The sequence below is a fragment of the Pezoporus wallicus genome, unplaced genomic scaffold (assembly GCF_028554395.1).
Source record: "Pezoporus wallicus isolate ANWC-B61680 ecotype Strahan unplaced genomic scaffold, APGP_CSIRO_Pwel_v1 contig_5863, whole genome shotgun sequence".
Lineage (NCBI taxonomy): Eukaryota > Metazoa > Chordata > Aves > Psittaciformes > Psittacidae > Pezoporus > Pezoporus wallicus.
In genome coordinates this window covers 985,726-1,056,348 of record NW_026635152.1, presented here as the reverse complement: position 1 = coordinate 1,056,348, position 70,623 = coordinate 985,726, and the positions used below count along the sequence as shown (strand labels likewise).

The 70,623-nt window shown below is 51.9% G+C and overlaps 2 protein-coding genes across 7 annotated transcripts; both read right to left on the bottom strand.

Moving 5' to 3' along the window:
• Positions 1 to 23,720: 23,720 nt before the first annotated feature.
• Positions 23,721 to 29,431, bottom strand: KCNA2 (potassium voltage-gated channel subfamily A member 2). Of its 6 annotated transcripts, none has more exons than XM_057404613.1 (3): positions 29,274 to 29,431; positions 26,958 to 27,348; positions 23,721 to 26,318 (listed from the first exon to the last, which is right to left on the bottom strand). In XM_057404613.1, the coding sequence occupies exon 3, from the start codon at positions 26,125 to 26,127 to the stop codon at positions 24,628 to 24,630; it is 1,500 nt and encodes a 499-aa protein (XP_057260596.1). In that variant the 5' UTR covers positions 26,128 to 26,318; positions 26,958 to 27,348; positions 29,274 to 29,431; the 3' UTR covers positions 23,721 to 24,627. The 6 variants fall into 6 exon arrangements, with proteins under 6 accessions (XP_057260596.1, XP_057260634.1, XP_057260588.1 ...); XM_057404651.1 differs by lacking the exon at positions 29,274 to 29,431 and adding an exon at positions 28,131 to 28,516 and having other exon boundaries at positions 23,721 to 26,208; XM_057404605.1 differs by lacking the exon at positions 29,274 to 29,431 and adding an exon at positions 28,131 to 28,513.
• Positions 29,432 to 52,544: 23,113 nt separating this feature from the next.
• On the bottom strand, positions 52,545 to 55,543 carry KCNA3 (potassium voltage-gated channel subfamily A member 3). Its single transcript, XM_057404490.1, has one exon. The coding sequence runs from the start codon at positions 55,303 to 55,305 to the stop codon at positions 53,542 to 53,544; it is 1,764 nt and encodes a 587-aa protein (XP_057260473.1). The 5' UTR covers positions 55,306 to 55,543; the 3' UTR covers positions 52,545 to 53,541.
• Positions 55,544 to 70,623: the final 15,080 nt, after the last annotated feature.

Here is a 70,623-nt window from a genome sequence, read left to right as displayed (position 1 = left end):
AATATATAACCGTAGTTATATAGCAATAGAACAGTGCAAGTAGGTGCAGTGTAACAGCTCCAGCCAGAAGAGGACAGTGGTGCATATGTTTTAATTAGGGATGTGCTTTCTGTGAGCACAGATGGACCAAGAAGGATTTTAAGGGCTTTAGTTCCTCTCTTCACTATTAAAATCACCCATTTCAACACACACAAAAGGGTATGAAGGGGTTCAAGGCTATTCCCAGTGACAAAACCCCATCTGGTTGTGGGTATGAAGCTCTTGCTCTAAGAGATGCTTAATGGGACATTGGCTGCAGCAGGTCTCAGCGAGATGCTGAGTGGTTGGGGAGATGCATGCACTGAAGGCTGAACCTGGGGACAAAAATAATTGGTGTTTTGGGGGAAAACTTTCATCTCAAATGAAAATATGATTTATAGGTTTGGTTTGAAAGGTGAAAGCTGCTTCAGGTGGTGCCACTGTTTTCCAGGGGAGGAGAAAAAGTGAGTGCATGTGTTTGTGTATACATATCTATATAGCCCTCTACCTGCACACGTATGGAGTCAAAAGAGGGCAGGCAGGAGATGGGGGCTTTGGCGGTGGATACCAAGTTTTGCATCATCCAGGACAATGTAGGCACTGGAAAGGTCTCATTTGCCCTCTTTGAGCCTCCTCAGCCTGTTCACCTGCGGCAAAACCCCCACTTTCCTGCTGGTTTAGAGCTCAAATGGGCTCATGGCAGAGCTGGGGAAAAGGCAGGAGCTCTTCTTGGTGACCTCTGTTAAATCATGAACCATAGAACCCCAGCCTGGTTTGGGTTGAAGGGACCTTAAAGCTCCTCCAGCTCCAACCCCTGCCATGGGCAGGGACCCCTTCCATAGAGCAGCTTGCTCCAAGCCCCTGTGTCCAACCTGGCCTTGAACACTGCCAGGGATGGGGCAGCCACAGCTTCTCTGGGCACCCTGTGCCAGCGCCTCAGCACCCTCACAGGGAAGAGCTTCTGCCTAAGAGCTCAGCTCAGTCTCCCCTCTGGCAGGTTAAAGAAACCTCACCCCTGTGATGAAGACAGATGCTGGAGGCAAAAGGCAAAGGCCTGGCTCAGGAATGGCCTGGATGGAGATGAGGTACTAGGTTTTTTTTTTGCCCTCTGCAAAATTTATCCTCTTTGAGGTGAAAAAGGGAAAAACCCCACCCGCTCAGCACCTTCATATAGCTCCTTGGGCAGGGAGAGGCTACACTTGGACCTCTCAAACACAGCTACGTTCCTCAGGAGCAATTAGACACTTGTACTCAGCTCAGTGAAGTCTGAACCCAACAGGGTAAAATACCAGAAATAAGCATTTTCCGTAATGAAAAGGTGTTTGCTCCTAACTCCAGGGGGCTCCTGGGGCTGGTTTCTCATCATTGACCCCAAATGGTCCCCCCCATCCCTTCTTCTGCTCCCGCCGGCTCAGCAGGCAGCACCGCACCCCCACTTCGACAGTGTGCGCCCTGCTAGAAGGCAGCCAAATTGGCTGGTGTAAAACAAAACAACCCACAGAAACCCACCTCTCCTCATCCCTTCCATTAACAAACCCTCTTCCCCCTCCCTGGATCCTGCAGGGGAGGAAGATGCAGACAGGAGCTGCCAGAAATCTGTCACAACATCCCCAGCGCTGCTGCATGAGGAGCACGGATCCACACCCTCAGACAGCCACATCTCGGGTTCGATTCGCACCTAACAACCTAAACACAACCCCTCCTTCCCTGTAAGCTCTGCCTGGCCTCGCTCACCTGCTTTAACCCCAGAGCAGCGTGTGTCCGGCCGGCCCAGTAACACCAGCAGCCCCAGAGATGGTCCCAGACTGCTTTAGCTTTGCCAAAGGCAGGGGGAGCTGCTCACCAGGTTATCAGGCTCAGGTGCCCCATTATCCCCCAGCTTTGGAAGGCTGTGGCTCCCCCGATGATGCCAATGAACAGGTTTTCCTGCTGCTTGGGACAAGATGTGCTGGTTGGGGTGAAAATCGGGGTGAAAATCTAGGAATAGGAAGGAAAAGGAGCAGCACCCGTGGTGTTGAGCACCCTGTTCGGCTCTAGATCCAGTGCTGGTTGCAGCATCCTCCCTCCCCATTCCAAACTGCTTTACTAAGGGGGTGAAAAGGTGTGATGAAGATGCTAGACCACCATTGGGAGATACTGGGCCATAGCTGAGGGCTGCACCATCGTCTCTGCCCCACGGATCACACACAGGGACAGGTTCATGCAGAACCAGGCAGGGCTCTGCAGCAGAGTCCCCAAGATACACATCCCTGGAGACGTGACATGGGAAGGGTCTGGAGATACTGTCCCCATCCCCATCCTCCTCCATGAGCAGTGGATGTTGATCCCCCCTGGAGCATCCTGGAGCAGATGATCCCTGTTTGCACCCATAAAACTGCAAGATATGCTGCACCCCCAGAGACATGAACATTGGGGAGCCTCCAGAAGCAATTCCCAAGGGGGAAATAGCTCCCTGGATTGTCCCCTCTCCAGCACTGGGATTTCTCTGCTGGGATTAAGGAGAAACACTCCTTTTATCCCAACATTACTCACCTTGATGGCAGCCCACACTCAACCCAGCAACCTGCCACTATCCCTCCAGCTCCTGGGCGCTCCTTGGACTTGGACCTAAGTGTTTAAGGGCAGGTTGGATGGGGCTTGGAGCAAGCTGCTCTAGTGGAAGGTGTCTCTGCCCATGGCAGGGGTTTGGACCTGGGTGATCTTGAGGTCCTTTCCAACCCAAACCAGAAACCCCCGCTTTGGGGCCAGTAATGATTAATTCTCCTTCAGGGGCAAGGAAATAATTGTAGGTCTTTCCAAGGGAAGGGACAGCCTTTGGTTACGAGGCTGAGCAAACCCTTGCTGGAAGCTTCAGAATTCCTCTCCTCCTCAGATGAGCTCCTCGCACCGGATTTCTCCATCCACTAAGTAGGAATGAGGCCTCTCTCCTGCCTCACTGGCACGACACAGCCCTTGCTGGGATATCTCCATGGGATTCATTCCACAGAATCATTTAGGGTTTGCTTTTATTACCATCACAGCTGAACAACCTCATAGGGATACCCCAGTGGTGGCATACGGCCCCAGTGATTGTATGTGGCTCCAGTGATGGTACATGGCCCCAGTGATGGTACGTGGCCCCAGTGATGGTACATGGCCCCAGTGATGGTACGTGGCCCCAGTGATGCTACGTGGCCCCAGTGATGCTACGTGGCCCCAGTGATGCTACGTGGCCCCAGTGATGGTACGTGGCTCCAGTGATGGTACATGGCCCCAGTGATGGTACATGGCCCCAGTGATGGTACGTGGCTCCAGTGATGGTACATGGCCCCAGTGATGGTACATGGCCCCAGTGATGGTACGTGGCTCCAGTGATGGTACATGGCCCCAGTGATGGTACATGGCCCCAGTGATGGTACGTGGCTCCAGTGATGGTACATGGCCCCAGTGATGGTACATAGCCCCAGTGATGGTACGTGGCTCCAGTGATGGTACATGGCCCCAGTGATGGTACGTGGCTCCAGTGATGGTATGTGGCTCCAGTGATAGTACACGGCCCCAGTGATGGTACATAGCCCCGGTGATGGTACATAGCCCCGGTGATGGTACATAGCCCCGGTGATGGTACATGGCCCCGGTGATGGTACATAGCCCCAGTGATGGTACGTGGCTCCAGTGATGGTACATGGCCCCAGTGATGGTACATGGCCCCAGTGATGGTACGTGGCTCCAGTGATGGTACATGGCCCCAGTGATGGTACGTGGCTCCAGTGATGGTACGTGGCTCCAGTGATAGTACACGGCCCCAGTGATGGTACATAGCCCCGGTGATGGTACATAGCCCCGGTGATGGTACATGGCCCCGGTGATGGTACGTGGCCCCAGTGATGGTACGTGGCCCCAGTGATGGGACATGGCCCCAGTGATGGTACGTGGCCCCAGTGATGGTACGTGGCCCCAGTGATGGTACATAGCCCCAGTGATGGTACGTGGCCCCAGTGATGGTACGTGGCTCCAGTGATGGTACATAGCCCCAGTGATGGTACATGACCACAGTGATAGTACATGGCCCCAGTGATGGTACATGGCCCCGATGATGGTACATGACTACAGTGATAGTACATGGCCCCAGTGATGGTACATGGCCCCGATGATGGTACATGACTACAGTGATAGTACATGGCCCCAGTGATGGTACATGGCCCCGGTGATGGTACATGACCACAGTGATGATGCCCACTCATTCACAAACAGGGAAACTCAGCTTTTCCCATCTGCAAAAACCCAGGACATATCCTATTTGCATCCTCCTGAGTCCCTGCTGGTGCTGCTCCATAACAGCACCAGGTTTTGGGATGTGAGCTTCCAAATGCTCCCTTCTCTAGCCTTTCATTTCCCCCTGGAGTGAGGTACACAAGGAAACACCTTCCAGGGAAAGCTTAAAGTTCTCGTGGTGCCATCAGTCACAAACCTGATTCCTCACAGCTTTGTAGAGTGACTGCTTCAGACACGGGGAAACTGAGGCACGGAGGCATCATCCTGAAGGGGCTGAGGGAGCTGAGCCTGGGGCAACCCCCTGTGACTCCAGCTGTGGAATCAACAGGTCAAATCCTAACATGGGGTATCCCCAGTAATTCTGGCTGGCCTCTGTGTCAGTGGGTGGCTTAAAAGGGGAGTTTTGAGGCTGAATGATGGGAAAGTGCCTGGATCCTCCCTCCTCCCACATGGGACCCTGTGGACTCAAGGGGCAGGGATGTCCTGCTCTGTGCTTCATCCCTCTGCACAGGGCAGTTCACAGGGCTGGGCTGTAGGACACCCCTCTGCGATCACAGGCAGGATGCTCCTGGCTGTTCTGCATGGCCATAGTGCTGGGACTGGTCCAGCACCAGGCTCAGGCTTATTTCAATACAAATAAAATGCCAACAGCTGAGAACAAGCCCTGATCCCAGACTGAGGACACACAGGGTTGTGGTGTGGGTCTTTTTTTCCCCCAGTGTGTTCCTTCCCCATTCTTCCTCTCCAAAACCTGCCTCCTTGCCACCTGCTCCCCTTTGGATCTGAAATGGACTCAAAACCCATCCACAGGCTGGTGGGAGTTGATCCTGCTGAGGAGAAGCTGCCAGGGGCAGAAAGGCAAAGAGGATTTTCCATCCTCCTTTTGCAGTTGAGGTTTTGAGCACCTGTTTTTGCCCCAGCGGTGTGAATGAAGCGCTTGAGTCCACAGATTTGTCTTGCAGGGGGTTTGTTCTCCTTTCTGAGAGCATCCTTGGGGTAAATTGCTTGGGGGTGAACAGGAGCATGGTGGGGTTTGCAGCATATTCCTCTATTGCTGGAAACCACTTGTGTGAACAGTGTTACCTGTGGGAAATCACTCCCTTCTGAGCCCCAGGCTGGGTTACAAGACCACTGGTGGCAGGGATGCCCAAAGTGATGGCAGCTCAGTGGGACACAGACCCAGGGACACACAGGCTTGAGAACAAGCCTAGAGCCAGGACTGACACTGCACATGGGGCTCTGAAGGTGCTGCAGCATTGCCTGCACCCTGAGACCTCCGATGTGCTCTGCACCAACACATCCTCCTGGTGCACCAGCCCTCTGCCACTGAGAAACGCATGCAAGGAGGGGAAAATTGCATCTTGCATGAGTGCCAGGTTCAGTTCGCTGTGCTCCACAGCATGGAGTCCCAGCCTGGGTTGGGTTGAAGGGACCTTAAAGCTCCTCCAGCTCCAGCCCCTGCCACAGGCAGGGACCCCTTCCACAGAGCAGCTTGCTCCAAGCCCCTGTGTCCAACCTGGCCTTGAACACTGCCAGGGATGGGGCAGCCACAGCTTCTCTGGGCACCCTGTGCCAGTGCCTCAGCACCCTCATAGGGAAGAGCTTCTGCCTAAGATCCAACCTGAACTTCCCCTGTTTCAGTCTGAACCCATCACCCCTTGTCCTATCACTGCAGTCCCTGATGAAGAGTCCCTCTCCAGCATCCTTGTAGCCCCCTTCAGACACTGGAAGCTGCTCTGAGGTCTCCACGCAGCTTCTCTTCTCCAGGCTGAACAGCCCCAATGTTCCCAGCCTGGCTCCATACGGGAGCTGCTCCAGCCCCTGATCACTCTCGTGGTCTCCTCTGGCCTTGCTCCACCACCAATACGTGCCCCCTCGGTTTCCCTTTGACAGCTCCAAGACCCTTCCTCCCTCCCCACTTTCTCACCCCCTTCTCAACCAGGGCCCATTCCTCTGCCAGAGGAATCCTCCTGCTAAACACGATGGCCCCTGCCAGGATGAAAGCGGAGCTGTGAATAATTCATGGTTCAATCTTTTTCACCACCGTCTGCTGTAAATATTTAAATACCATCAAGATGTCTAGAGCTAGATGTCAGGAGCATGAACCTGAGCAGAGCTTCCAGCTTGGGGGGCAGCCCCAGGGAAGGGGGCTGAGCGTGGGAAGGGTGCAGATGCCATGGGGATAGGTGGGGATATTTCTTTGGCTGTGTGTATGCTGGGGCAGGCACAAGGGAGCCCTGGGGGGAAATAAACTGGTTTGTATCTTGGTAAGGAGCAAATGTCCAGGGCTTTATCATAGAATCCCAGCCTGGCATCTGTTGGAAGGGACCTTTAAGCTCCTCCAGCTCCAACCCCTGCCACGGGCAGGGACCCCTTCCATAGAGCAGCTTGCTCCAAGCCCCTGTGTCCAACCTGGCCTTGAACACTGCCAGGGATGGGGCAGCCACAGCTTCTCTGGGCACCCTGTGCCAGCGCCTCAGCACCCTCACAGGGAAGAGCTTCTGCCTTAGATCCAACCTGAACTTCCCCTGTTTCAGTTTGAACCCATCACCCCTTGTCCTGTCACTGCAGTCTCTGATGAAGAGCCCCTCTCCAGCATCCTTGTAGCCCCCTTCAGATATAGGAAGGCTGCTTCCAAGAAATGGACAGTTCAGCAAGGGATGGATTTCCACTGCAGGGAAGCAGGAACAGTTATCTAAAGGAGTGTCCAAGTGACATGGTTCAACTTTTGGCACCCACCTTCCCTCCCCTCCGCTGGCTCGAAACCTCAGTGGAATTTCCCATGAATTTATGATTGCCAAAGAAGGAATCAGTAAATCCCCCGTGCTCCAGTCTGCAGCTCCCTGTGCTCTGCTTCCCACCTGGAAAACCAGGAAGCAACCATTGACATTAAAATAACACATGGCCCTGTGCCATCTCCCAGCTCCCGGTGCAGCATCCAGCTGAAGGGCTGGATATGTACCTCATCCCCATGGACTGGGAACATCTGGGAGCTCACTGCAGGACTCAGGGATCACCTCCAGGGATAAAACTGGTTTTATTTCATTCTTATTCCCAGCATGTAGGAGAACAGCACGTCCCTGGGAAGCTGCTGTGAGCCTGAGCATCTCCTCCTGCTCCAGCACCACTTTGGTGTTTTACATCCTTTCCCATAGGAATGGCTTGGAGCAGTTACTGCCACTGTGCCTGCAGAGCTGTGGTGCTCCTGGGTCCTCAGCTGCGTGTCCCTTGCTGGCCATCTTGTCCGCCCCATGCACAGTGAGCCTGCATGTCCCCAGGGCTCTGCTTTGTGTCCCCTTGGGGGATGCACTCAGCTGCTGAAACCCTGGGCATCCTCTTCCTGAATGTGAGTGGTTTTCACCAGGATCGGGGTTTTCCAGCTTTGCAAGAGCAGTTTTAAACCCATCGAGCACCCTTTGCTCTTGCATCTCTCCCTGTACCTGCCTGCGGGTATGAACACGAGCTCATGGTCCTGTTACAACTCCTCCTGGTGAGACTCTGTTTGCAGCCAGCCTTCATCATCCTCCAGTGAAAAGGGGCTGTGATGTCCAGCCACTGAGCTGGGTCCAGGGAGCAGGGACCAGCCACCACCAGCAGCTCCCACCTGTGCCACAGCTTAGATCTACAGCTCCATCGCCACAGTGGCTTTGAGGCCACCCTTGGACAAGAACCAGGTCCATGGTGCCTCTATGGAGCCTGACCCTATAATCCTTCTCTTAAAGACGGATTTCTTTATGCCCCATCCCTGGCAGTGTTCAAGGCCAGGTTGGATGGGGCTTGGAGCAAGCTGCTCTAGTAGAAGGTGTCCCTGCCCATGGCAGGGGTTGGAGCTGGATGAGCTTCAAGGTCCTTTTTTACCCAAACCATTCTATGATTCTAAGACAGTTTCTGGTCTGGAAATAGCTTTTCTGCCTCTGGAGGCTCTTTGTGGGGGTTTTCCTCCCTAGAATTAGAGTAAATGAAGAGTTTGGGACACCAACAAATTTTACAGCTTGAATATCGGAACGCGTGTTGCTCTTAAGCCAAACATTTCAGTCAGGTTTAACCTTTGAAAAGCCTTTTCCCAACCAACTTGACATTTGAAGCAAAAAAGACTTTTGTTTTCCCAATGGGATGCTTTGAAATCTTCCCGTCTTTTTCCTTACCTACATTCCCAAGCCAAGATATTAATCTAAACAATATGTTTCCCACAACAGCAACAAAAAGCATCCAGCCCCTGAGTCATCATCATTCTGTGAAATAAAGGAAACACTTCCCCATCTCGCTGCTCAGCAATGGCTCTGATCTCTGCACCAAGCAAAGCAGTTGTGGAGGGTCCTGGCCATGTATGGGGGGGTTTGGGTGGAGGTGCAGGTTCAGGTCATCTGGACAGGGTTTACTCCTTCCCCTGAGGCTGGTGGATCTGCAGCCTTCTCGGCATCACAGACTTTGCCTGGTTGGCTTATTCCATGCATCCTTGGAGATTTTGGAGCCTGTAAAGGGAAGGAGACGGTGCAGATGAGCTAAGCACTGATGTGCAGATCAGCTGGGGATGGCTTCCCAGTTCTTGGCTGTTCTCCCCACTTCTGGAAATGAAGAGAGCGGGAGATGTCCATGCACAGGGGGGATTTACCAGCCTGTATGGGCTGAAGCACCCCATGGGGGGACAGCACCCCCTTTCAGCCCAGGGACATTGAGTGCAGGAGAGCCCACAGACAGCTCAGATACTTCACTATGGGAAACACTGACCAGGCTCAAAGTGTCCCTAAAGCCCCAGGGCTGATGGGGGGAACCCGCTGGGCACTGGGGCATCAGCCATGGGGCTTCACAGCACGAGACCTGGGAGCAGAATGCAGCGCATGGGGTGCTGGGTGATGCTGCTGAGGGTGGATGAGGTGGCTTCAGAGAAACAGAGAGAGACGAGGGGGGACAAAGAGAAAATGGGCAGATGAAACCCTCGGCTGATCAATACTCCGCAGAAGGCCGCGGGAAGGCTGGCGGGTTCGCGCTGTACTGAGTGGTTTATAGATTTCCTCTAAATAGGAAGATGCAGGTACAGTTGTTCCACATTGGGAAAGGTACAAACCTGGCCTAGGGGGAACAGCGGCATAGGCAGGAACTGCTGGCTTGGCCCTCTCCTCCTTTCTCCCCCATCAAGCACATTTAGCAGCAGGCAAGGGGTGAATGGGGGGAGACACCCCAATAAATGCTCCTTCCCACCCAGAATAAAACACCTGATAACCACTGATGGTGTCTTGCTGCAGGGGATGGGGTTTTAAAGCACCCAAAAGACACCAAGCACGCTTTCTGGGAGAGTGTGCTACAGGGACTTGCCCGAGACATTGCAGGACAAAGAAAAGAGGCAGAACAGCCCTCCCTGCAGTGCATGAGGCTAGGATGGCTTGTAGCCATCATCCGGCCTTAATGTACCCCCCCTTGGCCAAGTCCCAGCAGTGAGGACCCCAGATTGGTCACATCCATCCCAGCAACACATCCTCTTCCTCTCACTCCAGGGGTCTGGAGTGGGACCCCACAGTCAAGTGGGTAAGGATAAAACCAGCCCTATGTTTAAGCAACATGGGGGAAAAAAGGATGAAGAAGAGATTTTTCTAATGCTTAAACCGCTCCCACCTCATCCCAAGAGGAATTGTGCTCTGGTACCATCTAGAAGAGTTTGGAGAACTTTCCATTTAAGCCAACAAAGGGTCAGGGTGAGAGGCTGGAGTCGGAGGGAAGTGACTAATCAATCACTCATCATTTATTTATAAGGATGGCAGATGAGAGTGTGAGCTGAGCCACTGAAGACAGCAGCCAGCTACAGCCAGTGCAGGGGGATTTGGGAGGAAAATGGACAACCAAGGCAATAGATTCAGAGAAAGGTCATTTCTGAAGGGTCAGATCAATAGGGAGAAGAACCATGAGACTTCTTGTCTCTCCCAAGGCTACTGAAAACCTCCCCGTTGTTCCCATGAACCAAGCAGGGAGTCACTAAAAGGAGTGGCTTTGCTCCATCCCCAGGACATGCTGAGGTAGTTCTTCACTCCTGAAACACTTGGGTTCAGTCTGATCTCCCTGCAGATGCCTCATCGAGTCCTTCACTCTGTCTTTTGCTTCTCTGTTGGGCATGGAAAACCTCTCATGGGCTGGATGGAGGGACACATCTATTTGGTTTGGGAATGTGTAGCTATGAGGCAGTTCCCATGGGCATAGCCTTCAGCTGGTGTTAAGACAGCAAGGAACAGAGGGTACCCTGAGAAACAATGTCTTGTAGATCTTACTTAGGATTCTGCATGTAAACACATGCCAAATATTCAGGCAGAGTCTGGCCTCTCCCATGGACCCAAAAGGATGAACCTCCCAACTCCCATGAGACTTGGGTACTTCCAACCCCCACCATCACCCTTCTGCAGCAAAATTCCACCCTTGGTGAAGCCAGGGAAGCAGGACCAGGATCTCCAGGCATTTTAAGGTCCATTAACTGCTAAATTATGGCCCAAGCCTGATCAGGCATGAAGTTGGAGTAAAGCCAGGGATATGTGCAGGGTCAGGGCACCGGAGCAGTGGCAGGAGGGTGCTGGCAGCACTGGGAACCAAAGGCACTCTGAGCTGGGTGGCTGGGGATCAATCTGCTCTGTAGCATAGAAAATACAGTGCCGTGAAACCCTGTTAACCCTTGCACTCCTATGGGACCTTGGTGCTCCTCTGGGATCCTCTTGCAGCACCAGAAACCACTGCTAGGAGCAGCGATGACTCGAGGGTACAAGATGATCTATATTTGATGTGGGGAAAGACAGCACCTACTGGAACCTGGAGCCCCTTGACTCATCTCCTCATCTCCAACATGTCTTCCTCTCTCCATACAGACATTCCCAGGGGAATTTCATGGGGTCTTGTTGCCAAGAGCACCGTTATGGTCGCCAAAGAGGCCTTCCTCCATGTCAATCATCCAGCTTAATTTAGGCATCTGCCTTCAGGCCAGAAGAATAATTGTCTTAAAAAGACCCATTTCTCTGCATTCATGGTGAAAGGAGTCAGGGAAACAAGCTCTGATGGACCAGAGATGCCCACTGTTGGTGCAAGGGATGCCACCCTACAGAGCCAAATGAGGACCCTGCGCCCTTTACTGCTCCCCAGGCCCCTTCCCCATGTGATTGCTGAGTCTCGTGGTACCCATGACACTGTGCTGGCTGGACATCCAACCTGTCTGCACTTGGCAAGAGCTCGCCTTTGGAACCCACCCGGCCAAGACACGAGCAGGCACCGTGCCACTGCAGCAGACGGTGGGAGCGTGGGCAGCCGGGAAAGCACATCCCAGCACGGCAGGAGCGTGCAGAAAAGAGCATCCAGAGGGGTCTTCTCTCTTGTCCATAGCCATGAAAGGCACCAGCTGAGAGAGCAGGGGGGGTGTCCTTATGGATCCACTGTGAAAATGATGGATCCAGGCATGGAGCTGGTGGTGGGAAGCAGTTACAGTCATGTGAACAGCACATCTCAGCACCGCTCTGCCTGGGCATGCATCAAAGCCATCCCATCCCACACAGCTCCTGACAGTTAGGTCTTCATAAGGGTCTTTCAGGCAGCAGTGCCCTGGAAATCCACATGGCACCCCTTGCACTAGCAGTGAGCATCTCTGGTGCATCTGAGCTTGTTTCCCTGACTCCTTCCCCCAGGAATGCACTGAAGTGGGTTCTTTAAAGGCATGTCTCTTCTGGCCCCAAGGCAAGAGGCTAAATTAAGCCCATGAATCATGCAGAGGAGTTTCTCTCTGCTGACCGTAACAGGGCTCCCAACACCCAGACCGAATGGAGAGGCTCTCTTGGGAATGCCTCTGTCAACATGAGATTCCCTAGGGCAATGGGGACCCTGGCTCTAAGGCTCTTTGCTCCTAAGGAGCACCACCACGGCGACATATCCCCAGCTCCTGGCCATAGGGGCTGGCGCAGGGTGAGAGGGTCATCTCTGCCCCGAGCGGGATGAGGACAGGGATCAATAGGACAGTCATCTTCCTGTGCATCAGCAGCCTCTTGGAATAGATTTAATACGCTAAAACACATTCCCCCAATTTTCTATTTCTGGCAAATGAATGTCTAATCCTTGAGCTGCGATGCTGCAGCTTTGTGCTGAGCTGGCGCTTCTGCTGCTGCTGCTGCTGGGGAGGGAAAGGACGAGCTCGCAGGAGCCACAGAGCACAGCAGTGAAATGGAGCTGCCCCCAAGCCCCTGCCAGCGAGAAGCCTCCTCAGCAAACCCTCTGCCTCCAGCCGAGCATCCCAGTGGCATCCCATTTATCCTGCACAGCACCAGAGCAATGCCGGCATTGTGGTCAAAGATGTTTTTCCTTCTCTTTCTGGTTCTGCCAGGGGCTGTTCTCTTCTAGTGACAGCTCCCACCATGGTCAAGGTGCCACCATTCCACCTGGGTGCTACCTGAGTTAAACCCATGAGCTATTTTCCCATATAGCATCATCACTAAAGCTGAACTAGGGCATGGAGGGGAAAGGATCTAAAACCAGTGCTCACTGGGATTTAATGGAGGTATTTACACATCCATGCGTACCACACACATATCCCGTGGTCGTGGGCTGGTCTGGGGTACACACATGCCAACCAATGCAGAGGAGATTCTCTAAAGCTAAAGGAGGGGAATGATAAAGGCGACCAAAACCCCATGTCCCACACGTGGTGGGGGGCTACACACAGTGGGGAGCCCCAGCGCTGAGGCTGAGCTTGCTACAATCCCCCCTCACACAACAGAACCCTTGTGCTGCTTGATGTCAAACCCTGGCTCCTTCCAACACGGGTTGAATGCCAGCAGTGCCCAGGAGCATTCATGTGGGTTTGGAGTGCTCCCAGGGGCCCCAAAAACAAGGCACAGGCACCCACTGCCTCTGGGCCGGGCTTCTGCTCTGTTCAATGCAGTGTTTCCACCAAGCTGGTGTAGCAGTAAATGCTCCATCCCTGGCAGTGTTCAAGGCCAGGCTGGCAGAGACTTGGGTGACCCGGTTTAGTGTGAGGCATCCCTGCCCATGGCAGGGGGTTGGAAACACATGGGCTTAAGGACCTTTCCAACCTCACCCATTCCGTGGTTCTATGAGTCCAGCTTATCCCCCTGCAAGGACCTCACATCCCTTCCCACCGCGGGAAAGCTGCTGCTCACATAAATGTTCAAAAGACCTAAACCACTGTGATTTTAGCCTCAAGTCTGCTGCACCCATTTCAGGTGGAACAGGAATGTTGGGGGGGGGTTGTGAGGGTGGAGAGGGGTGTTCACCTGTCTCTGCACTGCTTTGTCAGGACCCCAGCCTCAGGCTTTGCAGCACAGGGAGACTTCTAGAAGCTGAATAGCAAATAGAATGCCATTAGGGTGGCTGGGAGCTGAACAAAGGAGGACCTTGCCCTGAAACCAGGACAACTGCAGTAAGAGCTTCTGCATGAGACCATGGCCTGGGCTCCTCCGCTGAAATCACTGCAGACGGTCGAGCCATCTGAATCTCTTCTTTCCTAAAGCACTTTAGAGCTACTAATGAAAAGCACTGTGTAAGAGCCACGTAATGTCATCATCAGAATAATAATAGTTACTATCAATGCCTGCTTCTTGCCAGCCTTATCGGATGCCACAACCTCTTCTTTGTGTGTGCCTGTCCTCATGAAATGATGCCTTGCTATGCCAAATGCTCTGCTGTGGGGTTGTTTTTTTCATCCTTAAGGATGAAAAAGGCATTACAGTAACCCAAAACCTTTAAAAACATTTGTGAGTAAAGTGCTTTGGGCTGCCTGGCTGGGAGATGTTATGCAAGTGCAGAGCATTCTTCTTACTTGATGGAGGTCTTTCAGGGTTAAATTGTCCTTCTGCCTTTTAAAGAGTGGAAATAACCAGCACGAGAATGCTCAAGAGCATGGGTCAGACTGGTCTGGATCCATCCCTTGGAGGTGCCAGTCTCTCCACTGAGCCCCAGGTGACCCCAGCAGACCAGACTGCTTGGTTTTAGAGAGCTGAAGCTGGAGAAGCAGCTTCCAGTCCTGCTCCTTTCTGCTGGGCCTGCCATGGGGATAAACCACGAGGTTTGAAGCGAAGTCCTTCCACCCTGCAGTGCTGGCAGGGGGCAGAGAGCAGCCACAGCAAAATGGGAAGGCAGGCACTGCTGCCCATCTTCCCTTGCCACCTACCTCACCCAGAATCCATCTCCAAGATCTCACCCAGCATCAAGGACCTGCGCCCAGCCTCCCTCACCTTCCCCTATAGCAGCTAGAGGGGGGTGATGCTTTTTCCAAATGGGATCCAGCTGCCTATAGGCATCTCCTTGGGGATGGGAGGATCTGCACCTACAATCACCTGCCCAGAGACCAGCAACACCTTTGCTCGTATGCAATTCACCCACCCATTCCCCTCAGCACCCCTGGGGATCAGTGGGACCTTCACCATGGCCACCTCACCTCCGAGGTCCTCTGCAGGGAGGATGTGGGAGCTGAGTCGGTCCATCCAACTGATCCTTTTGTAAACCTGGACACCATGGGGCTGTATCTGCTGTTGCCTCCTTCTACAACCCAGCAATGTATTATCCCCGGAGCCAAAGCTGGTAAGCTGCGAGATAAAAGTGCTATTTCTGCCCAGGATTTCTGCAGCTGCCTCTGAGCATTTGCAGCCACTTTCTAGTTATTAAGGCTCAACTCTGAAGAACCGTGTTCCTTCGGCAGAGATTTGCCTTTAATTAGCCAAGGAGAAAAGGACACTGGCAGACAAGCCCGCGCCTCGGCGGAAAGGCTGCGCTCTCCGCGCTGCGCCGTCGGCAGTTTTTGGTAGGCAGGGAGCAGGTGCCTGGCAGAACGGATTTGTTCTGCTTCCCTTGCCCGCCCCCCACCTTCATCTCTTCCTTAGGAAAGCGTGTCCTTGGGGCCTGCTCCTGCCCGGTGCCTGCGGTCCAGAGGAGGGATGGCAGGAGGGAGGTGGAGCAGGATGACCTTGGCATCTCCATCTCCCCAAACCCCAGCGCTGCTCTTGGCAGGAGCTGGTTTGGGCTGCATTAAAGCAGCAGCAAAAGCAGCTCCCCTGGTTTGCAGCAGCTCTGGGGTTTCTCTGCTGTAGTGCTCGAGTCCCTGGGGTCTCTGTGAGCACAGCAAGCCATCCTTCAAACCAACAACCTCCCTGTATCATCGTGGAGTTCTGGCCGGGACCAATGTCCCCATCTCCTCTGCTCACCCAGGGCAGTGAGCAAGCTTTGCCCCAGTGACAGCCACAGAGAGCAGGAGGGGGCAAACCCCTTGCTGAGCCTTTGGGAAATCTCCCACACGCCTTGGATCCAGCTTCCCCCACCGTTTGTTAGGATACAAAACTGAGGCAGTCTCACTGTGGATCTTCTGGCATATTCCCAGCACAGGACACTGTGATGTCCAAGCAGGATCTTGCCTTCCCCATCAAATCAAGGTAACATTGGAGCAAGGGGCTTAAATATTGGGGTAGCTCAAAATATTTGGGTAGAGCTGACTTTAATCCTTGGATTACACCTCATTATTTCATCTGCTTCATGGATGCAGCGCTTCAGCAGACTCTGTCCTGCACCTGTAAAAGCATAGGTTTATGTTTCTTTAATACACCCAGACATTGCTCTCATCTGCCTAAAGCTCCCTACTCCTGCCCCCAACACTGTGCCAGGCTGCAGAGGAGAGCACTGCTCCCAGGAACAGGTTTTTCAACACCCAGCACAAATGCAAAGGTGGGAGAAGAAGGAGTAAGGAGAAAGTGGGAAGCAGAAAGAGGGACCTGGCCTGATTTCCAGCGCTGTGGGATAAATGCATCTCAGCAAGAGCTGTGCAAGTGCCAAACCTTTGCCTAGAGGTTACCTAAAGATAGGCTGTGGGAGCATCACTTCACACCCACCTTGCATGTTTTATGTGCCCAAGTGCTTGGTTAAGGCTACACTGGATCGAGGGTGCTGCAGCAGCCATGGCTTGACTCTGCATCCGCAGAGCATCACCAGGAGAGCGGCAGCATCCGAGGTATGGGATCATTTTCCTTTCCCTGCTCTCAGCATCTCACTTAATGGCCTCTTCGCAGCTCTGGTTTGGGATGTGCTTTCAGGATCCACTTTGCCAAATGGAAGCGGACTCGCTAACAGTCAGGAAGACTAAAAAATTCCCACTCGTCCCCGGAGCACAGGCAATGGGCTGTAATGGGGTCTGAGCATCCTGAACTTTCCAGGACAATTAATAGAGGTAGGGCTCTCTTGGCACTTGCATCTCTTCCTTCCTTGATGTAAACGAGCTGGATTTTGAGGGCTTTGAGCCCTTCAGCAGGGTGAGGAGCTTTTGCAAAGGTGTGTGGCGTGGTGCTCCTCGTGACAAAGAACATCGCTGCACCTTGGAGGTCTCTTTAATTTATGAGCTCTGGAGCAAATCCATGAGGGTTTTCATGGGGTTCTGCCTGGCAGAGGCAACACTCAGCAAAGAAAGTGGAGGAAAGTAGGTCATTTAGCAGAGGCGTAGCCAGCCAAGGCTGCGCTCAGCAGGGACCAGCCGCTCGCTGCAGTTGGGATCACAGGCTGGGAGCTGCCGATGGTGGGGCTGGAAGGGCTGCTCGAGCACAGGGAGGTCTCTGTGCTGGATGGTGTCATTCTTCCAGCCCTCTCTTTGTCTCTTTGAACGGTGTAAAAGCAGAAGCAGCTCGGCTGGCAGGAGGATGCAACACCCCTGATGGCATCTCCCGCATCCTCCAAGCACGGCCGGATGGTGCAGCACGCTGATAGACTGGCAATTTAAAATCATTACTGTAGCTGCCTCGCAGTCTCCTCCTGCCAGCTCTTCAGAGAGCCTGTGCAGAGCAGACGAGTCTGCAAACTCCTTTTACCACTTTGTGTTTAGGTATTTATGAGGCCGCAAGCCTACAGGATACAGATAAGGGAAAGGTTTGGCATCTGCTGGAGCCGGATGGAGCTTCTCCTGGGCTTGGAAATGGGGCTGAGGAACATAAAATGGCCTAGTTTGGGGATTGCTTCCACTCAGCATTATAGCAAACACAGTGACATTTCACTCAGGATGCATTGCTCATAAACACTTATGTTACTTTTTGTGCACTCCAATGGCTTTCTGTACTTAAATGTTCAGAATTGGCTGCTCTTAAATACCTCTTCTCCCCCCAGCAACATTCATCCATGGGTTCAGACACTTGTTTATGCATTTTTGCTGTCCCAGTATGGAGCTAAGCTTTGCAGTTTGCTAGGGCTTCTGGAAAGAGCTCAGCAGGATGTCTTACAGATGGGGAAACTGAGGCACTGAATGGGAAATTACATCCCCTGGCCTTAGAAACACTCAAACCCAACGACTCAGGCTCTAAGCCCACACCAGGGGCTCCTCCATTAGCAATAGGAGGGATTTGGGGGTGGCTCAGATGGAGCTTTAGCACTGCTGTGCTAACCCTTGGATTAGAAGGTAGGGCCACTTCCCAGAGCCGAGCAGGACCAGCCCATGCCATAGGAAAAGGATCTTGTCTCCTGACATTTCACTCTCCATCCCATGAGCACAGAGCTACCCCAGCAAGAACGGGAGTGCAGAGCAGTGGTGTTGCCTGTGAGAGCCACCAAGCAAATAAGCAAACCCCAAAACACAAGTACCAAGTGCCCCCAACGTCTTCCCTGCCCTTTGCTGCTTCAAGACACCTGTAGGAATGGTGAAGACGAAACAGCAAGAGAAAACACTGCTGTGATTCTCCTAAGGGGTGGAGCAACCAAACCATTCCTCTGCGTTTCCCAAACCATCCCATGGAATCCGTCCCCATTCCTTGCCCCATTCTCCATCCTCCCAGAGACATCTCTGGGGACACAAGGCTTGTAACACCACAGAGGACGTGCTACTAGCACCATCCTTGCTTGCTTGCTTCTCCCTCTTCCAAGAGGAATCAGCAGCTTCAAAATAAGACCCATTGGGTACCTGCAGGTTTACCCACCAGCACCCCACGTTCCCTGTTACTTGCATGGACATAGAATCCCAGACTGGTTTGTGTTGGAAGGGACCTTAAAGCTCCTCCAGCTCCAACCCCTGCCACAGGCAGGGACCCCTTCCACTAGAGCAGCTTGCTCCAAGCCCCTGTGTCCAACCTGGCCTTGAGCACTGCCAGGGATGGGACAGCCACAGCTTCTCTGTCATGGTCAATACCTAAGTTGGTGGAGTGGAGAATGATGGGGAACGTGGGCTTGATCCTGGCTCCAGCCTCTTCCCCTCCACCTGCATTGCTGCTGGATCCCATACACTCCATGCAGTGATTCCATCCTTGCTGGTGCCCATCACCAAGATCCATCAGCTCCCCACAGGGGGTTTCCCCTTCCAGCATTCCCTGTGGACTGGTTGATGGTGGAGCACCAACTGATTTTTCCCCTCTTCAGGCTGTTTCTTTTCTGACAGAAGGTTTAGACGTGCAGAAAAAAAACCACCCAGACTAGCAAAAATCTGGCTGTTTGTCTTTCCCCTTCCCGTCCTCCTCCCCAGAACCGATACCCAAATCACTCCTCAATAATATACATATTTATTTCCTCTTAATTAGTGCCGATATTTACAAAAATCGTGATACTCTGTGAAGAATAAATTATATACACTCATGAGAAACCAGACAGCAAATGCTCAGTTGGGCTATGTATGTACACAGATCTGTATACCTATATACAATGGTCAGCCTTATTGACTCGGGTGCCTCTCACCCTGTTATCCACCTGACCCCCAGACACCCCCACGCTGTCAATAAGAGCAGTAATGTCTATACACACTGTGCAATTCAGATACAGCTGGTGTCTAAAGTTTTTGTCTAGCAAACGCATGGTTAAATGACTTGAAATAATTCCCACGAGTCCTTCTTTAACAGTTTATAGGCCTCTCTCCATTCCTGGTCCCATTTCTCTTGTAACCATGGAAACAAAAGGTTCAGCTCCAGCATCCTTAGGATGAGTCCTTCTTGGATTTCCTCTTGCTATCGATTCACTCAAATTAGGCACCGCGTACAGGGTTGATCCAATACCCATTTTTATCCCTTGTGCTTCGGTGGGTGACATTGGAGGACAAGAGTGAAGTCTCAAGCAATGAGGGAGCAAGTGCAAAAGGGTAATTTACAGTCTTAGAGGCAGCAGAAGATTGAAAATAAAAGTCAAAATCAAAGAAACAAACCCCAAAATACCAATCCCAACCTCAGGACAACCAGGCAGGGCTGGGGAGGAGACAGAGTCCCCATGAGGGTCCATGCGTATGGACCTTGTGTGGTTACATGATGTCCAGCAGCTCCTACAAGCCAAACCATCCCTCTTCTGAAGAAAAAAACATGGATAAGGGATTTATCTCTCAACACACACAACTGGGCTGGGGGATCTTGTTCCCAGGTAAAAATGAGTGCTGTGCTCTCAGGGGTGATTTACAATGCTGGAGGCTGGTTCCTCTCCCCCGTGATGGATGCAGCAGGGTCAGAGCACCCATTTCAGAGAAGGGGGCACGAAATTTGAGCAGCCAAATGCAGTAACCTCATGGAGAGACCAAGGGTGGAGAAGGGCAGTGCTTCGGCCAGGGACAGAACAGTGGCTGGTGCATGGGGGCAACCATTGTTCCCACTCAGGACCCCTGGCAGGGGACAGCACCTGGTCCCCAGTCAAAGGGACCAAGGGATGAGCTCAGTGTGAAGGAGGTCAAATGCTGCCAGGGGTGCAGGGACAGAGCCATAGCCTTATTTTGGGTGCAAAACAAAATAATTTGGGTCTGACCTCTTCTTTCCTCACCCCTCAGCCCCTTTCACCCTAGCAGCATGCTGACCAGCTCCCACTGACTGAAGAAACCCTTGGGACACCCCCATGGATGCAGATCTTGAAATAAACCCACTCCAGTTTCAAAACAGGGAGTTGCCACCACCCTGGGACCAAAAGCCGGCATGGTTCAAGGGACTTAAAATACAAACACTACAGAAATAAACCCTGAAAACCCAGAGCAGAGCAGCGCTTGAATTCAGCTAAACCCCATCAACTTCTGCTTGGCTTTCCCTGCACATCACAGAAACAGTCACGACAGGCCCAAGCTGGGGATTCAGGATCAAGAGCAGAGATGCTGCAGAAGATGCCAGTCTGCAGAGGGATGAACGGAGCCAATGCCACCAGTTCTCAGGATGCTCCACTTCCGAGGCCAGATCCAGATCTCCTTTGCTTGGAGCCATCCCTAGGTGTATTGCTAGCTCTGGTAAAGACTTTGGTAGCAATTTCAAGGGCTGACCCAGCAATTATCTGATAACAAAGCAAGTCCCTTCCTGAAATACCTCCTCCTCCTCTCTCTTTTGCTCTCCTTCTGTGTATTTATGCACAAATATGCCCATATTTATACACCCACGTGCTACGCTCTCATAACAACAATCTAGAGATCCTCTGCTTCCTATAGCTCAGTGTTCAGATCTGCAGGACTTTGACACAGAACATCACTGCAGAGATCAGGTTTCCCCATAAAACACATTGGCCCATATAGGCAATTTTCCCCTAATCACTTGGTGGTGTCCAGCTGGTAGATGAGCCTCAGCCCATTGCCCTTAGCAGAGATTTGGGACATATTAAAGGGCTGATGGGTTGCTTGCAGGCTTGGGCACGTGCTTGGGTGTTAGAAGACAACCTGCACTATTATTACCGTTTTCCATCTCTCCAAAACCATGCCACAAAAGATAAAGCTAAAATACAGGGTCTTCTCTGGGTGCCAAGCCAGGAGCACCTCCACAGACCAGAGGGATCCTCTCCTCCATCTCACCCCTGGAGAGAGGCAAATATCTCCATGGGAGGAGGAAAGGAACCAGACACCTACGTTAAGTGGCCTGATGCAATCTAACACAGATGGTGGGACCCTCGCCTTCCCCAGTCCTTAATTTAGCATCCTCAGGCTGAGCTGCTCTGCAGCACATTTTTGCACCCTTTCAGAGTCAAGGGGAGTTTTGGAGGCTCAGCATCTCTGCAGAAACAGTCCCAGAATCTCCCAAACCAAATTCCTAAGGAAAAAAGAAATAAAAGAGAAAAAGAAAACCCACAGCCTCCTGAGAAACTGGTTCAAGATCACATCAGTGAGTCAGAAGCAAAGCTAGAAATAGCACTAGAGCTCCGACCTGCAGGCACAAATCCCATTAAAAGCTATAGGGAAACCATTTGTCTGTGCAGGAGAGAGGCTGGACCCCTCTGCTTCGTGCAGCCTCATGGATTGCCTCCAGCCACAGCCTCCATGGACCTTTCTTGCCCCAACCCAAACATCCGAGCACTTGTCCGGGTGTCTTCCTGTTTCCCCAAGGACAGACCAGCGATGTTCTCCCACCAGGGCTCATTTTCCCCAGGAACATCTGCCTGGGCCTATGCAAGAGGTGCAGGATCCATCCTAAGGAAGGGGCTGCCCACGCTCCTGTTCCAGGAGGAACGTGGCTTCTCGCTCTTTGGGCCCGTTCATCCCTGCAATGCGGCTCTGGGGATTCCCAAAGCAGCCAGGACCTCCCGGCTTGGTGAGTGGGTTGGATGTGCCCCATCCTGCTCACACACCCACTTTCCTTCCTGCCCAGCCTGGGAAAGCCCACATGGACACCATAGCCGAACCAACGCCTCCTCAAAACCCCATCATCTTCCTCCTTACTGAACCACAACAGCTCCCCCCAAATCACCCAAAGCCTAAGGCATTAAACAACCCATGCAAAGTCCCATTGAGTGTCAGCAGCCTCCCAAAAACCCTGCAGCAACCAGCCCTTGGCCTTGGTGCTTTCCCACACCCCAGGGATGGGATCACCCGGTGCTAAGAGCACCCAAGGGTGGGAAGGCAGAATCCTGATGCATCAGGCAGCTTCCCTGTGCAAAATCATATCCCTATGGTCCCACCACGAGCTGAATCAATGGAGGCTGGCCAGCTGCCCTGGGAATTGTGCCTGAGGCAGCGACTCATGCCAGCCCCATCCCATTTGATGAGCTTCAGGAGCAGAGATTTATTGCTTTTGGTTGCATTGCTTCTTTTTGTGTTTTAAGGTGTTAACAGGCTTCAGAGACTCCCATTTCTGAGGTGCAGCAGTGAAGAGGGAGGAGAGGGATCCTAATGTAACGAGATGTAATTAAAGACAGGCTGAGGGTCCCATGCTGCGTGGTGCTGAGCACCTTTGAGACCCAACACGCTGATGCTGCTGGTCCTCTGCACCAAGCAGAAGCCAGGACTCTCGTGCACTAAGTGGACACTTGGTATTAATTATAGCCTGGTGTGAATCAATCGATCAATCAAATAAAAATGAGGAGTGATTCCACCTGCCCAAGTGGAGCCACATCAGCACAAGGGATGGATCCAGCCCCCGAGCAGCATTTGGAGCCATTGCTGTAGAATACACTAGCACCGTTTGGTTTATTGTTATTAGCATGGGTTTCCTCTCTGAGCTCAGGATGGGGCTGATTGAAACTCCCTCTGCACGCTTTCCCTGTGCCCGTACTTCACAGCACTACAGCCCTGACCGTGACCCAGTTCAGCACAAATTCACCCCAACTCAACAGGCTGCTAAACCCCATCCCATGCCCCTTGAGGAAGGCTTTGCTTGACCATGACCTTGGATGTGGTCTGCATCCCTCTCTCCTGACGTGGCAGAAGAACAGGGCACACATCCCTGGGGGTTGTCAGCAGTGGGGGGAAACACAAAGAAGGGCAGACAGGGATGGGGAAAGCAGATGAGATCTTCCTGGACAAACACCTTCCACCTACTCCAAGGAAGACCAGGACGAAGAAGAAGCAGAGACAGCCTCAGGGTCTCTGCACCTTGACTCACCCCTCCTAAAAACCCTGGAAGAAGGCAAAGCAGAGGCTCAGAGGTACCAGCTCAGATCCAGCCCACCCTTAGCACGTGCCCTCTCCACCATAAAGGAATAAAACACCAGCCCTGAGGTTCTACATGATTGCAAAGGAATTTTCCAGCCCAAAACACACCCTGCCCGTGGGTGCCATGGGGCAGGTCATCCTGCTCCCAGCCCATGTCCCACCATCCCAGCATTCCTGAACTGGGAAGGTCCCAATGCTCCAAGCACTCACATTTGCTGAGGATTTGGCCCTATAGTCACTCTCTAAATATCTATACACACACACACTGATTATATGGGGAAAGGCTGAAAACTGCTGACCAAACAAGTCAGGAAAGCCAATACCTGCTTTTCCACCTGCTCCTCGTGCCCTCTCTGATCCACTGTGGGTTTCTGCTCCTGACACCAAGATTAACGACTAATTATGTGGCCTATAATGAGTGCAGGTGTTTAACTTTCAGCTCACCTTCCCTCTCTTGCGTTAGTTGGCCCTTGTGTCTGGCTGCTCAGACACTCAGGCTTTGCCTTGTTATCTATCAAACTGTTGTCAGCACATGCCTTCCCCATCCAGGTTTTAAATCTAATGGAGAGTTTTTAACTCCCATGAATCTCCTTCGAGCCACCGGAGAATCTATAAACACTATAAACATGAATACTGTATAGTCTACTAAGAAAATAGATATTTGTGTGTGTATTAAATATTCAGATTCATGCAACGAATATCCATGCAGCTGTACTGTATTACTGGTTAGATTTCACTGCAGTATAAATATGTTATAGGCCACAGCATAGTTGCTCCTGTTTTTATATATATAGATATCAAAAAAATGATGCTTCTTCCAACTCATTTTCAATGTGTCAGTGGAGGTGTCTTTGGTGATCCTGGAAATACTGGTGATGGAAGTGGCATCTAAAGAGGTTAATTCAATCCAAGCGCTTGATTTATTTACTCGTCCCTCCCGATGCCTGGCATAGAAAATGTAAGACTTAATAAATAATGTGCCTTCATACTAATTATCCCTCCCCTGGGCCTCACACTGGCATACTGCAGTGGCTCCAACTATTGCAGCATGCAGCATTCTCAGTTATGAAACACGAGCCTGGGTGATGAGTTCGCACTTGGCATTCCCAGGGCGGAAACCTGAGACTTCCAGCAATTCGGACACACGACTGCATCTTCTCTTCATTAAGCTCTGCCTGACCTTTCCCAGCCGTTCCCCATGCCTGGAAGCTGGCTCTTACCCAGCTGCATGGGACAGGGAGCGGCGTTCATGGTACCCCGGGATGGTCTGGAGTTTCCCCCCCACATGCCCATCCCATTGCTCAACCACTCCGTATCTTTGGAAACCCACCTGGGATGGGAGAAGGGAAACAAAATGGTTTGTTGTTGGGGTTGTTTTTTTGCACGAACGCTTATTGGGTGTGGAAATCAAAGGTTAAAAGTCACTTACACAGCTATTGCTTCCCATGCAGAACCAAATATACACCGTAGAAAATACTGTAGTAACTACAATGCAGAGCAGCACTCAATATCTGCAATTGTTCCACTTCAGCTTTAAATAGGTTACTAGATTTTAGCCACTAGACATCGGTTAGCATTTTGGTGATATTCACATAGTTTGTGTTAGCTAGGGTGCAATTGGCTGTCTTCAAGTTCTCCTCCCTAAAATCCTCATTGCTATTATTTACGCCTTCCTGAATCTCCATATAATCAGACTTACTAATAGTAGAGGCACTTCTGCTTTTCTTTAGGTCAGGGGAAGAGGGGATCTTTGGGCAGCTGGTTACTTGCAAATATTGAGCCTGCTCCTCTCCCTCCGTCTCCCGGTGGTAGAAGTAATTGAAGTTAGACACTATGACGGGCACTGGTAAGGCAATCGTTAATACGCCAGCGATGGCACACAAGGAACCCACTATTTTCCCCCCGATGGTCGTGGGGACCATGTCTCCGTAGCCAACAGTCGTCATGGAAACCACAGCCCACCAGAAGGCATCGGGGATGCTCGGGAACTGGGACTCGCTCTCGTCGGCCTCGGCAAAGTAGACGGCGCTGGAGAAGAGGATGACGCCAATGAAGAGGAAAAATATCAAGAGGCCCAGCTCCCGCATGCTGGCCTTGAGAGTCTGCCCCAGGATCTGCAGCCCCTTGGAGTGCCGGGAGAGTTTGAAGATCCTGAAGACCCGCACCAAGCGGATGACTCGAAGGATGGCCAAGGACATGGCCTGCTGGCCTTGCTGACCATCCTCCGGCTTCTCGGCCATCTCTGTCCCTAAGGTGATGAAATAGGGAATGATGGCTACGATGTCTATAATGTTCATAATGTTGGTAAAAAACCCAGCCTTGCTGGGGCAGGCGAAAAACCTCACCAAGAACTCAAAGGAGAACCAGATGATGCAAAGTGTTTCCACGATGAAGAAGGGGTCTGTGAAAGAGGTGGACTGCTGGTACCCCATGCTGCTGTTGGAGTAGGGGGGGTGGCTCAGCCCGCTGCCGTGCATGTCTTCGTTCTCATCCCGAAAAATGGGCAACGTTTCCAGGCAAAAGCTGACAATGGAGATTAAAATCACCATGACGGAGACAATCGCTATAATCCTGGCAGGGCCTGAGCTCTCGGGGTACTCAAAGAGCAACCACACTTGTCTCTGAAACTCATTCTCAGGCAACGGCCTCTCCTCTTCTTTGATGTAACCTTCATCCTCCCGAAACATCTCCATTGCTTCTTCCCCCAGTTCATAGAAACGAATCTCTTCTGAGAAGATATCTAAGGGCACGTTAACTGGCCTCCGCAACCTCCCACCAGACTGGTAATAGTACAAGATGGCATCGAAGCTGGGTCTGTTCCGGTCAAAGAAGTATTCATTCCGGAGCGGGTCGAAATACCTCATTCTCTTTTTAGGATCCCCTAGTAAGGTCTCTGGAAACTGGGCTAATGTCTTGAGCTGTGTCTCAAAGCGCAGCCCTGAGATATTAATGACCACCCTCTCGCAGCATTCATGGTCGGTCTCAGGGTTATACGTGTCCTGCGGGTGACCGGGAAGAGCTGCAGCTTCATCTGCAGGATCTCCAGTAGCAACTGTCATATTGGGGTTTAAAAGAAATCCTTATGCTAAACACTTCCCAGTGCCCGGTGGTGGGATCGGGTTCAGGGCAGGGCTACTATCCTGCGGAAGGACAGGTACGTAGGTTTGGAAGTGTCTCATGAAAAGGCGAAGGGATGAGAGAACAAAACAAGAGAGAAAATAAAAAAGAAAAGGAAAGAAAATTGCCCCTGCTGAGAAAGAGAGAGATGAGATAAAGTTGGGGGGAGGACAGCAGCTCTCTTCACTAGCATGTCTATCCCCTTCCTTGCAGGGGGTGTAAGTTGCTTTCTTTGGGACAGAGTTCAGAAACTCCTGTCTCAACCCATTAGGTGGAAGAGAGGAAACACCTGAGGAGCTGTCACCTATTCAAACCCAGTGTGGAAAACCTGGCATTGGCAAACCAGGACTAAGAATAAAAATTCCACTTAAAAAATAAAGAAAAGAGGGGGAAGAGAAGAGCAAAGAAGGGAGAAAAATAACCCCATCCAGCCCTAAAGTGGTGAGGGGACCCCGCGGGGTGCCAGGTAGAGGCAAACCAGGCTCAGCTCATTGCTCATTCCCACGCATGCAGCTAAGGGTTAACATTTAACCGTGCAATCTCAGGCAATCTGCCCCTCTAGGAAACCTCTAGCTCCGGGTTTAAGTTCGACACCTTCCCAATCCTCTTGCCATAAATCGAGGCGACATGCTGCCCTCCCTGCCTGCAGCCAACCGGGCAAGCTCCGCGGCTGCCCCGCGGGCCACTGCAGGCCCCCTCCTCAACCGCTGGTGTCCCGGCTCCTGTCATCCTCTGCAAACCACCATGGCACACAGAAAACAAATCACATTACCTGGAGAAGCCAAATCTTAGTGTCTCTTTAGTAACACCGATTATCTGACCCTGGGGAAATCCTAGAGAGAAATACAGGCTTCCAAGATCCCCATAATTTCCTCTCTCTTCAAAGTTAAAAATAATGGTGAGTCATCGTAGAAAAAAGGAGAAGGGACATAAAAGGGGTTAGATTCCCAGATGGTGGAAGTCAGGTCTTGTAATGGTTTGGACTGGAGAGGGAGAGAAAAGAGAGACAGAGAGACAGAGAGACAGAGTCTTCTCGGTAGCTGTTGCAGATCTGCACTTCAGGGCAGATGAGCGTCTGTCTGATGCCTCCGGTACGACGGTAAGAAGATGCTAAGCTCAGCAAACCCCGATGTCCCCAGTGTCCTCGGGAGGTGTGGCATCGCCTGGAAAAAACACCGAGAAGGTAACGAGCTGCTGGGGGCTTGAAAGGAGCATCTGCAAAGCCCTGGCTCCTCCAGGCATCCCGCTGCCTGGCCAACCCGCACTGCAACACGAGAGGAGGGCGAGAGCGCGCTAGCGGCAAGGCGGAAAAAACCAAAGCCCTGTCTCCCTGCGCTCGCCCTCAGCGCCGCGGCGTGCAGCGGGGCCGGGCTGCCCCTGGAAACCGGTGCCAGGCAGAGGAGGGGGGGGGTAACGACGCAGCCCCCATCCCTTCAAAGCCCCGGTGTGTTCCCACCATCACCAGGCACCCAGGAGTCGGTGGTACCCACTGGGCGCAGCTCCCACGCCATTGCGTCGCGTTCCTGGGTGATTCAGGAGGCTCCGGCTTCATCCGCAGCACTGAACCCTCCACCGATCCCTGTGTGTCCCCACCGAAGCCACCTGCCCCCCCCCCAGATGCCTCCAATGAGCCCTGAGCATCGTGGGCCTGACCGTGGTACCCACACAACCTGCATCCCCATCCTCCCCAAAGCCAAACCCCCAATTTGACCCACCCCGTGGGGATTCGACTCCAAGAATTTCTCATGGGGATGTTGAGGCTCCGGTCGCCGGTGGGTGCCGGGTCATCTCCATCCCTGCTCCTAAGGAGCACCCATTCCCACAGCCCTGCGTTGCCTTACACCGTGGAGATGCTCAACCCAGAGAGGTCCAATCAATCTCTCATTTTTCTCCTTGATTCTTTTTTTCCCTCCCAAAATAAAAATAAACCAAAAAATCCTCTAACCTCCCTTCTTCAGCTCCAACTCGACTTGTCTACTTTGAGCCAGGATTACAGAACCGGGTAGGGGAGGCAGGTGGAAAATAACCCCGTGGTCCCAACCTCCTCGGCAAAGATTTCAGCCGTCTCCAGGCCATTTATGCCTGTTGGATCCTCTCTTCATCACCCGAGGTGCAGATACTGTCGCAGATCCCTCTTTCCTTGGAAATTTCCCTTTTCCGTGCAACCCTCCTCTCCCTTCTCCTTATGCACTAGAAAAAATAGTACAACCCTGACAAGGCTTGCAGCATCCAACCGCTTCGCTTAACCCTTTTCTGCCAGGCCCACAGCACAGGAGGCTGCATTTGTCCCAGTTTTTCTCCTTTTCCTGCATTTTCTCCCCACCACTTGCTCCCCAGCCACTCGCTCAGGAGTTCAGCTGGATTTGACCTTCCCTGGCTCCTCTGAGCATCACAGTAAAGCACCACAAACCCCATCTTTCTGCTGCTGCATCTCTGGCAGCCACAAACCCCCATTTCACCCCAAATCAACCCACCTTCAATTATTTTTTTGCTCAAAGCAGTTTTTCCTCCTGCCCATACGCTCTCTTCTCCCCTTTCCCCCTTCCCAAAACACCACAGCTTTGTTTAACAGCACAGAGATTTACTTTTCTTTTTAACATGTTGAGTTTTATTTGCCATGAGGTCCAGGCTCCTTCCTTCCCAGTCCAAATCCAAACGGGGATGCTTGGTGCTTATCGGAGACAGTTATGGCATTATCTGTGTTGACATCACATATCCCAGCACTCAGTTCCCCCTGCTTTCTCCCCATTACATGCTTTCTGGCAACCACACCCCCCTCTCCCCCAGGCATCTTTGGGGTTAATTCATGCAAATTTGGGTTTTGGGAGGGGAGGGCATGGAGGAGGTGAAGATTTGCCCTAAGACCCTCGGTTTCCGCCCTGCCTGCACAGAGCACTGCAGGCAGGAGCCGTGCCTGCAGTTGGGGGGGGGTTGGATTTCGGGTGGCACCTCGAGGACAAGGTCATGTTTGTGACTCAACCACGACCCCCTCCATTTGCACAGTTTATGGCCGGGCTGTATTAAAGCAGGGCAGGAAGGGGAAAGGGTGGAAGGAGAGGGGGGAGAAGAGAAAAAGGCACCAACTTACAATTGGCTCTGCAGTCAGGCATGCGGCGAATGCACAAGCAGCCGCTCCGCTCTGCGCCGCTGCTGGCACCTCTCACCTACGGCCCCCAGACTCCAGGAGTCAACCCCCAAAGGCAGCAGAGCTTCTCCATGAATATTCATAAGATTAATATGAGCGTCTTCCCCCCCCTCCTCCCCTCGCCTCCCTCCTCCCAAGCAAGAGACCTAGATTTCAACCACTGGGAAATAATCATATCCCTGGATACGTGATGCTGCTTTACTGATCCATACCATATTCTTGGTAATAGCCTGGATCTGCTCGGGGAGATCTGGGGGATGGAGAACCACCAGCTCCATGCAGCTTTGGGGAAGGAGATGGGGTAGGTTTGGGTTCACAGGGACCACACTGCTCTGCTCTTGGCTGGGGTGCAGATGTAAAGAGCAGTATTTTTCTATCACTTTGCATTTACCAACCTCCCTTCCTAAGGAGGAATCTCCCACCCCCAAGGAAGAAGATGGCCAAGCTCCTACAGACTTAGCATATCCAATCTATGGATCAAACCCTGTTAGGGCACAAGGGAGATACATCTGCTTGGATACCTCTGCCATTTCCCCATGGCCCTACGAAGAGCATCAGGGCAGCAACAAGTCCTGCAAGGTGCCTGGCACCCAGCAAACACGATCGATGTTCCAGTGATTGCCTCCATTCCAGAGTAATGGAAAATAGCTCTATTCTCATCCGCAGTGGTCGAGGAGCTCCTGGTGCCAATGACAATTGCCCCAGGGACGACAACCCAAGATGAGATAGGAGGGCAGGGACCACACTAAATACCCAAGAAAATCAGTTCTAAGTCTAATTCCCAGCCATCCAGGGGGATGTGGGGACCTGGTAGGGCTAACCCATGTTATATTAGCTTCACAAGGTGCCAGGAGCAGCAGGTGGCACAGAAACAGAGTGGGATCAGCCCTGGGGGGTGAGGGGGGTGCTCCTCCCAGCACCCCTCTTCATCTTGAAACAAAACTCTATTTTCCCAAGCCCCAGCCACATCCCAACATTGGACATTAATTCCTATCTCTATGGCAAAATCAGGAACCCTTCCCTCCCTGCTGCAAAGAGCCCTTGCACACATGGGTTTCCCGTGTGCAGCCAGCGGGACAGGAGGCTCCGGATGAGGGTGTTCAGTGTCATCTGCAGGGTTTTAGCCTTTCGTAAGGGCAGATCTGCCATAGAAGGGGAGGTTGAATCCAGAAAACGATTTGCCCCGTGCTGATCCTTCCTCAATGTGCAGAAACTGAGGCTGGGCAGAGAACAGCTCAAGTGCAACGGGGTTTCTAAGTTGTTATTCCTGCTGCCGCCTTGGGAAGGTTCTGCAAAACCAGGGATTCTTTTACACCCAGACAGCAGCAGCTCCTCACAAAGAGGCCGAATCCCGTCTCCAGCAAATCAGGGGAATTTCCCTGAATTGAGTGACGTTCCCCTGCTTTACTATCCTAATTGTGGAGCTATTCATACAGTCTGTGTGTCTGCACTCGCCTCCCTCAGCCACGCTGACAACTCCAGACGTAACCCAGGCTTTCAGAGAACTAGACAAGCTGATGCGCTGCACCCACTTGTCTGTTTTACATGGATTTAACCAGCCAACGTCTCTGCATCAGCATTATAAGAGAAAAGAAAGTCTCTTCTGTATTATTTCTCTTATCTAAATGGACTTTATAGTCACCCAAACTGGAAACCTTACCCCATTTGTGTGCGTGGCCCTGAGCAAGTCACTTAGCACAAGGATGTGGGGTAGGGGAACCTCAACCCATCCCACTCCTACCAGTTTGATGCCAGAGAGGGACCTCAGACAAGGGCCTGTAGGGCCAGGCCAAGGGGAATGGCTTGAACCTGCCAGAGGGGAGACTGAGATGAGCTCTTAGGCAGAAGCTCTTCCCTGGGACGGTGCTGAGGCGCTGGCACAGGGTGCCCAGAGAAGCTGTGGCTGCCCCATCCCTGGCAGTGTTCAAGGCCAGGTTGGACACAGGGGCTTGGAGCAAGCTGCTCTAGTGGAAGGTGTCCCTGCCCATGGCAGGGGTTGGAGCTGGAGGAGCTTTAAGGTCCCTTCCAACACAAACCAGGCTGGGGTTCTGTGTTTAAATTGTGCTGCTCTGGGCTGTGATGGCGGGCTGTGAGGAGCTGGGAGGGGTCCTGATCCTTCAGAAAGAACATCACAGCAAAGAGAAAACAGCAAATATCCCTGTCTGCAAAGTTAACAGGAAGTTCTCCCTTTGCATTTCTCCAAGGTGTTTTTCACAATAAAGGATGTGATTGTTTTAAAAACACCTCCTCTGGGGACCAGTCTGAATTCTCATTTGGTTGACACCACTGAGTTCCAACACCTTTGCCTCCAGCAATGCTCCCCCAGCCTGGACAGCCCGTCTGGTGAGGAGCTGGGCACTCTCCATTGAAAACAGAAGCCATTTAGCTCAGAACACAGTAAAGAACTTCAGTTCCTGAGGGCTCAGTGAGGTGACTGTGAATATTTCATGCCAGGCTGCTGCTCGCTCCAGGGTTGCTAATGGACCTGCTGCCGTGCTGGCGCGGGGCGAGCATCGGTCCTAGGGGGCTGCTTCCACTCGGGCTGCTCCGGTTAAGAGGCTCTCAAAGCTGCTTTGTTTCACTTGCACAAACCAAAAGGACAGGACAAGCCAAATTAAGAAACAGATAAATCAATAGCCTCCTGCCAGCCAGGCACGGGTGCTTTCAGCTCTGGAAGGAAGCTCACCAGCACCCCAGCCTGCACACCACCCATGGATGAAGTCCCACCATCCTTTCCAAGGGCTGGGCTTTATTTAAGGTGTCATCAGAGCTCCTGTGTCCCCACAGACTCACTGCAGACCATGTCCCAGCCGTGTCCCTGTGTCCTTCCAGTCCTGCTCCAAAGGGACCAGGAAAGTGGAGTTACTCCAGGGCTCCAAAAGTGCCTTGATCCAAGATGCCACCCAAATGACTTCTTTGCTGAGCAAGGGCTGATTGGGTGACCCCAAGAGAAAGGAGAGGCAATGGACATCTTGTTGACAACCTCTCTTGGGTCTGAACCAGCCCATGCCAAATGGAGCAGCCCTCCTCCTCCAGCTGTAGGGCGTGATGCTCACCAAAAGGCAGGGAAATAGGGCAAAAGTTGAAACTTTCTGTTGTTGAGCTTTAGGGAAGGGAAGACTAAGGAGAGACGGAAGAAACCTCCAGTGGAGATGGCCACATCTGTAAGTGGATTGCCTTTGCCTTGGGGGAGCAGTTGGGGGACCTCAGGGTACCCTCTACTCTGTCACAACCCCTTTTAGCCATCGGTCTTGGAAGTGGCTCCCCGTGCAGGTGATGACCAGGGTGATACCATCACCCATCACAGCACAAATGGCACAAGCAGCCCCAGAGAGGTTAATTTTAGACCCTGTTGGTCTCAGCCCCATTGTCTGCTGGTGCTGGATGGCGGCCCAGAGCTGTTGAAGGTCAGATCTGAGCCATGGAGTGAGACTTTCCCATCAGCCCAGACCTTCATCCCTCCCCAGGGTGCAGAAGGACTGCAAATAAGCCAGGGGAAGAAGTGGTTTGAGGATGATTTGCTGCTTCTTTCTCCCACATGGAGATGCTGCAAGGAGGAGATGCAGCCGGTGGGGAAGCTCTGGCTGTGGAAGCACCATCCCCACGGGCACGATGGCACCATGGGCACTGTGGCAGCTTCAGCCACGAGATGGCACTGCATGGCATGGCACAGAGTGCCATCACGCCCTGGACTGGGCCAAGTTATGGGGCATGCCAGCCCCATGGCCATGCTGGATTGTGAGCCAGGCCAAGCCATGGGTCTTGCCAAACCATGACCTGTGCCAGATTGTGAACTGGGCCAAACCATGAGCTGGGCCAAACCATGACCTGTGCCAGATTGTGAGCCAGGCCAAATCATCAGCTGTGCCAAAATGGGCCAGACCAGGTCATGAGCTGTGCCAAATCATGGATCTTGCCAGATTCAAACCATGCCAAACTCTGTGCTGTGCCAGCCCACTCTGTCTTGGTCCCCAGCCTTGCCATAAGCCCCCAGCTGCCCTCACCCTCATGTCCCTGCTGCCCATTCCCTGCAGGGTCTCTCCTTGGAAGGTCTGTGCCATGGTGGAAGATTCCTCGAAGAAAACCCCAAGGTTTTTTGCACTTTCCCAAATGGTTTTGAGGAAATTCATCACTTTATGGCCACTCTCCAGCTGTGGGATTGGCTGGAAATGCCCCATTGTGGTGACACTGAACAGCCCCACAAGTGTGTCCCAGCAGCTCTGGGCTCCCTGTTCTTACTGATGATGTGGGCAGGTGGCAGCCACAGGGCTGCAGGTGACACGGAGAAGACACAAGGTGACATGGCCAAGGCTACTCGGGCAGGCGGTGTCAGAGCCCCATCTACTCCCCCCGGGACCAAGGTGTGCTCAGACCACAGCTGCCTCCCCTCGATCCATGGGGAATGCCACTGCCTCACAGCATCCTCTTCCCATCATTTCTCTGCCGTATTTACTATTTCTTCATCTCCCACCCCCTCTTTTTGGGGAAGAGACAGACTTCCCCGTTTCCATGGAAACCCTCCCCCTCTCCCCTCACTTCTTCAAAGAGGTTTTCATCCATTTCCTTCAAAAATAGCTATTTTTAGCCCTGGCTTCCCCTTCTCCCCCTCCCCACCCTCCGCTCCCAGCTCACGCTTTCCCAGACAAGCAGCACCCACTGGTGCTATCGCTGCTGCTGAGCACCCATGGGAGACACAGCAACATCCCTGTGCCTTGTGGCTTGGCCAGGGCAAGAGCAGCTTCAGTCCTTGCTCAGGTCCGTGGTCCAGATCCTGGTGGTTCCCTTAACTTCATAGAATTGGGTTGGAAGGGACCTTGAAGCTCCTCCAGCTCCAACCCCTGCCACAGGCAGGGACACCTTCCATAGAGCAGCTTGCTCCAAGCCCTGGGGTTGTGGAAATGTTGCTGTATAAAGGAAATGCTTCTGCTCTGCAGGAAGGTCCTGAGAGCACCTGAAGTCCCCACCACTCTGCGGGCTGGGTCCTTGGGAACAGAATCCTCTGTGATTCCACAACCCCATGAAGCCAAGGGAATATCTCCCTCCCTGCAATCACAAAGGGGACAGAGCCCCAAGTAGCCCTGACCTGAAGCTCAGGAACTCTGCACACGTTGGCTCCTTTTTGGCCCCATGTGAGACAAACACAGGCTGCCCAAATGCAGCCAAAGAAAGCCACAAACAGTGGTGGCCATCATGTGGGACAGGCAAGGAAAGCGTGCTCCCCCCTTTGCAAAGCTGAGCATCTGCCACCCGCATTGTGGTGTTTATTGGTGGCTGTCTTCATCACATCTCGTTGCACTTTGACAATCAAGAGGCAGCTCAGATGCTAACTCCTGAAAGGAGATGAACCTGCTCCCACCCTTCACAAACACAGGCAGGGCAAAAACCCTGCCTAAATCCTTAGTGTCAATGTGGGGAGATGCTGAAGCTGAAGCAATGGTAGAAGAAATTCAAGAGTGTATCAATAAATTCAACACTAACGAATGGGCAGAACCAGGTGGTGATAAGTAAAGGAGATTTCCAGGGGGGATGATAACATCAGCAGTCCCATGGTTAAATACAGCAGCAGAGGGATAGCCAATGACTCTTGCAGGAGGATGCCATGCCTCACTGGTTGGAGTCATAGAACCATAGGCTGGTTTGGGTGGAAAAGGACCTTAAGATCATCTAATTCCAATCCCCTGCCATAGGCAGGAACACCTTCCACTAGATCAGGTTGCTCCAAGCCCCATCCAAACTGGCCTTGGACACTGCCAGGGATGGAATACGAAGATCCTTTTGGATACCAACATCTGTTTGATAGATAGGAAGCAAAGATTTAATACAAGGCTTCCTTAGCAGAGCAAGGTTTGAGGAGAGAGGAAATAGCCCGTAGAAACCTGACTCTGAGCTGGAAGAGCTCCTCTACAGCATCCTGGAAAAGACACAGTTGGAAGAGCTGGATGCTCTGGCTTGGAAAGAAGGATATGACACAGGTCATTAAAATCCTGCATGGTGCTGAGGTGATTAATCAATATTTCTTCATAACTCAGGAAGGAAACAGCGCCCAGGGAGATTTCCAAGCAGCAGATTTCAAGGCAGAGAGTGAAGTATTTACTGCACATGCTGAAGCCACACTGTCCTCACATGGTGTCGTGGTTTAAATGACTGCTACTGCTGAACCCAGGACACATGGGAATGCCAAACATCACCCAAATGGACATCAGAAACCAGCCCTTCATCAGCCCAAATCCTCCAGACCCTTATTCTAAGATGAAGTTATGCATCACAAAGCCAGGCAGTGCTCACTCCATGTGTAGCTCCAAACACCCAGCGCTGTGTTACTGCTGTGCTGGCACTTGCTTGCTGCTGTTTATAACCTCTGAGATGAAGCATGAAACATCCGTCCTGCTGCCACCCCATAGCTGGCCTATACCCCCTCACCCTCTGCGCTCCCCTCAGCTCCTCCCTCCAAAAGTCAACAAGCTGGTAAATGAAATCCATCTTGGGGGAGATGAGCTGTGTTCAGTCCCTCCGCAGCTCTTTGGTGCAACATCTTCTCCATCACCCCAGGTGTGGGCTGGAAACCCTGCAAAACCCATAGGGTGTGGGTGCGTGCCTCAAATCGAGGCTCACCCCTGGGTCTTGGTGACGGGTTGGGTATGGGAACATCCCCCTCCACTCGCCATGGAATGTGTCTCCTGCTGCTCTTCAAGCAAACCTAGGCGGCATGTGGCAGGTACAGCCCCCTGTCCTTCCTCCGGGTCCTGTCGGGGCTGATGGTGTTCATGCCACCATCTGCATCTCAAACCTTGTGACATCCTGTTTTTCGTGGGGTTTTAAGCACCTCCACAGTTAACCACAGTCAACCAAGACGTGCAGCTGGAGGCACCCCAACCCTGAGGGGACCTGATACAGAAATCAAGGTCATGGCAGACAGAAATGCACCAAGAACTGCTAAAACCCCACTGCTGTGGCTCTGAGCCCCCCTGAACCAGAGAGGGTCTCTCCTCCCACCCTAAACCTGCCCCTGCCACCACCAGCAACACCGCTTGCTCCCATCTAGCACAGCCACTCTGGGATCATTTGGAAGTACTGGCGCTGAAGCTGATTTCACTCCTCATGGGCCACCCAGCACCCAGAGCATCCTCCCCAGCAGACCTGGCGCTCACAGCAAACGTAGAAACCAAAGAGAGACCAAACCCACACAAACCAGCCCCGGCGCTCAGCACTTGGGATAAGAGTCTGCGCTCCTGGCTCAAATCCCCCTTGCAGGAGCCCAGGCTATGGGACACAGAACAGCAGTGCTTGGATTTGCTGTTCAAGCCATCTGAGTGATCCAGATCCTGAACCAGATCCAGCCTTCCCCAGGCTCAGGCACCTCATCCCAAATCTCAGCTGGAGTTTGGGCTGACCCACGGCTCCACTCCATGGTCTCCAGCTGTTTTCCCCAAACCAGGAATGTGCATCTTGCTTTGTAAACTGAATCTGCAAATACCAGAAACAGGTGACTTAAAAGCAAAAGGAAGCAGAAAAGTCTCCAGTTTTCAGTTGGTTTTGGACATCCTCTCCTCAAAGGTTGTGGGAGTGCAGGAATGAGACCAGGCACAGCTCCTGCTGATTCAAATCCCTCTAAAATCCTGACCTTTCTCCCAGTCTCACTATTTTTAAGACAACCGGTAACCTTAAAAACAACCTTTGACATTATTTGGCCACATTCATTTCTGGGTGAAGCTCAAAGATGTGGTACAAGGTTTTCAAATGAGCTTCGAACCTTGTTCCACAAGATCAGGAGGAGCGGGTCCGCTCTGAAGCGGGCACCTCTGCTTGCACTTGCTTTGCCAAAGTGACTTTGCATTGCCAGTGACATCCCCTTTTCTGACACGACACCCACCTGTAAAGGAGTCAGTTTTACTCTAAAGAATGACAACAATTTCATCTTATTTCAACGTGGGAAATGAGTTCATCCAGAGGATGCATCTCAACCCTCATCCTTGCACCATCCTTTGCACCCCCAACGTCTCCCCTCTACCCTGTTTCAGTTTCAAACACCACACGCTGTGTTTCAGCTGTTTTATTGAACTTTGCGTATGAAAGAACAGTTTCAAGTTTTAATGAAAAAAAAAAGCAAAAAAGAATACATTAAAAAAATAAATTCAACATCAGGTAAAAAACCCACACAACCAAATAAAAAGAAATCACTTTTTTGACTGGTAGCTGAACACAAGGCCCACACCACAGTGGAGGTCACCAGGACAGTGGGATGCAGCAGCTTGTTTTAGCATCAGACTGGTGCCAGATGAACATGTTTAAACGACTGCAACACAGCAAACACTGGCAAAACCAGAGTTTAAAATGAACTCAGGGTAACAAGACTGCACTTTACATCTCCAGTCCTAAATTGCATCATTTCTGTGGCACCTATTAGCCAGGATTTAGCCTTCTCTAGTACAGAAGGCTTTAGTATTTCAGGCTGATATCTTGAATTTCACAAGGCAACATTTCATTGCTCAAGTACACCCAACGTGTTTCAGTTGAAACAGTCATGGAACCAGTTCAGTGTTACCCACGTGAAGGAGGGGAAGCAAAGCCAAAATTATATCCAGCCACCTCAATCCCTGGAAGATCCCATGAAACTAAATTGCATAGTAAAGGATGGGAAAATAAGAAACATGAGCTGCTGCTCTGTTGGAGGTCAATGGTTGATGCAACGTCTCCCATTTGCAATGTGTTGGGGCCTCAGGTGATGAATTAAGATGCTAAATTCAGCGGTGGGAATGTCTGACCTTCAGCAGTGAAGGTGATTTTCCTGCCAGACCTGACTTACCAAGTCCCTTTCCAATATACTAATGGCAGCACAAGGGCAGCAAACACATCATTTGGCATTAAAACTGCCCCATTTCAAGCACTGTTTTCCTGGCTACATTTCCTCTTAATACCATTCACTTGCAAGTCCTGCTTTCCCAATGATCTGGCATTGCCAGACACATTGCCCTGCTCTGAAATCATCCTCAAGAATAGGAGTGACATTTAAAACACAGCATAAGTGGCCTGGCCTTGCAGTGGTCAGAGAGATGATGTGTTATGCAAAACACCGGGAGATGACAGCAGCATCTCAGGCCATTCCATTAAAGATGCACTGATGATGGCATCTTGGGGAAAGCAAAAGGAAAAAGGGAAAAACAAACATAATTTCGCTGTATTGGAGGTTGGTAGATGAAAAGATGGGGATTATCATAGAATCCAATTGGTTTGAGTAGGGAGGAACTTTAAAGCTCATCCAGTTCCAACCCCTGCCATTGGCAGGGACACCTTCCATAGAACAGCTTGCTCCAAGCCCCTGTGTCCAACCTGGCCTTGAACACTGCCAGGGATGGGGCAGCCACAGCTTCTCTGGGCAACAGAGACGTGCACTTGAATCCAAACCCCCCTCAGAACACATCCATATGTGTGCACTCATCAAACCTCCAGCGTGCTCAATATATAATATATATTATATATTATATATTACAATATATAATCAAAATATATTATTTTGCAGGTTTTTTGCCAGCACCGGTGGACAGAGGTGGAGGCCAGGACAGGTCTGCAGGAATCCTGACTTTTACCCCCAAATCCAGCAAAGCAGGCTCACAGTATTTCATATACTGCCCCTGAAAGCATCTTCCAACTAAGCACCATCCCACCGGCTGCATCCACTGGGCCTTTGTCAGTGCCCTCAAACACTTTCTGAGATGTTTTGCTTACTAATTTTGCTGTCTTCTTTAAACGCCTTCACACTTGCTCCTACAACACGCGGTTTTACATGACCCTATACCAGCCCAGCTCCCTAGATCTGCTTTTCCTGCCTATCCAGCAGGACAGACCCAAAGGCAGAGCTCTCATCACTTGAATTGCACCCTGGAATGAAGAGCTGGGAGTGATGGTGTACAGAGCTCGCTGGAGATGGCAGCAGTGCTGGGCACAGAGGAGGAACATCTACGTGTTCAGCGTCTAAAGAGCACGTCTGATGCTCAGCATCTCAGAGCACGTCTTTGAAGGGCTATGAATAAAGATGAGCAGCCTGCCTGCCTTCGGATGATTATGGGAATCAAAGCTCGCTGGGGTTTGGATCTTCTCTTGATGTCAGCCACCGTTCAGTCACTCCCTATTTTGTTTTTTAATCGACTGGATACATTTTTAATTTGCCTTCCCTTGCCAATCCAGCCCTGTGCTCCAAATGTCATTTCAACACGCCTGCCCCCATACGATCACTATCTTTAAGACACACAAGGCGAGCCAGAGTCATGGCAACACATTAATGTACGGGACTGACAAGTAGAGACTAGCAAACTCTCAGTTAATCGGAAATAGCACATTAACAGTTAGCTGGCTCAGCGACCAAGCAAAAGAAACCCAACAGCGTGGAGCAAAGTGGTCCAGGCCAGGATGTACAATACCAAGAGGAGGTGGAGATTTGGCAAGATCAGCATCGGTGGGAGATGTCCATGGGGTGGGTTTGGTGCTGGTTGGGAGGAACAGAGCAGTGGGTGGCCACGGGCATTCTGCTGTGGGAAGCCACCAACACAAATGGGTGAAGGGGTCTGGTATTTCCCATCACTTTGCTCATCAAAATATGCTCTTGAACCCTAACAGAGAGACGCTTTAACAAAGTGGCTGCTGCAAACAGAGGTATAGTTATGTTACACACACACAAGCCATACAAAAGCTCTGTAACACTGGTGAAAAATAAAGATCACTTTAGTACTGGTACATCCTATCTCCCATTCTAAGGGCTACTAGATCGTGTTCCAAAAGAAACTAAATTTAACACCTTTGGGACCAGGGCTTCCCAAGATCCAGGTCTGTGTTGCGATCTAGAATGTCAGCTCTTCTCCTGTTAATGAGCCATTCCCACTGTGGGCAACCCAGGACTGTCTGCAGGGCTGTGGGGGGACACTGGGTCAGACCTTCAGTGGGTCCTTTGGCTGTTTGCAGCCCCAGAATCACCAGCACGGTAGAAAAGTGCTTTCTGGGTCAGTCCCTTGAGATTTCAGGGCTGCTAAAAGCTTTGTTCAATCACCTTTGCAGCCTCCAGAGCACGCTGCGAACCCATAATGATGAGGGAATGCTGCAAACAGATCTGTTTTACAGGCTCTTAGTGGGTTTGGAGGCGAGATCTCCCCAGAAAGCCCAGTCTCATCTCCCCCAGCCTTCTGGCAGCTCCATCCATGGTAATGGGGAATAGGCCACTGCTCAGTTATTTGGGGTGATGGAAACAGGCTCAGCCCTCGCTCCCTGAATACCAGTGACCTTTTCCGGTCTCTTTTAAAGGGGCTTTTAAAGGTTTCAGAGTTTTTATGGTCTGAGCATTAATTCTGGTGCTCAGAAATTCTGGTGAAAGTTAAGGATCATTTTAGTACTGGTACATTCTACCCTGCATCTGCAGGATGAGAGCCCCGGGGAGCACTGGTCCCAAATCAGGGCATGGGACAGATGCCCAGGAGGCGGGTTTTGGCTGTGCCACGTTAAGACACAGTTGGTCACAAAGGAAAAAGCTCTTTAAGCCCATCCTCAGGCTGCGGCAGTGCCGTGGTTACTGCCGGATCCCGAGGGATTTGCTGGCAGAGATGGAGGATCCCATGGAGGAGCTCCCATTCCCTACCCCCTGCCGGCTGCCTCTGGGCAGGGCATGGTCAGATGTGAAGTTAATGAGAGCCACCATCCCAATTAGCTTTGATTTGTGCAGACGCCTTTCACACCAGATTGATTTCACACCACGGGATGCTTCACCTCCATGAATCCCCGGCATCCCTCTGTCAAGCCTTGGCATGCCCAGCAAATCCCTGAGGGATCAGAGATCTGCTCCTTGGGCTCTCCCGGCAGCCCTGGTTCCCAACCCACCTCCCTCTGGACCTCGTGCTGCAAAAACCATTTCAAACCCCAGTGCCAGCAGCACCAGCCCTTTTCCAAGTCATTCATCCACAGCTCCAGTGACCATAGGGTTTCTACCATGCTGGGACTAAATGCAAACAAGCCCAAGGAGCAATGTCGCACTAAGGGCCAGATCCGTATTTGCTCTTCATTCCCCAAGGTGGGCAACCCAGCTTTGACTAAAACGGGTGGGATTTCACTCTTATCTCTCCCTGTCTCAGCCTGTTCTCCCCAGCCTGTACCAATGCAGAGCCTAAGAAACCTTCATCTTTGGGACCCCCAAATCCTGCTCCCAGGAACAAGGTCTTTCTCCATCACTAACGACACATCTGCCACTACAGAAGGAGGAATCCAAGCCAAGAAATGATCCATGTTTAAAAAGCAAACAAAACAAACGTAGCCTCACCAAAGCCAACACATTCCTTTAAGAAGCACATCATTTCCCCACCGTGAAGGGGATTTCTCAATCCTCATTTCGGCTGAAGTTTGCACTGGGGACAGCCAGAAAAAGAGGATGCTGAACTGCAGATAGGTCTGGAGCAATCCCAGCCCTGAACGGTGCCTCAGAAACCCTCTTGGTTCATCTTCAAAGCTCTTCTGCAAGGAGAAACACATGGTACAGACAGCTGGTTGCTTTGCCACGAATATTCCCTTGAGTTTTCCCATTTCAGAGCCTTCCTTCTATGTAGGTTGTTTATTTTTAAGTGCATCCTCACTTGGGTTGTGCCTTGAAGCATCCCACATGTGTCTCCTGTGAATGTTCCCCATCTCCTGCCCGGGATCTTGTTTGAAATGCAGGTAAACAGCTCTGCTCAGTGAAGGATCCAGGTTGCAGTGCTGCCCTCCAGGCAGAGTGGTCCTTGCTCCACTTTCCAGGTCTCCAGTGAAGACCTCAAGTCTTGTCCTTGGACATGGACCCAAAGCAATCAGTGACATGAATTCAAGAGTCTGCTTCACATGCCTCATGGTTTTGTCTCCCGCTACCTCCCCTTGGGCATCCTCTGCTTCAGAGCAAGCTCCAGCTCACTCTCCTTGGTCCAGCCCAAATTACATTCCCCAGACCATTCCTGGTCACTTATTGCAATGCAGACACAGAGGCTCCCGGCCTCACCTGAGTACCACAACAATGCTGTTGTATCACCTTGCTCCTTCAACAGAGTATGTGCCAGGTGGGTTTTAGTCTCAAAGCTGGGATGGAGGCAGCGTGCAGAGGCGGATGATGCTGGGGCAAGGACAGGGAGCCATCAGAAGAAACCATCAATCCCTTTGCCGTTTGCATTTATGCCTTTGCAGATGATTTATCCCTTTGCAAACCATCTATCCCATTGCACTGGGATAATATTTACTCATATGGTCCTAGGAAATGGATCTAGGTCCTAGGAAATGCAGTGAAGTTATAGAAACCCCAGGTTTAACAGCTTCACAGCCCAGTGTGGGCAACCCACAGCTCTTAACCCGCCACAGAGAAGACCTTGGCATGCAAAATGAAACAGCAACAGCAAAGGAGTGATGGGCTTCCTGTTTATTATAGTATTAGCAAGACAATACTATAATATTCCCTTGGGATTGAAGTACCCTGGAACAGCAGAGAAGGGCATATGGGCTCTTATGAAATTCAGAGGCACGACCAGCCAGGATCAGGTTTTTACACCTTTTCCACCCCTGGAGATCGCACTTTTCCTTAGCTTTTCCTGGAAGGATCCTGAAAGGAAGGCACAACTTGTTGACTGTTCAACACCATATTCCTCAGAATCAGTGGAGATGTTCCTTTCCTAATGAGGACTTACAATAAATCACAACCTTTGGTACAGCACATACCTACTCATGAAGAGCATTTACAGGAAAGTCAGGAAAATGGAACAGGAATTATTCACATCCCAGTGATGAAAACAGCCCGTGGCCTTCCACAGGGAACAGTGAGAGCGACTGAACTTCCCCCATTTCCCTCCCACCCCAAGCAAAACACTTGGACTGCTTATTAGCAGCTCTGGTTTATGTTTCCTTTTGGGTTGCTTCATCTTCCAAGAGATATTTTTAAATTCTATAAAAAAAGACTAAAATAATGTCCAAATGGTTTCCACCTCCCTCCTCCTCCTTCCTGGCTTTGTTCAGTCTCATTATATTGCACATGGTTTGAAGATAATCTTCTGGCTGCAAAGATGTTCCCTTCTACATAATGCACTTGTTAGAAAACCCAGATAACGTGGCAGGTATTTCATAGATGAAATATGAAATGGGTTTCACTGGGGAGGACAGATCCTGTGTCGGTCGGATCCACAGCAGCATCAGTCACCGTGTCCATGATATTCGCCATCTCCTTGGAGTCATTTGATTTCTCAACACACTCCTGAAGGTCCTAAGTTTGAAACTTCTTCTGTTATCTGTTGGGCAGAGCAAAGAACCACTTTTATACACAGCCTGGTCTGGGAAACAAGCAGCAACTGATTATTCTTTTCCCAAAGTAAAGTAGAAGAGATGCTGCACATTGGTCCCCTCCAACAACTTCCCATCTTCATTTCCCCACAAATAAAGATCTCATTAGAATTCTTTCACAGACTAAAAACAACACAGTCAAAGGGAGCTAAAGATAGAAAAAAGATTCATTAAATACATTCTGGTTCTTAACTATTATCTCGCATTAATGGCAAGTTCCAAATCCAGAATAATTAGAGCAAAGTGGGTTTTCCTCATCATGTTTTTATCTTAATCAAGCTGGGTTTCTTCCAACCTGATATGATTCACATGATATTAAGCAACTGGTTGATCTTACAGTGAAGGTGCTCCCACGGAGCTCAAACCTGAGACCCCATTTTGATGGAGGGATGGAGAGATGTAGCAAAGGGCAACAAAAAATCCCCCAACCTCTGCTGCTGAGCCCATGCAGGGCATGAATCCACCCGGTACCGCACCAGGTTTGCGTTGAAGCCTAATAACTCTCATGAAGAGAAGGCTCAGGGGGGACCTGATGGCTGCCTACAAGTGCCTGAGAGGAGGATGGAGCCAGGAGGGGCTGGGCTCTGCTCCCAAGGAACAAGGGATGGGACAAGAGGAAACGGCCTCAAGCTGCCCCAGGGCAGGTTTAGATGGAGCTGAGGAACAATTCCTGCCCCAGAGGGTGCTCAGGCATTGGAACAGGCTGCCCAGGGCAGGGCTGCAGGCACCGTCCCTGTAAGTGCTCACACAGCGTGGAGACGAGGCCTCAGTGCCATGCGTTAGGGGTGGCCTTGGCAGTGCTGGGAATGGTTGGACTGGATGAGCTTGAAGGGCTTTTCCAACCTCGTTCATTCTGCATGAATCTATGAAGGGACTCATCCTGACTCCTGCCTTACTCTAGTGAGATGCTCTGCTCTGCCTTTGAGACACTGAAATACTCAGAAACTTCATGCAACTGTTTACAGCCCTTTTGTTTTCTCTGCCTTTAGTTCTCACCATGGCAACTGGAGCATCCCACCTCCTGCATCCGGGGCCATGCGCCTGCCTGTGGATGGGGCTTAGCCAAATTCCCTGGCGGTTTAGGCCTTGTATAAGTCATAGGAGTCACACATCCGAATTCTGGCCCTTTCACAGTTAATTTTCAAGTGGGAATTCGGAAAGCTTCCTATAGTGAAGCTCATCAACTATATTAAAACCAGTGTGCGGTGCACACTAATAAGATGAGCCCTACCACCAAACCAGATTACGTGAGCCAGATGCTTCATTGGCAGCCGGTGATGAGACAAGGGAAGAAAGGATCTGCATTCCCAGTTCAGAGCCCAGCCTAAGACACTGGGACGTGCCTGGTTCCAGCTCATCCCCAAAAATGAGCCTGTTTTCCCCAAAGGAAAAAGTGGGATAGTGTCCATGCACTGAGGAGGATGAGCCCTGTGCTCTGGATGTTGCAGGGATGATGTTGCAGGGATGATGTTGCAGGGATGATGTTGCAGGGATGCTCAAATCAGGCAGAGAAAGGAGGGAGGTGGGATTTCCCACCAGGAGCAAAGAACCCCTTGCAAGGCAGCATGGCACTTGGGGGAAAATAAGCTACCAAAAGGGCTTAATGCTCCTTGCGTGTGTCTCAGACCAGACAGTATTCAAGCACTGGTTTATCTTGAAGTGCCAGAAGGACTGTTCATGGGCTTAAAGCTAACTGGTGTTTATGCTGTATTACACTGGAATTACCCTTCCCTCCCACCTGCCAGCAGGGAAAGGCTACTGCTTTTCTGCAAAGCAATGATCAAGCTATTGGTTCCCTCAAGAAACACTGGAGCATTGCACAAATACAACCCAAATTGCACCTTCAGCTGGCTCAGGAAATAGCATTGGTTTGGCTGGGAAAGGGATGGCCGAGTTTGGGCTCTGCAGATGGAGTGGTAAATAACAATTTCCTCAACCTGGGCAAATAAGCCAGCACTTTGGGGTGTTCTGGTGCCTTTTCAGGCTGTATCCTTGCCCTGGTAGAAAGAAACCCCGAAATCCTCAGCCTAATGATGACGTTATTGCACTGAATTCAGAGAGACCCACAGTGGGAGTGAGAAGTCAGGAGCACTCAGGAGATACTGCTGCTCCTGCTCCTGAAGGGATCCAGATGTCTTCCCATCAAATGGAGGTGATGAAATCCTCTCCATTCCAAGAAAAACAGAGGATATTAAACAGCAGCCACAAAAATGAGATGTTTTTAAACCTATCAAGCCGGATAACTTGTATCCAAGCATTAGGAGTTGGCAAAGCAGCCTGAGAAACCGCAAGCATTGAGCATCTCTTGAGCCTCGGACCTGATTGAAATCCAGAAGACTGCAAAACAGCTCCTGTTGGGCCAGTTTGTTAAGGGATAAACAAAGTGACCTGCAAAAATGATGGCTCTGGCCATCTGTCCCTAATCCCAAACAATGTGCTGGAATGGCCATAATAGAGAATCAAAGAGGAAGATATAATTGATGCCAATCAGTGCAGTGTTAGGGAAAACAGGCCTTATCATATAACTTGATATCTCTTCTTCCCAAGTTTGGCCCTAAAGAGAAGTGCTGTGCAATGCTCTAAGGGAGCTGCATGACAGCTTGGTTAAGGAAAAGGAGCAATAAAGCCAAATTCCTAGGAGATATCCCGTCAGGATATCACGTCAGGTGATACCAAGCCAGGAAAGCAGCTGAACCCAGGTCACGTTCGCTGGTCCCCTTCTCCTTGGGCATGCTTTGCTCTCTCAGAGCATTTTGCAACCAGGATGGGAGAGGCATCACTGAAAGGTTTCCAGCCCCAGGGGAGAAAATCCCAGGCTTGTTTCAGACACTGCAGAAAGGAGATTTCCTCTTTTAATTCAGAGGCTTCTGAAGTGCAGAACATCGCAGACACCTGAAGGGTAAAGCACACACGCTGAGTGCCAGCACCCACCAATGCACACAGCAGAGGTAGAGAACCCCTCTAGCTTGCAGTGCTACACCCAGACTCACAGCAAACTCCTTTCACACCCCTCCTACAAGCTCCACTTTGCAGCAGGCAGGTTCATTTTAAGCCCAAACTTCCTACGTCTCGTTTGTGACCTGCTGCAACAGCTTGAGGTTCAAAGCGTTGCGGAGCTGCAGATCCAAGCAGAGAGCAGCGAGGAGGAAGAAGAGGGATTTCAGTTAGGAACGCACAGAGATTTCAGGAGAAATGGGCCATAAGGATGGAAAAGCAAGTGCAAAGATGTGAAGTGAAGGAATCAGAGGAGAGGAGGATGATTATGGGGTGGGAGCTGTAGGGCAGAGCTGGCATTCCCAAGCTTTCCTCCAGCTAAGGAAAATAACTGCAGTTCCTGGGGTATCAGGGGGAGGATCTGAAGGCTCCGCCAGCTTCCAGAAAGCTGAACTCCATAAAGCCTTGGAGGATTCTTTACTTCTTGCTCTGTGTTTCAAAACTGCCTCCTCCTTCCGCAGTGTGCGAACACTTTGTGAAGCTGCTCAGTGCCATTTACAGGTGGGGAAACTGAGGCTCGGAGGAGCTGAGCTGCCCAAAGCCACCCAGCAGAGCAATAGCAAACACTGCAGGGCTCCCCCCTCCAGGTTTGGGGTGCAGGTACACACATTTTCATGGACTAGCAGCCCAAATCCCTCCAAGCAGCACAGCAACCCCCACCATCCTGCACCCCACTTAGCGCCTTCATTGCAACTGAGTCAAACAGCAAACACATCTCTCTGGGAATGCAAAAACCACTTTGCAAACCATCCTGTCCATGCTCCGCCGCAACCTTTGGCTTTCCATGAGAGCAAGACACCAAGCAGAGACCCTGCTGCTGGCCACCCTTTTCCTTCATACAGAATCCCAGGAATCCCAGCCTGGTTTGGGTTGGAAAGGACCTTAAAGCTCCTCCAGCTCCAACGCCTGCCATGGGCAGGGACCCCTTGGAGCAGCTTGCTCCAAGCCCCTGTGTCCAACCTGGCCTTGAACACTGCCAGGGATGGGGCAGCCACAGCTTCTCTGGGCACCCTGTGCCAGCGCCTCAGCACCCTCACAGGGAAGAAATTGTGCCTAATATCTAACATAAATCTCCCCCTATTTAAGTTTGAACCCATCACCCCTTGTCCTATCGCTGCAGTCCCTGATGAAGAGTCCCTCCCCAGCATCCTTGCAGTCCCCTTCAGACACTGGAAGCTGCTCTGAGGTCTCCATGCAGCTTCTCTCCTCCAGGCTGAACAGCCCCAGTTCCTCAGCCTGGGCTGAGCCGTCAGTGCTTCCGCCACGATGGAACCATGACATAACCCCAAAGGATTTTCCGTATCTATCCATGAGGCTGCTTCACAGGAAGCAAAGCAAAGCAGCTGGTGCTGGTCAGCATCAAAAGCAAACTGATTGCACTCCGCATCCTTGCCAGCGAGAGCAGAGATAGCCACTCGCTAGTCTAGTCGTGCGAGCCACGCGCTCAAAGCCAGTCTTCCCACCCAGCATGTGTTAAACATGCTAAAAATGAAGAGCAACAACTGTAGAAAAGCAACAGACACGACAGAGCTTAAACATGCTCAGAAAAGCATCTGAATTACAAGGCTTAACGAAATGAATCATTCTTAAACAAACCCAGCAGCGCCGGCTGCCGTTGGCGGCGCTGAGCCGGGGTCTCGAGATCAGTGTGCAGCAGGGTCAGGCAAAGACTGTTCCCGTTATGAGCAGGGGAATACTGGCCATTGGGAAGTGTTTCAGCTGCTCCCAACCCGAGTGACAAGCTGAACGAGATAGGAGACATGTTTTAATCTACTTGAGCACGTCTTGAGTCATAAGAAGGAGAAAGCTGACGGTGCCCTGCGGGGAGGTTCATGCGTGAAGGTTTCCCTGCCCGGCTGCAGAGCATCCTCAGCAGCAAAATCAGGCTCTGAGCGGTGATGAGACACAGACAGACCCTGAAACTTGTGCACCTCATGAGGCAGTGCCTTAAAATGGAAGGAAAAGCTCACAGGGGATTTTCTCAGAGCGTTTGTGCCTGAGTTTTGCCAGCAATCGGGATAAAACAGCTCCAGGTACCAGGGCAGAGTGGGACTGCACACACATCCCTCTTCCACATGGAGCAAGGTTCTCATGAGCAAAAATGGGATTTGCTGGGTGACAAAGAGCAGGATCGCTGATGCTGTCCCAGTGCAAAGCAGCGAATCCAGGCCCATCAGGTGGGATGAATGTTGCTTTGACAGAGATATCATTACTCATTTTCCTGTTTGGGGTAAAAGACCCCAGCTATGCACCCCCAGAGTCGAGCCAAGCATCCTGTTCAGACTACAGCTGAGGACCCACAGCAGGGAAGGGTGCAGAAGGGCAGTACCATCAGTAACAGAGACAATTCATAGGATATTTCCCTGCCCACAGCGCTCTATGATGTCCAGAAAGTCCCCATTTCCCTGCACCCATTGCCCATACAATGGCCTTTGCACGAGGCTGCCGGTGCACTGAGCTCTGCCTCCCAGAACATGCAGCAATTGAGACCGAAGGGCACAACGAGTGCCATTGGAATCCTGTTTGCTTGCGCTCCCAGCTCTGCTGCACACCCAGAGATCACTTGTTAAAGCATGGGCTGTGCTGGGAGCCTCCGTGTGCTCGCACCAGGATATGCAGATTTTAAAGGCTTGGCAGAAAGAGGGCTCCAAACTACACAATTAAACAGGTTCCGTGTAGAACACTCTCTGTACACACCAACCACTGCAAGAGACCCTTTCCCTGCCCTACAGCTCTGGCAGGAGACACCCTTCCATTGCAGGTGAGCTCTGCATGGCTCCTTCCCTTCTGCTGGGGAAGCTCCTTGTCTGCCCTTTGCCTCCGTTGAACTGTCCCTCAAGTGGGGATTAACAACAGAAACGACTTCTTCTGTCAAGTGATGGAGCAGGAACAACTGCCTGGGAAGAAATTTAACCCTCCTGGAGGAAAGAGATATCTCCAGCCCTTGTTAGCATCCACACATAGGGTGGGATGGATCCTGCCCTGCTCCACCACAAGCACCTGAAGGGCTTCTGTTGAGCTGCAGAACAACAGAAATCAGGCCTAAAACACACACAAAAAGGGAAAATAACAAGAGAAAAAGGGGACAGTGCCAAAGAACCCAGTGGAGGGGCCAGGGTTAGGGTTCCTTTGTGTTCCCTGCACCCCCTGGTACCAAGGATGTGTTTTGAGGTGGCATCCAGGGCTGAAATGGGAGAACAGGTCCTAAAACCCAAGCAGAGGGAAAGGGACATTCACCTGGGAAAGGAGGTAGGAGCCTGTACAAGGCTCTCTATCACCCAGTGCCTATATATAAACTGAATATACAAAGCATCCAGGGGCTTCATCGCTGAGGTGGGATCTCCCTGCTCCCATCCCTTGGTGCCATCAGTGTCATCTTCTCTCTTATACAACAGGTAGGAAGGACATGGGAGGAGGAGGAGGGCATTTCGGAGAGCATCCCTGCCACGCTGCACATGCAAACAACAAGCTGAGGACCCCACACACAGTCCACACGCTTCAGGGACCCTGCCTTCCCCCACTCGCTGCCTGTGCAATCTGAAATGTCAGCCAGCAGCTTTCAGTAATGCACTTTCCTCCATCTAATGTAATAAGCTGAGGCTAGGCAAGCCCTTCTCCTTGCAGACAGCAGGCAGGCAGCTCCACTAATATTAATCTCCTAATGCTGCCCCTCTAAGCACATTAGAAACAGTCGAGTCCAGCATGCTGCAAAGGCTGAGGCTCATCTTTAACTCCCCAGTGATGGTTAAAACAGTCCTAGCTCCTAATAGGAGGCACATTGCAAGAGAGCAAAGGAAGTTAAATAAGCAGCTGGCTGCAAAGAGAGCAATCTTTCCGTGATCTCTCCAATTCCTGGCACAGCACATGCAGGAGGCAGTTCAAGAGAGGCTGTCAGACTGAATGGTACCTAATGGAGCAGCACAAAGGGAAGAAGCAGACAGAAATGGGGCAGACCATGGGAAGCATATCCCTGGGTTTCCTCTGCCAGGTTTTGGGGTGTATCTTGAAGACAGAGCAGCAGTGATTCAATGGTGGTTAGTGACAGCATTTGGCACTGGGGCAAAACTGCCTTTTCATGGAATCACAGAATCCCAGACTGGTTTGGGTTGGAAAAGACCTTAAGATCATCCAGTTCCAACCCCCTGCCATGAGCAGGGACACGTCACCCTGAGCCATTTTGCTCCAGCAGATGAAGTGGTTTCTTTGCCACCTCTCCCAAACAGCATCTTTTGTTGTCAATCAGATCCATCGGGAATTATTCTGTCTTCACAAAGTAAGGCAGGGATTTGCCAGGAAAGCAAAGAGCAACCTGCAAAGTTTCTGCTTATTTTAGATGGCAGAGAAACCAAAATCTGCTGTGCCACTTCCCGGAGAACGTGTGGTTTCCTGCCACAGGGAACAGGCAGACACAATCCCAGGTGGGGCTGTTTCCACTGCTTTTAAACTCAAATCCTCCTTTTAGGAGTAGGACTGGGGGAGAGCTTTAACAACAGTACAAAGTGAGAGCTTGGAGGCAGGAATGACTGTCTGGCAGTGTAGGGAAAAGGCACTCTGGGGTGTTCCCAGTTGTCCCAGAAGGGATCCCAGGTTTATTACCTCCTGAAATGCTCCAGAGCATCTCCCTCATAAGGACCATTTGTTAGATCATTGAAAACTACAGTAACTCAAATAAAGCTGTCACATTTAGTCAAGAGGCTGCTCTGATGTTTTCCCTGGTTATAAGGGGTTTATTGACTGGGGTTAAGGCAGAGTGCTATAAACTGTTCTGATCCTTTAAGTGTGGCTAAAATCCCAGCTAAACTCTGATTCCGGCATGGACAGCATCCCTCAGGACAAATTCCCCTTTCCACACACATGAGAAAGGTTTGACTCATCTCCCTTTTCATAGAAGGTATTTACCAGCCCTGTGCAGGACACTGCCTTGAGGGAAACTGCTTTTATTCAACCCAAACCCCAGCAGAACAGAGCAGAGCCGAAGCCAAGGCACTGCCTTCAGCCTGCTTCGACGGCAGGGGTCAGATTGAAGCATTAAACGGCTGCAAAGTACCTTTTTAGCACCAGAACTGAAGAAATCCAGCTGCACAAAAAAAGTAAGCAGCAGGGTTTTCCTCCTGTGTGTAGCACTAAAAAAGCCAATATAATCAGAGGAGCTAGGGGATGTTATCCCACTTCAACACAGAAATATCCCAGAGCAGGAGGGGGAGTGGAAAAATAAAGCTAAGCAGTGGAAAGCACGAGGTTTGTCCCCAAAGCCAACATTACCTCATGGTGCTGTTAAACACTACCCCGTGCAAAGCTCACCTGATCCCATCAGATGTCCCGTGGCCCCTGGTGCACACGTAAGGATGAAGCCGGTGTGTTTATCCCGGCGGGGGGTTGGTTACTTTTCCATCCTGCTCTTTACACATCTGGTTTCCAAAAGCTGATGGAGTTCCTCAGCCGAGCTTTCCCGACTGCTGCTCGAAGCCGTTTCACATGGGATTTAGGGAATACACCAGGGCTCATGGGGTGCAGGGCGAGCTCTAGGCTGTTCTCGGTGCTTGCAGATGAGGCTCTATCCCCAAATCTCAGTGCCAAGGTGTGAGCTCCTCTGCAGGGAGCGCTGGGTCTGGGGTGTGCTTATTGCCTGTGGGAGCTTTATTCAGCAGAGGGAAGGCACACCGTGGCCATGGCCTGGGAATGGAGTGCTGGGATGGGGTCACGTCGCGTGGCCGAGCTGCGGGGTCCTGAGGGATGACGGGGCTGGAACCATCTGGAAAGGTTTTTTTGCGGGAAGAGCGAGGCCCAAGGGGGGATGGGAGAAGGGATGCCATGACAACCTTTGGGGGTTTCCCAGGAAACCAGGGTCGCCATGGCAACTGCATCACTCCTGTCCGAATCAGTGACTTCCGCTGGAAGGCGTGTTTGCCACTTTAATCTCCTTGCGATAAGCGGCTGCATCTCTCCCAAACCCAAAACACAAGGAGGAAATATCCCTTTGTCTCCAGCTGGGTTGTTGGAGGCTGCAGAGGAGCCCATCATGGATCCTGCATCCCCTGGTCCATGTCAGCATCGCTCCCTGTGCACCGTCAGCTCCTGTAACCATCCCCTTTCACCTCCCTCCTCCCTGTACCCAGACCCGCTGCACAGCCACAGATCTGATGCTGGATGAAATGATACCAAAGGGTTACAGAGGAAGGGAATTAAGAACAGAAAATGAGGGTTTGGGGGCTGGTTTTCTCTATTTCAATCAGCAGTGACTGCCCTTGGTCTCCGATCAGATTAGGATTCCCTGAACAATCTAAAGAACGAGAAAGGGAATCTGTGATGTGCCCGTAGCAGCACATCACGTTTTGATGTGAAGCATCATTTAGCAATGTGGTAACAGAGGCTCTGCAAAATTAAATGGTCATTTCCTCCCACCCCCCCTTCCAGCACGCTCTGCAACATGATTTCCTTGTCTCCCCACCCAGTCCTGGGCTGTTAATCCAACAAGTGAGTTTATGTGATGGAAGGGAAATCAGCTACACGCTGCCTTAGGAAAAGAGGGGGAGAAATCCAGGAGCAAAGCGAGAGGTCCCCAAAGCCGAGAAAACAAAAGCAGCCCTGCAACACGTTGCAGAACAACCACTTGTTTGGGCAGCGAGTGGGTTTTGTCTTCATCTTCCTCCTCTTTTACCTTTGCGCCGTCCTCTGGAGAATCTGAGATCTTTATTTGGCTCTTTAGAAAGGAAGGAGCAAAAAAACAAACGTCTAAACCCGAGGGCACACAGAGACCGACGATGGTGCATGTTCCACACGACACCGAGGACACAGTCACTTTGCATCGTTATTGTTGGTTTGATTTTCTACCTCACCCTCAGATTTTGTTGCTGTTTGGTTGGGTTCGGGTTAGGGGAGGGGGGGGTGCTGATTTTTAAACATCCGTAAAGATCTTTTTGATGTTCACACAGTTGGGATTGTTCGTGGTTGTGCAGTTGCCTGTTTTAAAGGCAGCCTGTTTGAATGCACTGTGGTTGATCCCCCCTTCCTCGATCACCATGTACTCGGACTTGCTGAGGGTGGAATTGCTGCGAGCCTTCCTCATCTCCTCGCTGGAGGAGAGGTGCTGGCAGCTCCCGACGTGCATGTACTGGGCTTGCTCCTCACCTTCTGTCTCCCGGTGGTAGAAGTAGTTGAAATTGGAGACTATGACAGGCACGGGAAGGGCGATGGTCAGGACCCCAGCGATGGCACAGAGAGACCCCACGATCTTGCCCCCAATGGTGATGGGGTGCATGTCCCCGTAGCCCACTGTGGTCATGGTCACCACTGCCCACCAGAAGGCATCAGGGATGCTACTGAAACCTGAACTGGGGTCATCAGCTTCTGCGAAGTAAACGGCGCTGGAGAAGAGGATGACGCCGATGAAGAGGAAGAAGATGAGCAAGCCCAGCTCCCGCATGCTGGCCTTGAGGGTCTGCCCCAGGATCTGCAGCCCCTTGGAGTGCCGGGACAGCTTGAAGATACGGAAGACCCTGACCAGCCGGATGACTCTGAGGATGGCCAAGGACATGGCCTGCTGGCCGTTGCCTTGCCTCTCAGCCAGCTCGGTGCCCAGCGTGATGAAGTAGGGAATGATGGCCACAATGTCAATGATGTTCATGATGTTCTTGGAGAAGGTGGCCTTGCTAGGGCAGGCAAAGAAACGGACCAGCAGCTCAAAGGAGAACCAGATGATGCACAAAGTCTCCACCACAAAGAAAGGGTCGGTGAAGGATGACACCATGGAAGTAGCCGGGGATGAGGAGTTGGTGAAGACATCAGGTTGGAGAGGACCACCACCCATCCCAAATGTCCCCCCAGTTCCCTCATAGTCGTGGTCATCCCTGAACTCTGGCAGGGTCTCCAGACAGAAGATGACAATAGAGATAAGGATGACCAGGACAGAGACGATTGCAATGCCTCGGGCTGGCCCAGAGCTCTCGGGATACTCAAAGAGGAGCCACACTTGGCGCTGAAACTCCTTATCGGGAAGCGGCCGCTGCTCCTCTCGAATGAACCCCTCATCCTCCCGGAACTTCTCCATGGCCTCCTCCCCCAGCTGGTAGAAGCGGATCTCCTCGGAGAAGATGTCGATGGGGACGTTGACGGGTCTCCGGATGCGCCCACCCGACTGGTAGTAGTAGAGGATGGCATCGAAACTGGGCCGGTTTCGGTCGAAGAAGTACTCGTTGCGCAGGGGGTCGAAGTAGCGCATCCTCTTCCGAGGGTCCCCCAGCAGCGTCTCGGGGAACTGCGCCAGGGTCTTCAGCTGGGTCTCAAACCTCAGCCCCGAGATGTTGATCACCACCCGCTCGCAGCACTCGTGCTCCCCCCCGCCCGCGGGCTGACCCGTGGGGACGGCGGCCGGAGCCTGGGGGTGCTCGTAGCGGTCCCCCCCGAGCGCAGGGTGAGGATGCTGCTGCGGCTCCTCCAGCAAAGGGTCGCCGCCGCCGCCGCCTCCTCCCACCACGGTCATGCTGCCTTCCTCCCCTTCGTCACCTTCTCCCTCCTCTTGCTCGGGGGCCGGCTGCGGGGCGGCGGGGGGCAGCGGCTCGGTGTAGCCCAGGTTGTGGTGGCTGCTGGTCGAGCCGCCCCGCGGATGGCGGCTGCAGGAGGAGGCAGCCGGAGAGTGGAGCAAGCTCCGGCGCTCGTCCATAAAGGTGTGGGGCGGAAGGGGAAGAGGGGCGGAGGAGCGGAGAGGCGGCAGCGAAGCCTCTTCTTCCTCTTCTTCCTCCTCTTCCTCCTCCTGCGGGCGGAGAGCGAGAAGCCGCCGCTCAAGTGCTCCGGCGGCGGCCGCGGCTCTGAGGAGCGGAGGCTCCGCTCAAATAGTCCGCCCCCAGCCCTGGCGCCGCCCCGATCAGTCACGGCTACAGAGACACCCACAGCCCCCAGACCTGCCCCACAGCACCCAGACCTGCCCCACAGCACCCGGCGCTGCCCCACAGCACCCTTCCCACTGCCAAGCTCCCGGAGCATCCTTTGGTGCTCAGCGCGTTGCGAGCAGGCAGAGGTTTCATCCCTGGCAGAAGCACTGCCTGGAAAGAGCGCTCCTGCCCTTCCCATGGGAAGGGGAAATGTGATTTTTCTTCTTCATTTCGGTGTCTGCTGTTGGTTTCCACTCCCTGTTTCCAGCCGTGGTGGGGCTGTGGGTGAGGGAAAGCAGCAGCCACAGCCACAGCCATCAACAGTTGCTCTGAATCAGTGTTTTGACTGGTGCTGGGGTATTTGTTTGCTGTACAGAAGACAGAGCGTGTGCCTGTGTCTGCATGCACGTGTGTGTGTAAACATGCATGTGCATGTGTGTGTTTGCACACGCATGTGTGTGTGCAACCCCCTGGGAAAAGAGAAGTGAAGCTGAGCCAGCCTTCAGCCTGATCCCAAACCTGCATTTCAGGTTTCCTGAAGGAAGCCAAAAGGCTCTGAGTTTTGCTGTTTCCTCCCTTCAGTTGATCTGATGGAAACAGTTCAATTCTGGTCAAAAGGGTTGGGGTTTTTTGGCTCTGCAGGAGCCAGTGCTGGAAAATACTGCATCCCCTGGAAATGTGCTCCAGGGACAACTTCTGATCCCTCCACCCCCAGTGGTTCCCTGTTTTCCCACACCCCAACAGCAGAAGTGCTTTAATGCCCATCCACATGCCAAGTGGGATTTGAGCAGCTCAGTTTGCTCCTGGCTTTGGGAAAGAGCTTGACCATGAGAGTTAGAAAGAGGCCGTGCTGCCATTGCTATTTGATAGGAAGGCTCTGCAGAGGAATCTGTACAGCCTGGATCCATGGGCTGTGGCAAATGGGATGAGGTTCAAGAAGGCAAAGGGCTGGGTCCTGCACTTGGACCACAACAACCCCCTGTAACGCTCCAGGCTTGGGAAGAGCAGCTGCAAACGGAGCTGGGGGTGCTGAGTGATGGAGCTGAACACGAGCAGCTTGTGCCCAGGCAGCCAGGAAGCCCCCAGCATCCTGGCCTGTACCAGCACCAGTGCGGCAGCAGGGCCAGGGCAGGGATTGTGCCCCTGCACTGGGCACTGGTGAGGCCGCACCTCGAATCCTGTGTTCAGCTCTGGGCCCCTCACTGCAGGAGAGACATTGAGGTGCTGGAGAGGGGCCAGAGAAGGGCAGCGGAGCTGGTGCAGGGCCTGGAGCACAAGTGTGATGGGGAAGGGCTGAGGGACCTGGGGGGTTCAGGCTGGAGAAGAGAAGGCTCAGGGGGGACATTTAAGTTTTCGGACCTAAAAGGGGAGCCAGGATGGGCTCTTAGGCAGAAACTCTTCCCTGTGAGGGTCCTGAGGCACTGGCACAGGGTGCCCAGAGAAGCTGTGGCTGCCCCATCCCTGGCAGTGTTCAAGGCCAGGTTGGACACAGGGGCTTGGAGCAAGCTGCTCTATGGAAGGGGTCCCTGCCCGTGGTAGGGTTGGATCTGGAGGAGCTTTAGGGTCCTTTCCAACCCAAACCAGTCTGGGATTCTGGGGTTCTATGATTAACCCTTGAGCTGCTCCTGATGCTTGCAGGTTGAGAAAAATGCCTGGAAACAACAGTTCACATGCAAGTGTGAGGCCCTATCTCCCGCAGGTTTCATAACCATGAAATAGCCATCATCTCACTACATCCACGTGTGTAGAAGTGGAAAACTTGTCTGGTTCATCTCTTTGCCAGGTTTCCTGCCAATAAATCACTGTCATCTGGTCTAAGGCAAACAAACACGGCTGCTTTCAACCATGAATATTTAGTGATGACAAAAGGCTGGAGGCAACTTCCATAACAGCAACAGTTTGGATCTCAGTAGGGGCAAACTCTTCAGAAACGGCCACAAACCCCTCTCATGCTGCTAGGAAAAGCCCTTCCCTTAAAACCAGGAGGAGGATTAAGTCCTTACCCCCATCAGCTGCAGCACAGCACAATAACCATTGAGCTCTGGGCAGCTTTGGTTTGGCATCTCACTGCCTCAAAGGATTTCTCCAGGGGCTACAGCCCGTTGGCCCCAGGCACTGGCCCTGTTTGCTCCTCTGCTGCTTCCCATGATCCCATCAAAGCCAGTGAACCTGCTCCAGGCCAGCGGCATCACCTCCTCCCTGGTGAAGTCCCCTCAGCTGCTTCCTTCTCCTGAGGTCCTGTCATGAGCCAAGGTTTGGTTCAGTGTCAGGGGTACAGCAATAGCATCACCTCCTGCGTGGCATCAGCCACCACCAGCTTAATTGCGTCTAATGCAACAGGTCCCAGTCCTCCCACTGCCTGGTTCCCTCTGCTTTTCCATCCAGGTCTCCTGCTGCATCTGGTCTCAACAAATGTGATTTCATTCCTAACAGCCATTTAAGAAACCCCCTTGTGCAATGCTCTAGGCGATGACCTGTAACATCAGAAGCAGTTTGCACAAAGCAGCAGAGCAAACATCACTCTTTTCCCTCTTTAATGGCCTTCTCAGGGTGGATTTCCAAGCAGAAGGGTCACACAGCTTCCCGCTTCCCACAGCCAGACCTGGACTATGAGGGATCCCCCCAGAATCCCTCCGAGGGGAGCAGGGCAGCACAAAACAGAATCGTAGAGTCATGGAATGGTTTGGGTTGGAAGGGACCTTAAAGCTCCTCCAGCTCCAACCCCTGCCACGGGCAGGGACCCCTTCCACAGAGCAGCTTGCTCCAAGCCCCTGTGTCCAACCTGGCCTTGAACACTGCCAGGGATGGGGCAGCCACAGCTTCTCTGGGCACCCTGGGCCAGCGCCTCAGCACCCTCACAGGGAAGAGCTTCTGCCTTAGATCCAACCTGAACTTCCCCTGTTTAAGTTTGAAAGCGCAAACAGCTCAGGACCTTCAACCCAACCCCCAGCTATTCCCTGGCACGGGGCTGCTTTAGCTCCCTGCTTCCTCCTTGACATCTCGCCTCCCTCCTGCTGAACCCCATCGCTTCTCAAGCAGCCTTTTGGGGTTGTCCATCTCCCACCAAACCTCTCCTTGCCCCCCTTTAGCACCAGGCAGCTGAGCAGAGGGGTTCAGCACCTGGTGCTGCAGCAGCATCTTCCCTGCTCTTCCCTCCTCCTGCTTGAATGGGAACCTGCCTCCAATGAGAAATCTGGGACAAATCTGTTCCTCCTCATTTCGGAGGATCAGAAACCTCTCAGCTCAGAGGTTGTGACAGTAATACCTTAATGCACTGTAAATGCAGTGTCTCTCCTCCCATGGCAGGGAGCACACAAAGCCCCAACTGCTCCATAGAGGCAGCACAGCATTAACCCACTGACAGGGTTTCTCATGAAACATGAGCTCTACCTCTGCTGCTCATACCATAGACAAACGTTACAGATCCAGGCTCCAGGCTGTCACTCGGGTCACTGATCACTGCCCAGAGCCTTTGCAGACAGGAATGTTGGTGTCAGAGAGTTCAGCATCAACCCAACTTTGCAAGATTAACTTGGAGCCTATACAGCTAAAATGTACCTTACGCAACTAAAACACATGGATGGATGCTCTAACCCTGCTCTGGTTTGGTTGCTTCAGCCACCTTCAGCCCTCCCTGAGCTTTCAACTGGTTCTTCCCCTGCAGATTATCCCTGATTTAATTAGGAATATTTGCTTAGCAACTGGGGAATAAGTCAAGCAACGCAACTTCAGGCTCAGCCTGGGCAGTCCTGCCGTCCTCACCTTCTCCTTCATGGAGACAGGAGATGGGAGCATCCCGCAGTCCCTGGGTCTCACATCCTTCCAGGAGAGCAGTGATGTTATCCCAGTGTACACCGGGATGGGGTCAGTGACCCCATTCCCAGAAATCTGGCGTTCCATCTCTTCTACGAGGCACAAAAGCTCTGGGATAACAGCTGGGATAACACAAATTCTCCACCGGTGCCACCCATGGAGGCAGAAGGAGGGACGGGACCTGCATCTTCATTGCTCAGCATGAATTTAGTGCTCCAGCTCTAGAGCACGCAGCATCCCTGTGCCTGTGTTAGTCAGACTCCATGTGTAACTCAGCCGTGGAGTGAATCCTTCAATCTCTCCGTGCCTCAGTTTCTCTCTACATTAAGGGAATATTTCTCGCCTCCCACCTCGAGTCTATTTAAATCCTGCACCAGAAGCCTTGCGCTGTGCTCACGGCTGCAGAAAATGAGAAAAACACTGAAATTTGGAAGAGGGAGGAAAATTGAACGCTGTCTAAACACTGACGCTTGCTCAGCCCTCAGCACAGGTACAGAGCATCGCTGAGAGCCCCGTAGGGATAACTGATGCCTCTCTTTAGCAGGGTACCCAGCACCAAGCACGACAGGAACCCAAACACCCTGGGATCCTCTCTGCCTGCGGCAGTCCGGTTCCTAAAAGCAGCACGTCTTCCGAGAGCAGTCATTGTGGTTGATAGATGGGGAAGTGAGAATTGAACTGCTCACCCAAAACTACAGGAGCTATTTCTCGTTTCTTGCTGTGGATTTAGCAACGGTCCTGCTTGGCCACTAAGGAACAAGGTTTGGTGGCTAAAAAGGATCAGCCAAGTTACTGTGTATTGCTGTTATTTCACCCAGTGACTGTTGGCTTTAACAGAGCTAAACCCCATGCAGCCCTTTGGGGATGGAGGAGTTACAACTCAGGCTATAGTGAGACCTGTTTTAATATAGTGAGACCTGTTTTAATATCCTAAAACTGTGATTAACTGGGTGGGATTATGGTGGCCAAAGGATGTTAATGCAGATGCCAGTGGAATGGGGATCACGTTCCAATGGCTTCACAATGCCAGTGAAACGATACCCAGCGAGTCCTTCCGCAGCTCCTCTTGCACGGCATTAGTTGGTCATTAAGTGATAAGGTTACATTGACAAAGCAATTTAACCACAAATCCGGGGAGACAACAGGGCAGTGTTACCGTGTTTTCATTAGGGAGGTGAAAGTGTCCACAGGAGTGGAAGATGTCCTGCATTGCAGTGATGGGGAGGAGGAAAGCAGGGGAGCGTTTGGGTGCTGAGTCATAAGGACACAAACCCCCACTTTCTAGCAGTAAAATGCATTGTGCAGGTGAGAGTTGACTGCTCCCCCCCTCCCAGTAATTTATTCCATGGATGTCACTTCTCATCGGGGTTGGTGACAAGCACCCAGGAGGATGGACAAGGGCCTGTAGGGACAGGCCAAGGGGAATGGCTTGAACCTGCCAGAGGGGAGACTGAGCTGAGCTCTTAGGCAGAAGCTCTTCCCTGTGAGGGTGCTGAGGCGCTGGCACAGGGTGCCCAGAGAAGCTGTGGCTGCCCCATCCCTGGCAGTGTTCAAGGCCAGGTTGGATGCAGGGGCTTGGAGCAAGCTGCTCTATGGAAGGGGTCCCTGCCCGTGGCAGGGGCTGGAGCTGGAGGAGCTTTAAGGTCCCTTCAACACAAACCATTCCCTGATTCTATGATTCTAAGTGCTAATATTGTCATAATTCACTTTCTAGCTGGCAACCCAGGGGAAATTCTCTCCTGCTTGAAGCCCCTTCTGTGTGTCCTCAGTGAGTGTAACCCTCGGTCACCAGTGCTGGGAACCGGTTTGTTCTAAACAGCCCTTCCTCTGCTGTAACGCTGCTTTTGGGGATCATTTCCCGCAGAGGAGATGCATTTGTGCAGAGCTTGCAGTTTTTAAGCACAGGCAGTGGGTTTGGGTTTAGCTGGAACATCTGGATGTGGTGGATCTGCATTTAGCTGGAACATCTGGATGTGGTGGATCTGCAGAGCCTGCAGGTAAAGGGTGTGGAAAAGGCTTCCTTTCCAGCTGGGAAAACCTAAACCAGGAAATATTTGGAGCAAAGGGATGAGTGCAGCACCATGGGGGGGCTGCAGGGGAGTTCAGAGCCCCCAGCTCTGCAGCTCAGCCCTGTGACTGTTTTTTAAGCAGGTTTCCTCCTTTTTAGCTGCAGCTCTTCCCCTCTGGGATACCCCTTCTTGCACAGCACGCTCCTGCTTGGAAATTGCCTCATATTATGGGATGTTTGGAAGGAGGAAGGCACCAAAAACAGGGTGAGAGGGAGCAGATGAGTCACTTCTCTGTCTTCTTAAGCCCTCTCCTCAGGACCAGGGGTGTGGTGGTGGGTGCTGATGGCGCAGTGCTGTCAGGAGAACACCCATGGGTGCCATAGGGACCTGCTTCATTCTGCTGACCAACCTCCTTTTTGGCAAGAACTAGTAATAATGAAAGAGATCTGCCAAGAACTAACCCAGGATGCTCTCAAATTGCTTCTCTTATGCAACCTGCAAAGCAAAAGTAAAAGCCACCACGATCCTCTTTGTTTCCCCAAGCCCTAAATGACCAATACAATCCATTTGGAGGTGATTTCTTTGCGGGGGGGGGGGGATTCCTGGAGCCTGGCTTTATTGTTTCCTTTGATATAACAGGGAAAGCAGGTCCTGGCTCAGCGTGGGGACACCGGGAAGGCTGATGTGCTCTGTCACCTGTGACAGTAACCCCAGCAACAGCTCTGCTACCGGCAGAGATGATGCTGACTCACTGCCTGCTTCGCTTTTGCAGCTCACCCTTCACAAAGAGCAGTGCTGGAGGAATCCTGCTATTCCCTGCCTCTAACCTTCCCCTTTCAAATAACCGTGAAGAACCCTCAGTTCGAACTGAGCACATGAAAGAAAATCTCAGTGAATACCAAGGCAAAGTCGAATTCCTCCCCCTTCCAAAGGCAGAGCCCAACAGGAATTCACTGAAGTCATTTTACAAAGAGAAATGACTCCTGAGAAGGGTTTGCTGCAAATATAAATCACTGACTTATGAACAGAGATGGCAAGAAAGGGAAGGAAGCTTGAGAAGACCCTCTTGAAAGACGAATTCTGTCCAAAATGACAAAGCTTCTTCCCTTTGACTTTAGTTCTTTGCCTGCTGCTTGCTTTCTTTTTTTAATGCAAATCTTGTGCTTTCTCTGCTGTTTTGTTCCTTTTCTTGTCCTGGAGAAGCACAAAATGAGATCCAGATCAGCCGGAGAGGAAATCAGCTGCCTTTTTCTCACAGCTTTTGCTTCTGATAAGGTCATTTTGGCTGGAGAGTGATGGGAACAGCACAGTCAGAGCACGGAGGTGCTGGTGGGAGCAGGACCCAAGGGTCCCCTCAGCATTCCAGGGGGGAAAGAGCAGGAAAGGAGCTGAGATGTCACAGGGGTCCCCACCAGGACACACTTCTGCAGCTGGGAACAAAGCTGCATGACACCCTCATATTAACAGTGAATTTAGGGATGCTTTTCAGCTGCCAGGATTTATTCCTGCTTTTGATGCGCCCATTCGGTCCATCACGAGGAGTGTGTTGAGGTACCCCCGGTACCCAAATGGTCTTGCCAGACATGGTCAGGTCCGGGCTGGGTTCCCTCTCCTCCTGAGCCACCCCAGGGATGGAAGAGCATCACCTTTCACTCAGAGGGTGTTTCCAGCCCTCGTGCAGAGCAGAGCCAGCAAAATCCCTGCACGAGACACTATTATTGTTATTATCTTCCTCATGAGGTGCCTGATGGCTTCAGAGAGGGGGAAGAGCTGAGATGTGAGTCACAGCTGGGAAATGCACGAGGGTGGCAGAGCCTGGCGGAGAAGATCAGCCCCAAAGATCCCTCCTTGCTCAACACTTACCCTAAGCCAGAATCCAACAGGGAAATCCTGTGAAATCCTCCACTTTCTGTAACACACACAACCATGTTGAGCACAGCAGGAGGCCAACGAAGTCAGAGCCCAGGGCATGTGAATAATGAGGGTCTGGGGATACAGTGGGATAGCGAAGAGGCTCTGATGGTCATATAGATCCTACTCATACCCTACACACACCTTTCTCCCCAGATGACCCACTTTCAGGTGATAACCATCACCTATCGATAAGCCTCCCTAGGGGTCTCTGTGCCATAAGGCCAGGTCCCTCCAGCCCCAGCATGCCATGGAGATGCTGGAGCAGACCCAGCCTGCATCTCCTGATCCCAGCATACGATACGAGTGAGAAAATGTGCATTTTACCCCATGCCCTCTGCAACAGGGTTTTGGTCTGTACCTGCCTGGGCTGCACCCCTGGAGCATGAGCAGCAGAGCAGGGGAGGGGATCCTGCCCCTCTGCTGTGCTCTGGGGAGACCCCCCTGCAGCCCTGATCCAGCTCTGGGGCAGCAGCACAAGAGGGACGTGGAGCTGTGGGAGCGAGGCCAGAGGAGGCCATGGAGATGCTGCGAGGGCTGGAGCAGCTCTGCTCTGGAGCCAGGCTGAGAGAGCTGGGCTGGGGCAGCCTGGAGAAGAGAAGGCTCCTGAAGGGGAGACCTGAGAGCAGCTCCAGTGCCTGAAGGGGCTGCAGGAAACCTGGAGAGGGGCTTGGGACAAGGGATGTAGGGACAGGCCAAGGGGAATGGCTTTAACCTGCCAGAGGGGAGACTGAGATGAGCTCTTAGGCAGAAGCTCTTCCCTGTGAGGGTGCTGAGGCGCTGGCACAGGGTGCCCAGAGAAGCTGTGGCTGCCCCATCCCTGGCAGTGTTCAAGGCCAGGTTGGACACAGGGGCTTGGAGCAAGCTGCTCTATGGAAGGGGTCCCTGCCTGTGGCAGGGGTTGGAGCTGGAGGAGCTTTAATATCTCCGTTATGGCAGCAAAGGCTGTGAGAGGCATCTCTGAGGAGCGGAACTGGAAATGCTGTTTAATGAGGATGATTCACAGTGGCTCCCAGCCCCGGTGTCAGCCGTGGCTCTGCAGACAGGGCACTGCCCTGTTTCATCATGAGGGAGCTCACAGCAACCAGCATCACTCAGCTCACTGCAGCGTGCGGGAGAGACTGAGGTTTGGAGCCGAGGCCAATCTCTGCTCATCCGAACCTGCAACACAAGGAGGTAAAAGGGGGTTCTGAGCACCAAAGGTTGCGCTCGACCCAGTGCCCACGTCTGGCTTAGCCCATCCTTCATTAGTCCATAAAAGACTTTGGGACTATTTCCTGAGGTGACACACAAATTGGGTGGGGGGAGGACTAAATCCCACATCCCCTCATCCCTGTCACTGAGGCTCTGCGATGCCCCTGGGGAATGGTGCCTCAGTCTCCCCATCTGTACAATGGGTTGCAGGTGTCAACCTTCAGTCACAAAATGCCCTGAAATCTAGGGAAGATGTGGTTATTTACACCACCTTAATGGCATTTTAGAGCCCATCGGGACTGCGGCTGGATTTCTAGCATTTGTTAGAAAGAGCTAAAAGCTTTTTTCACTGGTTGCTTGAAGACTTTCCAGCTCTCTTCGATGTGCTGTGGCTTTATAGCCCCTTCACGTGATTCACTTTCATTTGTGCTGCCGGTCTTTAAGAGCTGCCACACAGAGTTTGTGAATGGATTGGAGGAGATGGAGCAGTGATTCCCCCCCGAAAGCTGCTCCAAGTCTCATTAATCCAAATCCCTGCGGGGAGAAGTCTCAGCCTCACACTTGAGTGGAGGAGCTGAAAATAGCAACTTTATAATAACAAAAATAATAAATAACAGGGTGGATGCTCGAAACCATGAAGTGCCTCTGATGAGTTTCGTGTGTGTGTGTGTGAGGGAAGGTCCCAAAACACAAGTGACAGCAATAACTGAGGCTTTTATCAGAGCGTGAGTGTGAGGAATAATTCAGGCGCTGCCATGTTATATACAGCCTGATTTAGCCCCTCATTATGCATCTGGCAAGTGCCTGGCATAACAAATCCATGTAAAACAGCACAGGAGACTCGAGTAATTCATAATGAAACTCCAAATCAGGATTGCAAGGCAAGGCTGAGCCTCTCCTGCTCAAATGAAGGGGATGGAGAGGGAGCCTGTGGTGAAGATGAGCTGAGGGTGGGCATTACTCAAAGCAGCTGTGGCTGCCCCATCCCTGGCAGTGTTCAAGGCCAGGTTGGACACAGGGGCTTGGAGCAAGCTGCTCTATGGAAGGGGTCCCTGCCCGTGGCAGGGGTTGGAGCTGGAGGAGCTTTAAGGTCCCTTCCAACCCAAACCAGGCTGGAATTCTATGAATAGGCTGGAGAGAGCCTTGAAGCCTCTGCCATTGCCTTCCATGTGGCCTTGGATCAGGGATTTGAGTCTCTGGGGCTCGGGACTCTCATGTCAAAATGGCATGTGTGGTGTTTGTACTTCACAAGTGAGAGAGACAAGGTCTGGTCCGGGATTGCAGTTGGGTGTCCCTGACTGTATCGTGTCTTTGCCTCTCTTCCTGTTAAAGCAACAGCCCCACATAGAATCATGGAATCATGGGATGGTTTGGTCTGGAAAGGACCTTAAGCTCATCCAGTTCCAAGCCCCTGCCATGGGCAGGGATGCCTCACACTAAACCATGCTGCCCAAGGCTCTAGTTTCCTCTAAACTTACCCCTGTAAAAGGCCCTTTGCCACTATGTCATATGAGCTACTGCAGCAATGTCACCCCTCTCTGCTGAGACACGGTACTTCCCTGTCCCCCAGATACCACACAGTTTAACAGGCTTAAAGCAGTGAGATGGGGGAAGAGGCATCAGGTGAGTCACATTAGTGAGGTGGGCTACCCATAGCAGGATTGGGGTGAAAGTGAAGCCTGTAAATCCCAAAAGGCTTCACAGAAATCCCTACACGTGCCATGAATCCGGCTCACCGTGACACAACTTAGCAGAAAGGACCCCACTGCTGCCCAAGAGCACGGAGCGAGGCAGAGCCTGGCATAAGCTGCACTTAACTCAGGCTTTATGCACCCAAACCAGCAGGGGAAGGTAAGAGCAGGCTCTCAAGCAGCTGTCTGCTACCTCTGTGCACGTTAGGAATTATCCAGCTGGGATTAGCAGTGCCTCCCACCCCTTCACATTTAAATACAGGGTTTCAGGCTAACAAAGCAAAAAGCAAGGCAGAGACAAGGCTTTGCTCAACTAGAACTGGGTAATTAGGGATGACTAAGAGGGTGTCCTGTGGCAAAGTGCAGAGAGACTCTTGCATACCCCGGCTGATAGAGCCATGGCGTGGGGCATGTGGGGCTGCTGGCATCCTGCTGCTCCAAGTCACAGCCGCTCTTAATTCCAAGTCTCCAAACAGGCGTCTTTGCTCAAACACCTGGATTAAAAGAGGAGTCTATAGGGAGTGTGCTGGGCTGAGAGCACCCGTTTCCTCCTGCTCCTTTGAAGAGGTCCCAGATACACACTGGAGCCAAGTGGGTGCCCCGTGGGGTACAGGCACAGCTGGGAGGGCTGGGAAATCCAACTTGGCTGGAGCACTTCAGGAAAACCAAGCTGGAGAGGGGCTTGGGACAAGGGATGCAGGGACAGGCCAAGGGGAATGGCTTTAACCTGCCAGAGGGGAGACTGAGATGAGCTCTTAGGCAGAAGCTCTTCCCTGTGAGGGTGCTGAGGCGCTGGCACAGGGTGCCCAGAGAAGCTGTGGCTGCCCCATCCCTGGCAGTGCTCAAGGCCAGGTTGGACACAGGGGCTTGGAGCAAGCTGCTCCAGTGGAAGGGGTCCCTCCAGGCTGACGTAAGGGATGTGCACCTCCCATATGGAGCCAGGCTGAGAATATTGGTGCTGTTCAGCCTGGAGAAGAGAATCTGTGTGGAGACCTCAGAGCAGCTTCCAGTGTCTGAAGGGGGCTACAAGGATGCTGGAGAGGGACTCTTCATCAGGGACTGTAGGGATAGGACAAGGGGTGATGGGTTCAGACTGAAACAGGGGAAGATCAGATCAGATCTAAGGCAGGAGTTCTTTCCTGTGAGGGTGCTGAGGCACTGGAATGGGTTGCCCAGGGAGTTTGTGAATGCTCCATCCCTGGCAGTGTTCAAGACCAGGTTGGACAGAGCCTTGGGTGCCATGGTTTAGTGTGAGGTGTCCCTGGCCATGGCAGGGGGTTGGAACTGGATGATCTTAAGGTCCTTTCCAACCCAAACTATTCTATGATTCTATGATTCTACGTTCTGCAAACAGAGTTTTCATCTTCAGTGAAAACAGGACTGGGAGCTCCTCAAGCGAGCTCAGGGTTCGGATGGAAGATGCTGCTCAAGGTGAGCTGAGCCAGCGAGGGAGCGTGTGTGCCCGCACACGTGTGCCATGGAGGAGAAGTGGGACCAGGGAAGTGGGGATCGTGCATCCTGTTAGAAATTCCCGTGCTCCAGTGGCAGTTCTTCATTACTATTTTACAAGCTGCACACAGGGGGAACCCGAGGAGCTGAGGAGCTGCTCCATGGACGCACGCAGCCCCTTTCGGGTCACGTTGCTGACACTGGCTGAAAACCAACCTCAGACAGTGCCAGATCGATGCATCTTCAGTGCTCCAGAGTGTCCCCCCGTGTGACCCGGAATGGGAGCAGGTTTACGGGCTGTCACGTAACCTCCTCCTGCCATTCTGTGGCTATGTAGGACACGGAGCCCCCAGGGAGGCTCCACCGCTGACACACTGTTCCTCATTTACTGAGGGTTGTGCTGCATCGTGCTCATCACCAGATGGATTATCTGGGCCAAATCCTGCACTCGGGGATACCCAACACATCTCCTGTTGGCTTCATTAAGGCTCCTGATTGTGCTGAGCCACAGAGGCAGCGTGACCCTGGGATCTGTGTGCAGCCTCTGAACAGCTTTGCATTGTCCCATGTGTCCCATGTGTATCCCATGTATCCCATGTATCCCATGTATCCCATGTGTCCCATGTATCCCATGTATCCCATGTATCCCATGTATCCCATGTGTCACATGTGTCCCATGTATCCCATGTGTCCCATGTGTCCCATGTATCCCATGTGTCCCATGTATCCCATGTGTATCCCATGTATCCCATGTATCCCATGTATCCCATGTGTCACATGTATCCCATGTATCCCATGTATCCCATGTGTCCCATGTATCCCATGTGTATCCCATGTATCCCATGTATCCCATGTGTCCCATGTGTCCCATGTGTCCCATGTGTCCCATGTGTCGCATGTATCCCATGTATCCCATGTGTCCCATGTGTCCCATGTATCCCATGTGTATCCCATGTGTATCCCATGTATCCCATGTATCCCATGTGTCCCATGTGTCCCATGTGTATCCCACGTATCCCATGTATCCCATGTGTCCCATGTGTCCCATGTGTCCCATGTATCCCATGTGTATCCCATGTATCCCATGTATCCCATGTGTCCCATGTATCCCATGTGTTGCATGTATCCCATGTGTATCCCATGTATCCCATGTATCCCATGTGTCCCATGTGTATCCCACGTATCCCATGTATCCCATGTGTCCCATGTGTCCCATGTGTCCCATGTATCCCATGTATCCCATGTGTATCCCATGTATCCCATGTGTCACATGTGTCCCATGTATCCCATGTATCCCGTGTTCCCATGTGTCCCATGTATCCCATGTGTCCCATGTATCCCATGTATCCCGTGTGTCCCATGTATCCCGTGTGTCCCATGTATCCCATGTGTCCCATGTGTCCCATGTGTCCCATGTGTCCCATGCATCCCATGTGTCCCATGTGTCCCCAGCAAGCTGCCCAGCACACAGCCACAGGGATGGGGGACAGGGCAGGGGACAGAGCCACCCACAGTGGGGACACCCTCTTGGTATGACAAGGAGCATGTGTCCGCCCCAGGCAGAAGGAGCAGGATGGGTGGTGGGAATGTTCTATCACCTCCCCAGCACGTGGGTTTGGGGCTGTTTTAAGCTAAAGGATGGGGTGCTCAAGGCAGATTTCAGCCCCTGCTTGTCATTTACCCTGAATCCTCCCCAAATCAGCTCTTGAGAGAAGCCAGGTCCCAGCTGCATGTGTTCAGCTCTAAGTGAAAATGATTATAAACCCTTTTCTAAGGAGACCCAACCCTTCCATACCCCCCACCAACACAAATCAATGTTCTCTTCCTTGCTGGGGAAGGAGTTGAGCTTATTCCCAGCTATCCCTCTTCCAGAGCTATTAAAGCACCCAAAAAGAGCTTCATGCTGCTAAAAAACCCTGCCTTGGTAAAAGGCTGAAAGAGGAAGAGCTCAAGCTCAGCCGCCTCTTGGGAAATGGCCCCAAACTGTGTCCCCACAGCACAGGTTAAAACCTTTCTGGTTTGACAAACAGTTTAAGCAAATGATCCGGGCTTCCTCACATCTGGTTTGATGTTAGCACTAACCCAGGCTGAAAGGCCAGCAGGAAGGTTTTCCATTGGATTTGACATAAAACTACTTCTTGCCCTGTAATTCCCACATCAAGCCTGGTTTGCAGCGGAGCTGGGGGAGATCTTTAACGCTGTACCTCATCTCAGTGCAGAATTGCCACTACTTTTCCCATTCCCTCTTTATTCCATGGCTGAGTTTATTGAGCTACATCCTACAGACACTCCCATGAAGAGCTCCTCCACTGCTGCAGGAGTCTCTGAACTGCAAATTTTAGGGCTCCAGCTCAAAACCGTAATGGAAATGGAGCCATCATTTAAAAGGAGAGAAGAAGAGGAGCATCTCCCTGTCATTTAGCACTTGAGCCTGCCACATACAGACCCATGACTTTGAATGATAGTATAATTCTTCTTAGGAAGAAACCTTTATCTCCATGACTCAGCCACGGGAGACACTGCACCAGGGTCCTCAGCACCATCCTGGAGCAAACACTGCAATCGGGCTCGGTCATCGGAGGTCAAGAGTTGGTTTCTTATCCTATTTTAACACTAGATGGGACCAGGTGGCAGAGAGAGAGAAGAAATGCAGTTGGCCCAAGCTGTTGATTCGATTTCTATTTGCCTGCTTCAGTTCTGTTTGATGCTGAAGCTGTTACTTTTGATACATCCCACAAAGATGCTGCAGTGCTCTTCTGTGCATTAGCCGAACAGAGCAAGCTCAGCAGTGACCAAATCCTGTCTGGTTCTTGCTCTAATCCCCACTCTCTCCATTTTACCCAATAATCTCTGTGTTGCTCTATTTATACTGCTCTGCTGACCTCGTGCCTCTCCTGCACTCCCTGTCTAGGAAAGCCGGGGATTAGGCTTGTGCTTTATGCAAGCATATACCCAGGTGATGTGTTAAAATCCTGGCTTCAGACCACAATCTCACCCGATCCTTTAGGTTTTCCTTGGGTTTGGAGACTGAAACTTGTGTAAG

Coding starts and splice junctions, on each gene's coding strand:
- KCNA2 (XM_057404613.1), bottom strand. CDS start 26,127: ATGACAGTTGCTACTGGAGATCCTGCAGATGAAGCTGCAGCTCTTCCC.
- KCNA3 (XM_057404490.1), bottom strand. CDS start 55,305: ATGGACGAGCGCCGGAGCTTGCTCCACTCTCCGGCTGCCTCCTCCTGC.